The 67,780-nt window shown below is 46.3% G+C and overlaps 1 protein-coding gene and 2 non-coding genes across 3 annotated transcripts; all 3 read left to right on the top strand.

Annotated features, from left to right (window-relative positions):
- The first annotated feature begins 18,118 nt into the window (after positions 1 to 18,118).
- Positions 18,119 to 22,719, top strand: LOC125552730 (probable 3-ketoacyl-CoA synthase 20). The gene is made up of 2 exons (XM_048716405.1): positions 18,119 to 19,124; positions 21,737 to 22,719. Exons 1-2 carry the CDS (start codon positions 18,414 to 18,416, stop codon positions 22,553 to 22,555), a joined length of 1,530 nt encoding a protein of 509 aa, XP_048572362.1. The 5' UTR covers positions 18,119 to 18,413; the 3' UTR covers positions 22,556 to 22,719.
- A 150-nt stretch (positions 22,720 to 22,869) lies between these two features.
- Positions 22,870 to 22,955, top strand: TRNAY-GUA. Its single transcript is given in 2 exon segments — positions 22,870 to 22,906; positions 22,920 to 22,955. It is a non-coding gene; the product is annotated as a tRNA-Tyr (tRNA).
- Positions 22,956 to 25,635: 2,680 nt separating this feature from the next.
- TRNAY-GUA lies at positions 25,636 to 25,720 on the top strand. Its single transcript is given in 2 exon segments — positions 25,636 to 25,672; positions 25,685 to 25,720. It is a non-coding gene; the product is annotated as a tRNA-Tyr (tRNA).
- Positions 25,721 to 67,780: the final 42,060 nt, after the last annotated feature.

The raw sequence follows: 67,780 nt of genomic DNA, 5'->3' as shown, positions 1-67,780 counted from the left end.
CTAGTGTCTACTGCACTACTGCACTGTGTCTAAAATCTAATACACATGTACTCACTCTGTCCCACGATATAAGAGCATTTTTAAGACTGCACTAGTACATTCCTAGACGATGTCATGTCAACACACATCTTGTGAACGATAGATGCACATACTAGATAGATAGAACTCTCAAGATTGACTGCATGTACCTGAACGCAATGTGTGTACATCTCAGACCTCTACTTTATTCGTTTGATTCATCTTCTTCCTTCTCGGTTGTGTGTACATCTCAGACCTGTACAATGTATACAACTCCAAGACTGACTCCAATATACGTACTGCGGATTGCTGTTCCTTTTCGGCAAATCGCGTGGCAGTCATATATTGTATGTTAGGACTTGCATGGCCAACTTGGGACCCATGCATATCTGATAACTTCATTGTTGATCATGTTCAGCTAATCGTGGGACCACCGTCCGCTGTAGGTGATGCAAACGATCCATGTTCATCGAGTAATGGTTCTTTATGCCGAAACCTAATTTCGACATAAAACGGCTGAACGAATCTAGGCTTAGATCTAATCTATGTCCCATCAAATTAATAACACACGTTAGTGTACAGCGGATTATTGTCTGTTGAAGGATGTGCCTTCTTACTCTCTCTCTTTTCCCTTTCTAGATTTTAGTAATTCAAATTTGGAGTGGCTTCATTGCACCCGAAAATTGCATGCTTTTGCTAATTCTTACTCGACTGGAATTTTCGTGAAGTTCTGTAAATTACAATTGCACATTAGTTAGGTTCTAAAATTGTATTGGTTTTTTGGACATGCGCAATTTCAGAGCAATGTTAGCGCAATTTCAGTCCTTAGGTTATAGTACAATTGAAGTTAGTGAGGCGAGAATGCTTGGATGTTGACCAATTAAAATTCTAACAGGCTGTTTCAGATATACAAGATTCAGACAACCTACGGATAGATAATCCCAATTAATTCTTTTCTTTTCCGGAGCAAAGACTCCGGGGCATGGACAAAGCCTTGTGCATCTTTGCGTTAAGCAAAAGTGGCTATTTCAGGTTTTAGGAACAATTCTTTTGCATTGACACATTTTTTGCATTCCGGCAAAGCTTTTGTGTTTCTTAATAAGAACAAGTTGATCCTCTAGCACTTTAGCTCTTCTTTACCGCCTGTTACATTTTTGGCCGGGCATTATAAACATTACTATAAAGGCCTCCCAATAAGCATGTTGTCCAACTATTTTGTACCATGTTGCACTAGGTAGCATATGACAACATGTACATTTAGTTGTTCATTTCTCATTTGTTAGGAAATGATTTGAATTTATTACTTGACTAAAAAAATTACACCCGATCAAAGATACAAAGGCAAACACAGACAACAAAAACCCTTGATAAAACTCAAATTTACATAAAAAATCATCCAAAGTCTTCGTCCCCAGGTCCACCTACATTTTCGACATCCATTCATAGCGTCGAAGAAATCGTAGAGGGCAAACAAACATGAACAAGGTGGATTTTACCTAAAGGTAGAAGACAAGTATGAACTGCCACCCCAATAGGCGGGAACCTTAGATCATTACAGGCTAGGGACACACCCCTTGCATGACATGTTGTCAATTGAACTGTTTCCTTGCCATAGTGTTAGGGACGAAGAAGAATACTAGCTAGGAGGGAAAAAATGGGACCACCATCGTCGCCGCCACCATTGTCGAGACAGCCAAAGCATCATATGAAAATCTACCAAATCAATGGGTAACGATCCGTGAGACCAGAACATCATAGGCTCCCTGTCATCTATGGAGTTGGTTACGACAAAGGAAACAAACATGATATGCGTCCAACCTCGCCGGCATTTAGGGTTTCCTTCGGTCAGTCTCTTACACTGATTGCTCTCGTGGCATATGATATCTGCCTATTTCTCTTTTTTTTAATATGCACCACACATAAACTCTATTCGTCCTAACTAAAAGACAACTAAGCTCTCATTAAATTCTTCCGTTGATGTAGTATCGGAAGGTTGTTTATTAACAAGTAACAAATAAATTATTACACTCGGTAAAGGTTTGTGAAGCTAACTAAATTCCATGGGCCTAACAAACTTGCGCCGGGGACGAGAATATAAGTTAAAAAACTGACACCAGGATCTAACAAGTGATAAATATAAACCACATAAAATGAGGCCTATCATGAAAAAAAATCAATTTAATGTTGGATTTATAAACCAGGTGTTAACACATAGTGGAGTAGTTATGTAGTTACTATTAGTTGTGGGTACAGTTACAACTACACAAGAAGAAAAAACTTGGCACAAGTACTAGTTATGAGTGTCAACGAGGCACTACTGGTCTATGCCCAAAGTTAAGTTAATGTGTTTGTTTGTTAGACGTGCATGTCACATCGGGCTGTCTCTCTCATGACCCATGCAGGAGAAGACAACGTGCCAAAGTTCCCTAGATATCCTCGATTAAATCCCACTTAGTAACAAAACACTGTCTAATTAGCGGTGCCAAGAACGATCCAAGAGTTTGAAGATCCAGGGTAGCAATTTATCTGTCCACTCATTAAGACATATGACGATCCTCCAATTTGAAAGTATACATGCCTTTCCTTGAAAGCCTCTAAGCATGTCTCCAACTTAACTGCACCACACAACCATATGGATGCTGCAAAATTATATACCAGCAAGGTAGTTTCTTGCTTGAAAAGGAGGAAACCTACGGGCTATGGCCTTTGCATCGATTGAACGCAATCACCTTTATTATTGTACAAGGTTTTAGCGCATACAAAAGTTATTAAGTAGAAAACAAATATCTTGAATGGTTTCACTTGCTTGCATCACACAACTTCAAGTCTCGTATTAGCTGTGATGGACACCCACTTTGGTTAAGAGGTATACAAGGGGTGGCCTGATATTCACGACGTAGTATTGAAGAACCTAGCAAAGTAACTAGCCGCAAACAATCGATTAAATTTTGATGATGGCCGACAATTAGGAGGCCAACCGTAATCGCAATCTGAGGCAATTGTCATTCCAGGATCCGGAAATTAACCCACACAGGCACGCTCAAGTCGTGCAACACTAATAATGTGCTATTCACAAAGAAAATCACGACAAACTAGCCCACACAACCATGCTCAAGCCCTGCATCACAATAAGGTACAACCCGCAAAGAAAGCAAGACAAACTAATCCACACAACCATACTCGATTTGTTAGCATAGATTCGGTGCTAGTCCATGATTAATCATGAGAATGAAGGTATCAATATCTCTTTAGTGTTAGGATGAGTCTATATCTTTATCTATGAATCAAAATACCAAGATTTGTCTACTACTGGGAGTAGTAGCCAATTTAAAGCAAGGGAAATGCCTCCCTTGCTAGTGTGAAATCAAAATTAGACTGAGACCATCTAAGGTGTGAAAATGATCAATACATATTACTATTTAGGCAATAGTCAACTTACCGAGTTAATGAGATAGCTTCTAAATTCTGCCAAAGGTGCAGATGGTAGAGACGGCGTCTTTGCTCAATAAAGGTCTCCCTAGCTCGTTCACATCCTTGAGTTCACATCCTTAAGCTTTGTTGATCCAATTTATAAGAAAAACCGGATCAAACACCTTATCAAGCTGACCCCATTTATGCGGAAAATCAGGCTGCCCAAAACTGTACAAACATCAAAGTTAAAGAAGAAGAGAGAACACCAGCCCGTGCCCCTTCGCTCCTGCTCTCGTAAGAACTCATCTAGGGTTTCACTGCCTCTCGCCGGCGTGGTGGATCTCAGCCCTTGCCGACGGAAGGGCTCGGTTTTTAGGTGTTTTCTGAGTTTTATTAGGATTTGTGCCATACTCAAGAAGACGAGGCGACAACGGCTTCTTGAGGATGGAATAAGGTCCTCCCCGTCTAGCCCCCGTTCCAGTGATGTGTCAAACATCATCGGAAGGCATGTGGAGGTTTGTCTCCGACAGATCTCGTGAGATCCGGTTGGCGTTTGTCTTGGGTGGATCCGACTGGATCTGGTCTTCGTTCGTCTACGTATGTGTGTCTGCAAGTTGGACCCTTCCGATCTATGCTTCTCTTTATCGGCGGTGATTGCTGTTCTGGTGCACTGGTCCTCATGGGGCCTTAGTACGGTGACTTCCTGACTGTCTACTACAACAATATTTGTCCGACTCGGACCAGGGAGGGGCGATGACGGCAGCACGCCTTCGGCTTGCTCCAGTGCTTGTAGTCGTTGCTATGTGGTCTACGGACCTAGATGTAAATTTTACTTTTAGTGTTCTTTGTACTATCTTGACAGTGGGCGAATAGATCGAAAGTTTTCTCGCAAAAAAGAAGAAGAGATGGACGTCCAAGAGGAGGCACGATCTAGCTAGCAGACAAAAAGATCATCACCACGAGAGATACAAGTACATGAGAGGTGCTTTAGACTGTTTGTAGAGTCTTGGTGTATATTGATATGTAGACTTTAAAAAACCCAACGTCCTGTTATTGATGCTCTTATGAGTCCACTATACATGCCTGTTAAAAAATACTGTAGCCATCACGACTCTAAACGACATTTTTCTGTAGGTCCAGGCCAGGCCATGGACGAAAACTGCACCGGAATCACTCGGTCCAGAGAGATGGTCGGCGAGTATGCACATACGGACGAGAGATGCCTCTGGCCCGCGCATGGGCAAAACACGACGGTTGCCGTGCCATACGCCGACATGGCACGTGTCGGTGACCGGCCGGCGCCATGCCGCTGCCCGTCGCTCGATCGCCACGCACGCAGACATGGCTTATCGCTTGAGCGCAGCTAAGCTAGCTGATGAACTAGAGAGAAGCTAGCAGTATACGGGATCCGTGAAGCGTGGAGGATGCATGCATGGGACGTGACAGTGGCCGGCCGCCTCCCCGAAATTCCTCCCATGATTTGCTGGGAGCCGGTGGTTAGTTGCCGGCCCCGTCGGTCGTTAGCTGCATTTACGTACGCAGCGCGCGTGCACTGCATCTGCATGCCTTCAGCCAACCCCGAGCAGAACAAGTCAATTCCACTTCGATCGGCCTCGGCCAGACCGTTTGCCAAAAGAAGCCGCCGAGTAGTACGCGTAGTTAGGCGCCGGACGGGTCCGAGAACGACGGCTGTTTTCTAGTTCAGCTGCTTTCGTTTTCCCTCAGTACTTGCTACCTCCAGCGCGGCGCACGGAATGCGCCGCACCGACCGACTTTCCGTTTGGATGAGGACAGCTTCATATGCTGCCAGCTGCTGGAATATAAATGGGGTCGAAGTCTGCAGCACGGGATGGACCATGCAGTGTGTATATATGTTGCGGGCTGCAACACAAGTGTGGATACTGTGCACCTTATTACGGCGTTTCCAACGGACAACGGTGTTCCTTAACGCACACCAAAAGCATGATAACAAGTTAACAAATAACAACAGTACTCCGATAACGCACACCAATAGAGAGAATGGTTGGGAAATGCCTGAATTTTGGTTTGGGCCAAGGTCAACGATGGCGGTCGTTTCTTGGAGGCAATCAGTGGCGGAGCGCGGGGCGCCGTGGTTTGAGATCCTGAAGGAAACAATATTCTATCTGTTTGAGACTATATTCCGCGGTGCACGCGAGCGAATTTTGCAGAAGCTATTGCTTGTCTGGAAGGATTGCGAATGGCGATGTCAGGCACTGATCTTCCCGTGATCATTGAGACGGATTGCAGCCTCTATGGCAAAGGTACTTGACCCCACCTGTATCGACAGATCAGCGACTGCAAAGGGGATTCACCCCATCAAAGTGTCGACTATGTTGTGGTGGGGCACACCTTAAAAAACGGCTATGTAATGCAACTTTTGTATTTTTATTTACTCCTCTTTATATACAGGCAGTACACGCTGCCAATTCCTCAAAAGAAATAAAGGGTAGTGGTTTAGCTCATAGGTGGCCATGCGTGCGGCTGCAAGCGGCCTCACTCTAGCACTGGCACCCGCTCTTGAGGCAGCGTGATCGCGACCGACTTGGCTTGATGATGGATGCACTTTTGGCTTCGGCGCGTCGACTATCGTCCTCGTAGTGCCGCTACGCGGCGGCCACTAGGTGACTTTTTTTTTCTATTTTTTATGCTTTTTTGGGCTTGACTGTGTTGTGGCCCCAGCTGTTATCTGTCGGGTGTTGTTCGAACATGGATTGTATGGACCGTTGTTTTATTTATAAAGCGGGGTGAAAGCCTATTTCGAGAGCTTGCACATATTGGATGAAGATACTTATGTGGTAGGGCTATGTAAGATATAGTGTCGACCTGCGTGCTGAGTCTTGCCTCATGAGATTGTAAGAACAATATTTACTCTTTTAATTAATACAATTTTTAAAATGCAACCAATAGCAATTTCATTGGATAATCCGTCTAAACAAAACATTGAGAAGTTAGAGAAATCATATATACGTACATAGTTCATCCCCACTAGACATGGTGTTTTGGCTCCCAAAGGCTCATATGCGCCCTGCAGTGAATAGTAAATTCGTTAAAAATAGTAAAAAAACAAAATGTTCCAAAAATAATCTGACAAAAGATCCTTGTGTGTAATGGTTGTGCCAAATTTTAGCGCATTTGGACATATGGGCAACTCTCAGAAAAAAGAAAAATTTAAGGTATGTGAGAAAGTTTATTGTTTGTGCATTGTCCGGATCATTTTTTTATGAGAGCTACTCGGATGTGTGAATGGACCTCACATACTCAAACATCTTCCATGAAAAAAAAATCAGAGACTTTGAATTTTTATAGTATTTTTGTCTGAATTTACTGTTCATTGGGTGCAGATAAGGCCGGGTTCATAATTGGATATTCAATCCCCGCTACCTCTACTATCTTAACATGTATACACGCCACCTCATCAAAGGCTCGCCACAACATGCATGTGAAAAAGTTTTTCATTATTAGTTGAACTCATGCACACATACTACCTCACCACACCTGTCATCTCATTAAAGACATGCATGAGAAAGAGTTTTCCATTATAGTATGCCACTTGTATTAAAAAAGAAATTGACTACACAATAACCAAATACAATAGATATATGTACTTATAGATTTAGTTCATATATTTTTATTTCAATTATTCATGCTTCATACAATCAAATCACTTGGAATATATTGCAAACGGTTCCGCAGCAACGCACGGAATATTCTTTAGTTAGTGGAATCTCTCCGTGCCACTTTTATTTCAATTAAAAAATCTCCTAAGGAAAAAGAAGCACCGAGATTTACTTATGTTGCCACATCAACCGGATGCTAATGTATCTTCATGGGGTGAAAACAGGGAGCTTAAAATGATTAGTGAACACCCTATCATTAACCATTTAAACAAAGAAACCCCTGTCTATAACACTAGGATCCTTCATTTCATACTTAGGAGCGTTATGATTAGAAGAGCCACGTAAGCCTCTTCTAGAAAAACTACTTCGTGAGTGATGATAAAAAAGTTCTAACTATCCAGAAATCCTTCTGCATAGCTAAAAGGCATTGATGAGTTTCACCTTAGTAGTGCGTACTTGCGTGATACAGAAAAAAGAGACCGGTTGTCCGGATTTTTATTTTGGGCATGTCTTTTGAGGGTGAGGCAGGTATCTTGATACAGCCCCCGGGTGTTTTGATAGTTTGAAGAGAAAATTCCTTATTTGGCACTGTCTTAAAATCTGGTTCTTTATTTGAAATTGAAAAAGTTTTTCTTCCCTATTTGACACTAGTCCTAAATTTTATTCCCTATACAACACTTCCGTCCATTTTGAGCCTAAATAACACCTGAAAAGACGATTTTGCCCCTCATGCTGTATGTGTGTGCGCGTGTGTGTGATGTTGCTTGTGTGGGTGCACACGCACATGTGTGCTGCTGCTGCATGTGTGTGTGCATGTGTGCCGCTGCGTGTGTACGTGCGTGTGTGTGTGTTGTTGCGTGCCTATGTGCTGCCTGCGTGTGTGCTGCTGCTGCGTGTTTGTGTATGTGTGTGTGCTGCGTGCGTGCGTGTTGCTGCGTGTGTGCGTGCGCGTGCATGTGTGTTGCTGTGTGTGTGTGTGTGCACGTGCGCGTGCGTGTTGTTGCGTGTGTGCGCGCGTGCATGTGTGTTGGTGCATGTGTATATGTTGCTGTGTGTGCTCCTGTCCTCGCACTGGTGCTGCGTGTGTGCGCTATTGCCCCCTACACACATACCACATGAGGGGCAAAAGAGTCTTTTCAGGTGTCATTTAGGCTCAAAATGAATGGAAATGTCATATAGGGAATAAAATTTAGAACTTGTGTCAAATAGGGAAGAATTTTTTTTCAGTGTCAAATAAGGAAGCAGATTTTAAGATAGTGTCAAATAAGGAATTTTCTCTAGTTTGAAGGGTCACTGGATGCAGCGCCTACTCTAACCGGGGGAGGGGGGCAAATGATATGCAGGTCCTGAGCCTGGACATAGAGGGTCTCTTTGACTCAACATCCCCCATGTCGCCCCCCGCTAGGGCGGCTCGGGCGGGACCCTGCCCCCACCGCTGCCGGGCTCCCAACCCCTCCCTCCCCTCCCCTCCGCCGCTGTTGGAGGAGGTCGTCGAGCAAAGCCCCTGGCGGCTGACGGCGGCGGCGGCGGCCCCCTTCCCTCTGACGTTCCTTTGGGTGAGGCAGGTCACCCGGGGCGCAGGGGCCCTCCTTCCCGATCTGAGCCGTCGTCGCGGCGGCGCGGCCGATCTGGTCGTCGATGGCGCCTTGGCGGCGTGGTGATGGGAGGAGGTGGCGGAGCGGTGGGCTTCATAGAAGATCTAGTGGTGCTGGCTGATCGGTGGGCGTGCTTGGTCATGACGGCGGAGGTCGCAGTGGCTGGCGGCTTGGCCGGTCGGCGGCGGCGGAACATGGCTGGTGGCAGCGGCGATGTACTGCTTGGATCCCGGGGCGGCGGCCCTGGAGGGTGGCGGCTGGTGAAGATAGGGCCTCTCGCAGCGGCATGGCCTGGTACAGTCCCTGTCCAAGGCGGATCTGTGACGAGGATCTACTATGGATTGGTTCGGATCAGAGACGGTGACGAGCGCACGGGATCTATCTCGGCGGCTCTCGCGGTTTGGCGAGGCGGGGTGGGAGCCCTCCTCCTAGGCTCCAGTGGTGGCACACTCAGGCAGTGGCTGGTGCGCCAGGGCTCCTACGGTGGCACTGTTGCTGCGGTTGGTCACCGGATCTAGGCGGCTGGATCTGGGGCTTTGAAGGCGGCCGAGACGGTGCACAGGTTGTCGGGTGGATTTCTTGGGACGGATCCGGGTGAAAACCTGGTTTTCAGTCCATGGCCGGAGCCGATGATGACGATGCCCCTATCATCGTTTCCTTCATGAAGGCATCGTCGAGGTGAAACTCCCAACTCCATTCAATACCTCCGGGGGAAACCCTAGATCGGTTGATCGGATGTCGGCGGCAAGCATGTGTCGTTACCCCCTTGGGGGCGGCATTCTTGGAGGTGCACTCGGCTTCACGGGACCAGCAGACGACATCTTTGGTGGAGCGGTGTTTCATCCTGCACATTGATGGCGACGGATCTCGATGGCATGGCGTAGTGCAGATTCGGAGTTCGATGTGCGAGGATGGACTCGCGCAGGAGGACGACGCTGTCTGGCGTCGTGGTGGCGTCGATAGCAGAGGGACCTGACACGGTAGATGCAATAGTACAACTCTGAAGATGGATCGGTGACAGGTGGCTGCGGCGGCCTCATGCCCGGCAGACGTCCTGGTTGAGGAGTGCACCGGACTGGTAGGTGCCTCATACCCGACAGGCGTCCTGCTTGGGACCTCAGGTTTTAGATGTTTAGATTTGGCTGTGATGTCTGTCTGGTATTAGGCCGAGGCTATTAACGCCCTTCATCAATTGGATAGGAGTAGCGACAGTTGTTACTTAGATGGTGGCTTTAGTCTTACTGTTGTATGACTTTGTAAAGTGTTATTTTTTTCAAAACGGAGGCAAAAATTTTGCCTCATCTCATTAATTAAGAATAGTTTTGAATTACATGACCGACCGCCCATAGACGCCCCGAAACCGATAAGCCTACTCTCGCGGCATAAAAGAACTCAGACGTTTGGCCCCTGCCAACCCCCAAAGTCTGACCTCCACCTTGATTCTAGACGTGATTACATTTGGCATGGAGGACACCATCCTAAATACTCTGGCATTCCGCTCGTTCCAAATCTTCCAAGAAACCAACATGATGAGAGACACGAGGCCCTTTCTCACATTACCATTGACGCCTACCATGTGGTGCCACCAATCGTTGACGCTATTGAAGCTACTCCAGTCGGTGATGTCCACACCGGTCAAACCCATCCAAGTCTTGATCTCCGTCCAAATGCGTACCGTGTATCGACAGCGGAAGATGATGTGTGCCGCCATCTCTGGCTCCCTCTTGCATAACTGGCATAGGCCGCAATTTGGCCATCCTCTTCGTTGAAGCCTGTCCGCCGTCCAAACACAGTCTTGAATGATAAGCCAAGCAAAGAATTTGTGCTTTGGCGGCGCCCAATTGTTTCACACTGCAGACTTCATTTTCGATGCAGTGGAGTCGTCGAGTTGAGCTTTGTAAGCCGACGATGTCGTGTACTCACCGGAAGGCGAAAGCTTCCAAACAATATCATCATCCACCCCCTCATCAAGGAAGACCTCTCGTAATCCAACCCAAAGCTCATAGTATTCAAGGATGTGCTGAATTGTGAGCCTAGAATTTGTGTTGATGTTGGCAATCCACTTGTTGAGATCCAAAGCCCTATGGATGGTGTCATTCTTGTGTTTGGGAATTGCAAAAATGGAGGGAGCAATGTCTTTAGGCTTGCGACCCCCAAACCAAGGGGAGTGCCAGAAAGAGGCCCTTTGCCCGTTGCCAACAGTGATGGAAGTGCACTCATAAAACAACGCCATGTCCTCTTCATCGCACGGGTGCCCCAAATCAACCCAAGCTCTTTCCGCATCCTTCCAAACCAACCAAAGCCATCTGAGCCGTAAGGCACGTTCGAATTTTTCCATGTCCAGGATGCCTAGGCCGCCCATGTCCTTGGGCATACAAACTTTCTCCCATCTTATCTTACATTTGCCTCCAGAAACTTTATCCGTGTCTCCCCAAAGAAAAGCCCGCTGCAGCTTGACGATGGACGCCATCATTCCTTTGGGCACCACAAGCGAAGTGAGGTGGTGGATGGCCTGCGAAGTGATAACCGACTTTACCCACGTGCTCCTCCCAGCCATCGTAATGTACTTTCCATGGCCAATCATGATCTTTCCAGCAATCTTATCAAGCAAATGCTGGAAGTCCACAACCCGCAAACGATGAATGGATAGCGGAAGGCCGAGGTATCGCAAGGGGAACTGAGCTCTGACCGCTGGGAAGGCACCCAGAATCATGTCAAGGTCGACATTGGAGCATCTAATAGGGGCCACCAAACTCTTGTTAATATTCGTAACTAGGCCGGTGACGTTTCCAAAGCTTTGAAGTATGGTGGCAAGCATATCCACATCCTCCTTGATAGGCGCCAAGAATATGGCAACGTCGTCCACGTATAGGGAGGTGCGAAGGCGGGCACCACGGCCACGTAATCTGTGTAGGTCTCCATTCTCTGTTGCCACGTCCAAGATTTTCTGAAGGGGGTCAATAGCAAGGACAAACAGAAGGGGAGACACTGGGTCCCCCTGCCGGAGGCCCTGCCCATGCTGGATAGGATTGCCAGGAACACCGTTGAGAAGAACCCTCGATATAGACGTCCGAAGAAGGGCCTTGATCCACTCACGAAACCTCAAAGGAAAACCACTCCTCTGTAACAGGTCGAGAAGATATTCCCATCTAACTGAATCAAAAGCCTTCTTGATGTCCAACTTGAGTAGGAGTGATGGCGTGTTTGTTCGTTGGAGTCGGCGAGCATAGTTGCGAACATACATGAAGTTGTCGTGGATGCACCTAGATTTGATGAAGGCACTCTGAGCACGGGATACGAGGATATTCATAAAAGGGGTGAGCCTCATCGCCATCACCTTGGCCACAATCTTGGCGACGGCATGGATCAAACTGATAGGCCTAAAGTCCGTGATCGCCTCAGCCCCCTCCTTCTTTGGCAAGAGAACCACATTTGCGGACTTGAGCCAGTGAAAGTTGTCCGCATGCAAACTCGAGAAGGCGGAGATGACCTTCATAAAATCGTCCTTTATAATTGGCCAGCAGCTCTTGAAGAATGCCCCAGTAAAGCCGTCAGGCCCGGGAGCCTTGTCGCTAGGCATAGCCTTGATGGCTGCAATCACCTCCTCGGCCGTCATCTCATACCCAAGACTGGAAAGATCACAATCTGTAAAGTGGAGGAGTTGCCAATTGAAGTCTGTGGTTCTGCGTGGCCCTTTGCTCAAAGCGGTGGTGAAGTGCTGGTACATAATATTCTCCTTATCCTCATGCTTCGTAACCCAACCAGCCCCGTTGCACTTTGTAAAATGTTATGAGATTAATTAATAAAGTGGCCACATGCATCACCCAGATGCAAAGGCCGAGGGTCTTCCTTCTTTTCTAAAAACAATCATGGTCGTACCATGAGGAGATCTGTATGTATGTTCGTGTATGTTTCGCATTTTAGCACTCATAAGGACAATAAAGTAAGCCACCAAAAAGAACTCTACGAGGACGGAACACCTTTATTCTTGTTCTATAGAATAGAGCTCATGGACGATAACATGAGGAAAATTGAAAAGTTTTATGGAGAACGAATTTTAAGATAAAGAGTGAAGCAGCTGGGTCATGCTGAATCCCGTCGTCGTTGAGGCCCGTCCGTCGGCTAGCCGGTCTCTGGAACCCCATTTTGTTGGAGCTGGATGGGTCCGTGGGAGCCAACCTGGCCCCTTGCTCGTCTTGTCCAGGCCGGATTCTCTTTGGTAAATGTTTGGGAACAGTGCGTCGGCGAGTGTTCGGCCGGTCGCCACGCTCGCGTCGCTACAGTCCTGGTCCACCACCCACAAAGCTACGCTCACGTCGCTACAGCCCTGGCCCACCATCCACAAAGCCAAGTTTATCTCCACCGCTTCCATCTTATCCCCTCGCATATTCTAGAGACCATATGAGGCGTCTCCTCCTTCAATCCTCTTGCTCAATATCTCTCATCTCCCTTCTTGTGCTCTCTCTTCAGGAATCCACACCCAATCCTCATGAAATCGAGTTCGTTTTTGTTGCCTTATCTGTTCCCCGTGACATTTTCCACCATATATCCATGAGAGGGGGTGAGCTGTTTGCATTTTTTGCTTTTCTCTCTCATATCCTAGGCAGTACACCATGGATCGACGAGGTTGAGCACAAGCACATGCTGCACACACACGCTCCCCTCCTTGGAGCTGCGAGCAAAGGGCCCGACGACTGGGCTGCAAGTTCGCGCACCCGCTACGTCACCATGGTGCGCGACGACGGCGACTGGTTCCTGCTCACGCAGCGATGCTGAAACCGGCCTACAGGGAGTTGCAAGCGGCACATGTTGATGCTGGAACCAGTGTCCCTTGATGCTGGAACCGGACGCGCCCTGGGCAGGCAACACATTTTTTTGCTAGAACCAGCCTTTATTTTTGCTGGAACCGTCTTTTTTTTGCTACTATGGGCACTGGACTCTTTTTTCAGTGAGATTGTTTTGCTGGAACTAGCATTTATTTTTTGCTGGAACCAGCTAATTCATTTGCTACAATTGGCTTATCGGTTTTTGTTGCTGAGATTTTTGCTGGAACCATCATTAAGTTCTGTTGGAACCGGCAAATCTATTTGCTTCAACCGAGTACCGGAGGTTTTTGTTGCTTTCGATATTTGCTGGAAATAGCATCAAGTTTTGCTGGAACCAGCTTATCTTTTTGCTTCAACTGTGTATTGGAGGTTTTTGTTGCTTTTTAGATTTGTTTTTGCTGGACATGGCAGTGGCGGTGCAAGTCAATGACGGCGGCCGGAGAAGGAGACGGCCGAGATGTTGCAACCATGGTGACCACATGCTTGAACCCGTCTGTGTTCAAGCTACAACCATGTCGAGCGGAGGCAGCTGAGACGAGCGCAATGGCACGAACGCCAGCGAGCACGGGTGGGTGGACGCGGTGGCACGGGTGACCGGCAAGCACGAGATGCCGAGGACAAGTGCGGCAGCCGGCGAGCGCGCCTAAACTAGGTCGCTACCTTTTTTCCAGCGTGATTGACTTTTTGGAGACAAGGAAAAGTTGTATCGTACGGTTGAAAAGTCTGTATCGTACGCTCGGCAGCCGACCGGTCTAAAATTGGGCCGGTGCGCCGGCGCCTATCACTGCCCATTCTCTTTGATGATGCCGGCGCAACTTCCTCCGTGGTCGTCCTGGTAGGTGCTAAGAGTGTGCTAGGGCGGTGCTTTGATTTTTTTTTTATGTTCTACATAGGTGTGAGGCACCCCATCATCAAGCCTGTAGACGTAGCAACACTTATCGCGTAGAAGGCGGCTTCAGATGAACAATTTTAAGGCTTTCTTAAAAAATATAATAAATTATTTTAAGGCTTTCTTAAAAAATATAATAAATTGACCGGTGCCGAGCCCCAGAGGCGCCCAACCTCCTTTTCTAAAATAAAATAAAATTGAGGCCTGCAAATTAAAGTTAGCAGCTGGCTCTTACCCAAACAAAAAGAAAAGGCCAAATTGTTAACTCTGAAACAGTGTGTACGCAAGGACGGCCATGCCCTAGCTAAGCCGAGAGGAAGCCAAACGCATCGGGGGCATTCAAGCCCTCCGTCTGCATTACATGTCCCAAAAGGAAAGCAAGTAGCAGTAACGACCATTGTTATCACCTCGTCGGCCATCGGCCTGAGAGGAGGGACCGTGTGCGGTCCCGGTTTGGATCGCCGGTTTTGCTGACCCCGGCCTGCTGCATTATCAATGGTGCATGATCTGGAGCGCGCACGACCGGCTCTCCTTCACCACATACGGTTTTGCTGGGGCATCTACTAGCTCACATGTGCCTATCTTGGCGCCTAGAGAATTGAACGTGCGTGCATGCATGCGGAGATACAGGTATCCCATGTGAAACTAGTGGCTGTGGTTGTCTTGTTTCTGGTCATGTGTATTCGTTCAAGCCACGGTCGAGTAGGAAACAGCCAACAGTTATTGTGTAGTACTATTGCTAGGTCTCGTACAAAGTTTCAAGTGCATCGCACCCACTCCGGCACACCCTTTTCCAAGCACGATCTAGTAAATAGAAAACTACTCCCTCCGTTCCGAAATATAAGTCGTTGGGAAGTGAACTCCCCAACGACTTATATTTCGGAACAAAGATGATATATGTTAATTCTTGTAGATACGACAAGAAGCAACACCCAAACATTGTGCAATACCTTTTCAAAAAAAAAAAGATTTGTGCAATGTCTCTAACTGTCCCCGGACAACCCGGCGCAAGATACTGAGTGCAAGAAGCATGAGGCTTGGCTCATGTGATGGGTTCACTTGGCAGCCGGTGAGTGGATCGTTAGCATGCTCATGTTCATGTGTTCCTTGTTTGCCGTAGCTTTGATCACAAAGAAAGTGGGAACGTGCGTTGGTTTTCTCCTTTTGATTGAAATTATGGATTTAGAGATTAATTTCTGAACTGATAAACTGAACTAAGTATTTTGAGGATTTCACATGAACATTTATGCATCATATCCTTAAAGGTTTTTAAGGATGTGTGCGGGCTTCCAACGAATCCCACATACTGTATGAGAACATCAAAAGTCAATCTCACATTAATGTCAAACCAAAATTATACTAGGTTGACTTTCAGTATTTAAGTACATCAAAAGTCAACCTCATGTTAATGTCAAACCAAAATTACAGTTGGTTGACTTTCAATACGTGCGGTGTTCATGGTATTTTAGGAGAATAGCATTTTGTATCTAGGTGTGGTGTAGGGTGTCTCCAATGGCGTTCTATATGTAAGTATATATTGTTTCTCTCCTTAATATATGAGGCGTGCAATTCTCTTTCGTGTTCTTGGAAAAAAAGAAGTCTTCTAGTACACTTGTATATGGGGTTTTACGTGATCTCCCTGTAGAAGTGCATGCTCTAGCCAATGCAACCAAAAGACCGATCTGATGGAAGAGACTAGGCAGCACATTATACGTCAACACTCCCCCTCACGTGTGGCTCCCTCAGGCCTAAACGTGGACCGAAAGTGGGCTGCAATTTAATTGCGCCAGCCGGGTCTTGAACTCAAGACCTCTTGGCTCCGATACCATGTAGAAGTGCATGCTCTAGCCAATGCAACCAAAAGACCGATCTGATGGAAGAGACTAGGCAGCACATTATACGTCAACACTCCCGCTGGCAGCCCTAGAGGTTTTATTGAACATTTATGCATCAGCTTTTAATTTTCAGATGATGCTTGGTGGTTCCACTTGTGTGGTGTGCAAGCCAAGTTTATGGCACCGACAAAATATACTCGGTGTTGGAAGGATATTGTGGTGTTAATTGAAGATAGTACCGCAAAACACCAATAACTCGACATGTTTGCAAAAAATAGAAGTGACATCAACAAACACTTAAAAATATATACTGGTGAAAGCCAAACCTGGATGATTTGAACATATAAAAGTATATTAAAAGTGGACATTGGTGATTCAAGCTAAGAAGAAATAACCACTAAGGACGACATGATCTCTCGCAACCAAAATACCTTCTTGCCGTCATGTCAAAGTGAACTAATCAACGACTCTTAAGATACTCTCCTCGCTTTCCCTTCTTATTGGTGCATGCAAAGAGTGAACATATGTAGCCTAAGGTTATTTAGAACGGAGGAGAATGCAGGGAGGGTTTGTGTTGTTTAGATTCGACTAAACTTCAGTTTTTACCTCATAATTGTGATATTTCTTATCCCCACTAACTAAAATCTCAACATATTTACCTCTTTGTTATCACATTCCAACAACAATTACCCATCTAATTGTTCTCCAACCGCAAAAGCTAAATCGTTAGGATGACATGGCAACTAACTAGACAAACATACTCGTTAGGAACTTGCCAAGTTACATCAAATTATGTAAATTTCATCAAAAACAACCCAATTATATGAAATTGCATCAACTTTGTCATACACATGTTGCTAGCTGCACCGCACTGCTTATGTACTATATCAGTTACACCTACATTGAATATCGGTCTAAATTGTTTGCCTAGTCACCTGAACCACCAACGTAAATGGGTTTGCATTGTGAGTTCGGGAAAAATAGTGAAATAGAGTACTAACAACCATCACAAGGTCACATCCGACTATCGAGTACAATGTGGCAAGATTTACTAAAAGGGGGCAAACCCTACCCCCAATATCACAACTAGAGGGTTTTACTCTTTTTGGTTAAAATTGCGTAAACAAGTAATTGCAGGAAAGAGATAGATGCATATGTTCCAACCTAAACTTAATGTTGTTACTTTCTCTGAAGTTGTGTGTGTGTGTGTGTGTGTGTGTGTGTGTGTGTGCACGCGCGCATCAGCAGTTCTATGTTGTGTTTTCAGGAGGGCACATGTACGATGATGCACCTAAAGGTTGCCCAACATTTTGAACGAGAAGTAACCAATTTAGGGCAACAAATACACTTGACTATGTTGTCATAGGACAAGACATCTACAACCATTGATCCATATACCAATCCCAGAAAATGAACACAAAAGCAAGTGGCAGAATTTCCGCAGCTACCAGCAGTTAGTAGTGCTAGATTGGCCATACACTCCCACATGCCGAGCACATGCATGCAACATATATCTGCCGAACACTGCAACATGGCGAGCACTGTTGAAGTATGAAACCGCCCGGTCTGCCTCATGCGTCAAGAAACGATCAAAACCCACAGCTAGCCCGGCCATTAACTCACTCCTCGATCGCCCATCAATAGTACTATGACCCGGCCAACACGGCTAGCTGCACGTACGCATGCACAACACAGATGCACATGGAAGCGCCGATCTACAATTGTTTTTGCACGTTAGAGAGCTACGTAGCTCTCATTTTGTTAATGCCGTCCGATCCATCATCCATAGATGGCACGGCCGAGGCGTCGCATGCGTGTGGGTTGGCGCCTCTCTTGCTCGATCGGTTGAGTGTGTGTGCTACTGTGGTGCATGCACTAGCTGCACCGGTATCGTGCCCATGGGGGCCGGCCGGCGCGCGCATTAACCCGCTACCTCCTCAACCAGCCTGCCGCCATTAATCTCCCCCTCCCTCCATCCGCTTCCCCGCTCCATTGATCTCCCCGTATAAATCCCCGCGCCCCGCGCCGCGAACTCCCACACACCAGAGCTAGCTAGCCAGCGCCCACCTCGCAGAGCCGTGGCAGCCTCGGCAAAGCCTGTAGCTTCCATAGCTGGCTAGCGAGCTCACACGAATCGGCGGTCTGTCCGCAGAACCGTGGTGGCTCAGGGTTCCATTCACGAGGTACGTCCTTGTGGAGCCATGGACAGGGATCTGTTCCGGACGGTGAAGCAGGGGACGCGGAACCAGGCCAGGCTCCTGTACCACCGGCTGGTGTGCCGCCTGCCGCACCTCCTCGCCGTCACGCTGCTCCTCGTCGTGGCCCCGCCGCTGGTGTCCACGCTGTCGCTCGCCGCGCTCTGGGGCGAGGCGCGCGCCAACGCGGCCGTGCTGGTGGCCGCGTGCGCGGGCTGCGCCGCCGCGGCGTACGCCTACGCCACGTCGCGGCCGCGGCCCGTGTACCTGGTGGACCTGGCCGGGTACAAGCCCGGGCCGGCGCACGAGGCGACGCGCGCGCAGGCCATCCGCCAGTTCGGGCTGGCCGGCGGGTTCGACGACGAGAGCATGTCGTTCCAGAAGCGGATGATGGAGCGGTCGGGGCTCGGGGAGGCCACGCACTTCCCGGCGTCGCTGATGAGCATCCCCGTGGACATGTGCCTCCAGACGGCGAGGGACGAGTCGGAGGCCGTCGTGTTCGGCGTCGTGGACGAGCTGCTGGCCAAGACCGGCGTGCGCGCGGAGGACGTCGGCGTCGTCATCGCCAACTCCAGCCTCTACAGCCCCACGCCGTCCTTCGTGTCGCTCATCGTGAACCGGTACCGCCTCCGCCACGACGTCGTCAGCCACAACCTCAGCGGCATGGGCTGCAGCGCCGGCATCATCGCCATCGACCTCGCCAAGCACCTCCTTCAGGTATCCATACATCTCCAGCTACATCCACATGTCAGTCACCTTGTTAACTTAATGCAAAGCATGCACCACCCTGCCCAAGCACGCACGGAAGACATGGGCATGCATCGTGCGGCCCATGCATGCACAGCATGGCCTAGTACTGTAGCGTGCATGTGGATGGGCAAGGGAATATCTGAGACATGCACTAATTGGTTAAGCTAGAATTAGACGTCGCATCACGGAGGTCGTTAACATCAACATACTATGACAGGACTAGCATGATAGTAGAGTACAAAACCATGTCAATCTGAATTTTCAAGTAGGTGTATAGGAATATGAATAAAATGGCAGGTCCAGCTGGTTCTTCCAACATTAAAGTATCCTCCATTTCCACTCAACGTATTTATATAAGCTTGTTTTAACATTAATTTTGTCTTTAATCTTTATATTTATATGATAAATTAATCCGTCCTTATACTTCATCATATATGCTGTTTTTATGTTGTCGAGTGTGGGTTTGTTGAGTAGCTAATCGCTCATTCCGAACAGTATCATATATATGCGCAGTTTTATATACTCCCTCCGTTTGGAATTACTTGTCTCGGATATGGATATATCTAGAACTAAAATATGTCTAGATACGTCCATTTCCGCGACAAGTAATTCCGAATGGAGGGAGTACTATTGTACGGTAAAAATATTTGAGGTTTAACGCCATCGATGTATAAGACACATGAAATCCATACACGTGACCTGGTTTGTCATGAGGCTTTCTTTTTTGCTTGAAACAACATTTTTTTAATATGTTAAAAGGTGTCTAGATGATGGGTGCTTTTGAAGCTTCGGTGTGTAAATAGTACGAATTAAATAGCAAAGCACCCTTAAAAATACGCAACATTTTGAGAGAGGCATAAAAAAGCACATTAACCATGATTACCTTTAGCATGCATGATTAATTATGAAATTTACAACGAGAGTTAGCGTGCATGTAAGTTGCGCGAATCCTTTTTACACTGATCTTGGTGTACTGGCAATGGGTATAGCTTAACTCTAGGCTTATCTTTTGCACGTATATACGTAGTGAAGTTATGAGCCAACACACATGAGGCCATTTTTTAACTTCCGTCCTTTCTAGTGATGTACAAAATGTTCACATCAAATGTTTTAAATGTTCCATTCTCAAGCCTAAAAAGATCATGAGTAATTTATTTCTAACATATGGTTCAAGATGACTAAAGATGCATTGGTATGCATACTTTCTCATAATAAACAATGAGGGAATGGTTTTTCTTGATTGTGGCAAAGGGGAAATACGATCATCGAACTCTGTTTTTTCACTAAAGATGCATTGGTATGCATACTTTCTCATAATAAAATAGTCTTCTTTTGCATCCTCGTTGTATAACAACCACTTGGCAGCACAGGAAGATTTGTTAGAAAATAAGATAATTTTATTCATGAAGGGCCTACCATGATGTCTGGCAATCGAGCCCCCCTAACAGTCATAATGGAGATTACCCATGCTAATCGAACAACCGTGATCAAGTCCTAGATCAGAAACGGAGCCATAAATCTCCCGGCGTTCAGTTCTGAACAGTTCAGATTGACTGGCGATGGGTCATCCTTACGTAAAGGATGGCCCCGTAAACATAGGATGGTCCCATAAAATTACGGTGGATCCAGGACAAACCCATTTAAAATGTTACTCTGGAGATCGGCACATCTCAAGGTGCAATAGCTAACTTATGCTTCATTTCATGTCAAAAAAAAATCCTTCATTTACCATTGTAGAAGTATATTGCGTTTTAACCTAGTTTATTATAGTCTCCTACAGATAAAATAGGCTTGAAATTAGAAGGAAAAAAACATCGGTTGGCTAAACAATAACATAATGTGAATTTCCAACCGATCGGAATTTAGTATCAGATCCGAACACATAACGTGACGTTGGATCACGATCGAGCGGTTGTGCAAGCGTTGCCTCGCGCACGGCTCTGAGCCAGTCTGACCGCGTAAATAACCTTGACTAATCATCCCAGCTTTGATTGTCTGCAACGGAGGACGGTCAGCCACCCACACATACATATCGGCCCCCCGTGACCGTTGGGGGTCGATTACTGCCATCATAATGTGTGCGCGCCAGTCTCTGCCGGGTGGGTACTGGAGTACTGTTCACTGCCCCCCTGCTCCTCTGCTGGCCATGGTTGCATCGTGTTCTCCGTTCCAGAGGAGTTTTGGACCATGCACTGGCGAGCGCAGCATGGCATCTGCGACGACGGAAGCGGTAAAAGAGGCCGGGATCGATCGGTACTAGAATAGGGCGGACGCGCGGAGAGAACGAAGTCCCAGCAGGGGAAGAAGAATCCGCACGTACCCGTAGTAGTAGTAGCTATCCGCTATCGCCATAACTCGGAATCATCAAGGCCCGCCGAAATGGTCCTCCTCCTTCGGATCATGATCAGGGAGCGAATCTGGGAGTATCCCACGCCATGAAATCCATCTGCGCCAGCACTGGTGCACATGCACCTATGATCTTCTATGTTGCTCCTCCACCATTAGTGGCAGTAATAGCTGTAGCGATTGGGTTGGTTGGTTAATGAATGGACGTGGCAGTAATGGATGCGACGCTGCAGGTGCACCCGGACACGTACGCGCTGGTGGTGAGCACGGAGAACATCACCCTCAACGCCTACCTCGGCAACAACCGCCCCATGCTGGTCACCAACACGCTCTTCCGCGTCGGCGGCGCGGCGGTGCTGCTCTCCAACCGCCGCCAGGAGCGGGCGCGCGCCAAGTACCAGCTCATCCACACCGTGCGCACGCACCGGGGCGCCAGCGACCGGAGCTACGGCTGCGTGACGCAGGAGGAGGACGACGCGGGCCACGTCGGGGTGTCGCTCTCCAAGGAGCTCATGTCCGTGGCCGGCGAGGCGCTGCGCATCAACATCACCACGCTGGGCCCGCTGGTGCTCCCGCTCTCCGAGCAGCTCCGCTTCCTCGCCACCGTCGTGCTCAAGCGCGTCTTCCGCGCCGACGTCAAGCCGCACATCCCGGACTTCACGCTCGCGCTCGACCACTTCTGCATCCACGCCGGCGGGCGCGGCGTGCTGGACGAGCTGGAGCGCAGCCTCAAGCTCAGCGCCTGGCACATGGAGCCGTCCCGGATGACGCTCTACCGCTTCGGCAACACCTCCAGCAGCTCGCTCTGGTACGAGCTCGCCTACTGCGAGGCCAAGGGCAGGATCAAGAAGGGCGACCGGGTGTGGCAGATCGCCTTCGGCTCCGGCTTCAAGTGCAACAGCGCCGTCTGGAAGGCGCTCAGGGCGGTCGACGCCGTCGCCGTCGGGGACGCCGGCAGCCCCTGGGCGCAGGACGTCGACGTGCTGCCGGTGCACGTGCCCAAGGTGGTGCCCATCGACGACGACCAGGCGTCCTACAAGACGGCCGCCTAGTTTCTTTCTCATCCTCGAAGAATCGAAGCGTGCGTGCGTGCACCTGTGATCGTCTCTAGCTCGTGTCGCTGCTGGCCGGGACTACTATATACTGAAGGGCAATTCTTCTTATACTACCGTGTAAATCAATATGAACCGATGAATGAACTCGAGAATTAATATTCCTTGACATGCGTCGCTGAATCATACTGTGGTTAGTAGGCATGCATTGTGGTAAAAACAATCCGGCATTCTGCTGCACATGAACTGAAAACGCACAGAAGTACCTAGGTAGTTACGCTAATATACTTTGGCAAACTAAACAAATCAACAATCCGACCTTAGCTCAGTTGGTAGAGCGGAGGACTGTAGTCTTTGCAGATAAATCCTTAGGTCACTGGTTCGAATCCGGTAGGTCGGAACTTTATCTTTTCGTCTATATTTTGAAAAACAATAAGCAATTTTTAATTTTTGCTCCTGAGATGAATCAGTGCCAAAAATCCACATTTTATACGAACATTGAGAAAGGAAAAGGAGATATTGCAACCTAAGTCAACTGAGGCAACACATGCAATCTCTAAACAATGTTTTTCTTTGGAATGTTTGAAGCTCCGTTTCACTATGAATTTTATAGGACAGTTGTTGGCTTGAAATTTTAGCTCCGTTTCACTGTTAAAAGAGAAGTCTCTTTCTGCTTCTGTGATGAGTTCAGCAGTATGTGATGCTCCTGTAGTGGCTAGATGCTGGGTGTGAGAGGGTTTGCATCTTCCCTAGTTAAGGTTCTTTTCATTCTTTCCGCAAAAAAAAGGTTCTTTTCATTCTTTCCGCAAAAAAAAGGTTCTTTTCATTCTAGTATGGCTGTTTTTGTTTCCTCTTGTAAGCATACTCTATTTTGCCTGGAGGCTCCTTTGATCTAAAGAAACGTTCATATACCCCATTGCATCAGTTCTTATGCTGAAGGGCAATTCTTCTTATACCACCCTGTAAATCAACATGAACCAATGAATGAACTGAAGAATTGTTATTCCTTGTCAGGCGTCGCTGAATCATACATATGGTTGGTTTGATCCTTAGGCCTGCATGGTGAAAACAGAGGATTGCCATGCGACGCTGAATCAATGATGTGTTGTCTCGCTTGCTCAGTTGCTCTGGAGGAGGGTCACAGGCTGGTCTGAGGGATGGTGGATGGCACCAGTAGCTGTTGTTTTGGTGCCATGGCAGTGGTTCTCTAAGTCTCTCGTATACACTTCGTTCTCAATGAAAATGAAGAGCAACGACAGCAGAAATTGCTTGTTCTTGAGAAAAACAGAACACTTGAAGAACTCCTTGATAAATGTTTTAAAATTTAGAAAAAGAACAACCCGACCTTAGCTCAGTTTGTAGAGCGGAGGACTGTAGTCGTTGCAGATAAATCCTTAGGTCACTGGTTCGAATCCGGTAATAAGAAAATATCTATAATATCTATAATATCTCTATATCTATGAAAATCAATAAGCAGTAGCACATTTTTTGCTCTTTTGAGATGAATCAGTGCCAGAAATCCACATTTTGTACGAAAGTTGAGAAAGGAAAGGAAATTTTGCAACCTAAGTCAATTGAGGCAACACACATGCAATCCATTTATAGATGAAATGAACCTCCAAACACTGTTTTTCTTTGAAAAGTTTGAAACTCCGTTTCACTACGTTTGCTGGGCTGCATCTGCGGTTGTGGGGTTTAATCCTTTGAGAGTAGTCCCCATGTGGTCAGGTTTGTAGCAGTTTTTGCCTGGTTTTCCGTTTATTAACAATAAGCAGTACATTTTTTGCTCTTTTGAGACGAATCAGTGCCAGAAATCCACATTTTCGACGAACATTGAGAAAGGAAAGGAAATTTTGCAACCTAAGTCAACTGAGGCAACACATATGCAATCCATTTATAGATGAACTGAACCTCCAAACACTGTTTTTCTTTGAAAAGTTTGAAATTCCGGTAGGTCGGAATCCGGTAGGTCGGAATTTCTATTTCTTTTTGCTTTTCGTCTATAATATCTCTATATCTATGAAAAACAATAAGCAGTAGCACATTTTTTGCTCTTTTGAGATGAATCAGTGCCAGAAACCCACATTTTGTAAGAAAGTTGAGAAAGGAAAGGAAATTTTGCAACCTAAGTCAACTGAGGCAACACACATGCAATCCATTTATAGATGAAATGAACCTCCAAACACTGTTTTTCTTTGAAAAGTTTGAAACTCCGTTTCACTACGTTTGCTGGGCTGCATCTGCGGTTGTGGGGTTTAATCCTTTGAGAGTAGTCCCCATGTGGTCAGGTTTGTAGCAGTTTTTGCCTGGTTTTCCGTTTATTAACAATAAGCAGTACATTTTTTGCTCTTTTGAGACGAATCAGTGCCAGAAATCCACATTTTCGACGAACATTGAGAAAGGAAAGGAAATTTTGCAACCTAAGTCAACTGAGGCAACACATATGCAATCCATTTATAGATGAACTGAACCTCCAAACACTGTTTTTCTTTGAAAAGTTTGAAATTCCGTTTCACTACGTTTGCTGGGCTGCATCTGCGGTTGCGGGGTTTCATCCTTTGGGAGTAGTCCGCGTGTGGTCAGGTTTGTAGCGGCTTTTGCTCGGTTTTCCGTTTATTAACTAGGCAAGTTCTATCCTTCTTAATTAATCAATGAGGCACAACTTTTGCCTCCGTTCAGAAAAAATAATTTCCATTCAATATCCCCATTGCACTAGTTGTTCTTATACTATCATGTAAATCAATATGAACCAGTGAATGAACTGAAGAATTAATATTCCTTGCCATGCGTCGCCGAATCATATGGTTGGTTTGATGTGGTTGTCTCGCTTGCTCTGGAGGTTCACAGGCGGGTCTAAGGAGGTGGATGGCACCAGTAGCTGTTGTTTTGGTGCCATATGTTCTTTCTGCAAGGCTCTTGTATATACTTATACTTCTCTTAATGAAAATGAAGAGCAACGACAGCAGAAATTGCTTGTTCTTGAGAAAACAGAACATACTGCTGTACGTCAACTGAAAACGAGTTGAAGAAATAGGTGATAATAGTGATAAGGAGCATAAAATTGTACCAAAAACATCAAGCCGACCTTAGCTCAGTTGGTAGAGCGGAGGACTGTAGTCTTGCAGATGAATCCTTAGGTCACTGGTTCGAATCCGGTAGGTCGGATTTTTGAAGTTGATTTTTTTGTACAAATATATTTTTATAAAAAAAAGGGAAAACTTTGTTTTTGCCACTCTAGCTTTTGCCAATTTTTCTTATGCCATTCTTGAATTTGACATCTCACTTTTGCCACTCTTAACTTTTGACAATACATCACAAATGCCATTTCATGGCAAAAACGATAATTTTTCATTTCACTTTTGCCATTGTTAGCTTTTGACAACGTATCACAATTGCCACTATGAAAATTTTGCTTTTGTCACAGAATGGCATAAGTGATACATTGTCAAAAGCTAAGAGTGGCAAAAGTGATATGTCAAATTCTAGAGTGGCATAAGCAAAATTGGCAAAAGCTAGAGTGGCAAAAACAAAGTTTTCCCAAAAAAATAAGCAGTTTGTAATTTTTGCTAAATCTTACAGACAATCATTTTGCAGTTGAATTCTCTTTTGAGATGGAATCAGTGCTAGAAATCTATGTACACATTTTATACGAACATTGAGAAAGGGAAGGAGATTCTATAAAGAATTAAAGATTGGTGCCACCTCACTAATAAGTCAACTCAACGACTGAATTTTTGCTAAATCTTACAGACAATCATTTTGCAGTTGAATTCTCTTTTGAGATGGAATCAGTGCTAGAAATCTATGTACACATTTTATACGAACATTGAGAAAGGGAAGGAGATTTTATAAAGAATTAAAGATTGGTGCCACCTCAACTCAACGACTGAATCTCCAAACGCTGTTTCCTCTGAAAATCTTGTCCTCTGAAAATCTTGTTTCACTGAATTTTACAGAGCAGCTGTTGCCTTAAAATTTCCATTCATATCCCCGATTCCCCATTGCGCCAGAAAGCATGATCAAATGCATCGCAAAAATAAGTAACAAAATTGACGCTATCCAGTACATTATATCCAATTGTTAAAAGGATGACACTGACTTTAGCTGTAAACGTAATGAATGACACTTGAGAAAGATACCTTATTAAGGAATGACACTTTCTTAACTGAAAACGTAATGAAGCGTACCCATTAGGGAATGCTTGTGTTTATTTTTCGAGTAAATTTGCTAGGATACCACATTGGGATGAAAGCTAAGTTCTGTTAAATTTACTCTCTCGAAATGAATCAGTATCATCCACATTATTATCCGGGCATGGGAAAAAGGATGTACAAATCAGATTGGTATCGGCTCACTAAATTAACTCACGCTTCACATATGAAACCCATTCTAGATGAACAGAAGGTTGAAACTATGTTTTTCTTTGAAAATGTAGTAACTCTATTTCAATTCATATTCAGACAACATTCATTGGCTTAAATCTTCCATTTCTGCATGACTGTATTTGCACCAGAAAGCATGATGATAATACATCGCAATACCCAACAGTAAACGTGACGCTGGTTCAGAAAAGGGAAATTTTTCCATCTGGCTAACTTCATATTAAGTTAATGAATAATATTTCATCAGTTCTTCACTGAACATCTCAACTGGACACACACGTCCAGGTCACCGGTGCCGCGGTGGTGGTGCCCTCAGAACAGTCAGGACCTCCGGAAATTTGGCTACAAACAAGTACTCCCTCCGTCCCAAAATATAAGAGCGTTTTTGACACTACTGTAGTGTTAAAAATGCTCTTATATTTTGGGACGGAGGGAGTATTATTTTGCAAGGAGATCCTGGAACAGTGGCCGCCCTCAACTGCAAAGTGCGAGCCGAAACGAGTCTTCACAACAGGATCAATGACAACTGCACGGTGAGATCCTGAAGTCTTCGTGAAATCACCGCCACCATGGTATCGCAGCCCGGAATTAAGCAGCACCTGAAATGGCCCAGAAAGCTCCCATTTCTCTTCAATGTTCAATCACTATCATAAGGTTAATAGATGCCATTTGGGCAAATCTATCGATTAAAAGCTCCAGGTATGCCCAAAGGATAAAGGAGAAAGCAAACACGACAAAAATCATGTAGAAGGAAACCTAAAAGACTGTAACTCACATGCAAATCGAACACTTCCAGAAAGGGAGTTAGTTCCAATAGAGAAGCCAAACGAAGAATCCCACTTGAACAACCTGGATCTCCGTCCACCAAAACCTCCATGTTGAGATGCCTCAGATTAATAAAATCACATGGGCTGTTTGTCATTCGACTATTCAGAGCGGGATGTTTTGTAGGCTGCAATTCTGAATACAAGCATATTGAAGGTGGTCTAGTGGCTCAGACATAGTGAAGGAAGATATGAAACAGTCTGTTAGGCTCAACCGCTCAAGGACAGCACAGTGTGAGATCATGCAATGGAGGTCCTTCGATACATAAACACAATCCCATTTGAGCGATCGGAGGTTTGCAAAGCCACAGAAATTCAGAGCTGGCCTTAGGCAAACTAAGACAAGTCGGAGAGACAGCAAACCTGAGCTGCTTTGATCACCAAAAAGATGCAGAGGGAAGTTGCAGACATCACCCGGGCATTTCCATTTCGGTGGAGGGCGTAGATCAAGAACAACATTCTTTGCCTTTGCTAAAATAGCAAACTGAAGCCATCCATCAAGATGATCCGGCAGTGAGCTTCGGTCTGCGATGGAGGGCATGCGTTAGTGTTGCGATGGGCTTCTACGGTGCTCGATCCAGCCGCGGCGAGGCTGGATCCGGCCGCGGCGAGGTCAACACGGCGCTGCCGGCATGCTTATCTCCTACACCTCCAGCTCCTTCGTAGTATCAAACCATGGTGAGGTCAACACGATGCGTCCCTCTCCCTCTCTCTGAGTGTGGAGCCTGTCAGTAGATGTTCGTGGGTAGATGTTCTTGAACCTGTCAGTAGTAGGAAAAAGCCTTATGCTTGAAGTGAAGGGAGTTGTGGAGGTAAATATCTCAATGTCGTGAAAGACGTTTAGTTCAGTTACTGCAATGGTGTATTTCCAGTATGATCATCTGTCCCAGCAGTCACTTGCAAGTTCAGTTACTGCAAAGAATGTGTTCAATATATAGTGAAACCGACCAAGATAAACTATGTGGGAACATCAGTGAAAATGTATGGTGTCCATATTTATTCTGAAATTATGCTCAACTCTTTTTGGTGGAACTTCACTGAACTGTAGGCTGTCCATTTTTTATTTTGAAATTGAGAGCATAACGCTGTCATATTTATTCTGTGACTGAATGGTAGCAAGTGACTGAATATTTCTCTTGTATTCCTGTTACTATCAATGTACTACTCCCTCCGTCCCATAATCTTACATTATGGGACGGAGGGAGTAGATGGCAGGAAGTGACTGAATATTTCTGTTGTATGCTGACTGAATATTTCTACTCCATGTGGATATGCTGAATATTCTAGATGGAGTAACTGGGTATGCTGAGACCCGATTATGGTTTTCTCTAGATGATGGCCAAAGGACTTTTAACTAGGAGCGACAAAGAAATCTCCCCTGCAAATCTAGATGTTGGAGGGATTTTATTACTTCAGCAGCTTCAAGCTCTGTTCCTGCTGTCAAGCTATGTTTCAAGCATGGATTATGGTAAGCATGTGCTTCAAGCTCCGTTCCTGCTGTCATGTACTCCCCTGCATATTAGTTTCAGGATTTTTGACAATGTTATTTATATAGATCCAGGGAACATTTGTTTCTGCTACTGAATGAATAGTTGTGTATATAGATCTTCATATGTTAATGACCTATCCACGTCAGGGGAGATTCATATGTTAGAAGGGGGGACTGGCCGATTTGTGAGAGAGCAAGGTACTGTTGCTGTTTTTGTGACCTAAAAATCTTCTATACATCCAATGCAGATGAATCAAAGCCGCATCTCCAAATTTTGGAGCCACATCTCTAAATTTTCAATTCATATGAGGTGGGTTTGCTATTTTATAGAACAATACAATACGATGTGGTACACAAAAGTTATGAGATATGTCAACAACGGTTACAACCTATCGATGTCAGGGGAGATTTGTAGGTTTGAAGGGGGGATGTGTCCAATTTGTGAGAGTGCAAGGTAGTTTTATTATTTTTGTGACCTAAAAATCTTGTTTACATCCAATGCAGACAAATCAAAGCTACATCTCCAACTTTTGGATTTATATGAGGTGGGTTTTCTATTTCTGAACAATATAATATATTAGTACAGTTAGCAGCTTGTATTGCTAGATGAACGCTGCTAATGTGATGGTTAGCAGTGTTTCATGTCTAGAGCGCACACTGCTAACATAATGTTAAGATTTTAAGCATATCTGCAAAATATTGTAACGTTGTTTGTAAAAAAAAATTGCATTGTCTCATCATGCATGTGATCACTACAATATGTGGTTAAAAATCCTGGACATGTTCGGTACCTAGGAAAACCGGAGGAAAACCATGGGAAACTCGTTCCTATGGAATTGCCATAGGAAATCCCGTTCAGTACGAAGGAACGCGTCCTTTCCAATCCGGTGGAAAGTCTCACTAACTTGCGTTTTCACAGGAAAAAAAAATCTAACCAAAGTGTTTGTTTTCGCGTAGGCCCAAGGAATGGAAGAGAAAAGCTACGGCAAACCAAGCAACTGGACCCACACTGGTGTTGATCTGTGTACAATTTGGTCCCACACGCACAGTGATGAGTGTTATTTTTACACTCCTCTAACCTGAGTTTAAACCGATATATTTCATTAAAGCCGAGATATTCACTCCGATATTGCAACTAATGACTAATGAATGCATAGGATTCCAAAAATCCTTCTTTATTTTGATTCCATAGGAAATGGGCTATTTATGGATGAAATCAAGCCAATACTTGGAAATGAGCAAAGTGGAGATAGAGTGGATCAAGTGGGAGGCGCACCAGAAGAAACAGAGCAAAAGATGACGTTCCATGCGACCGTGCCCGCTCATATGATAGTCGTATGGCGGGGAAACCGAGGCTCCTCATCCACCTGAACAAACTTTATAAAGGTTCCGAGGCCAAATGGATAACAGAACAAGTCATGAGAAGGGCAGAACAACCAGTCGTCATTATCTTCATCTCCAACAATTTCCATCTCCATAGCCACCACCTTCATTTCCACCATCTAGTCATATTTGTAATCATGTATCACACACGACATTCATTGTAAGACATATTATCAATCTATCTATCTTCATGGTGTGTTCTTTGATGTGGTCTTCGTGTGATCTAATCTCCATGTGTGAGTAGTGTTGGGGAACGTAGTAATTCAAAAATTTCCTACGATCACGCAAGCTCTAACTAGGAGATGCATAGCAACGAGAGGGGAGAGTATGTCCACGTACTCTCGTAGAACGAAAGCGGAAGCGTTTAGTAACATGGTTGATGTAGTCGAACGTCAACGTACGACACCTCCGTGTTCAGCACGCGTTCAGCATGATGACGTCCCTCGAGCTCTTGATCCAGTTGAGGATGAGGGAGAGTTCCGTCAGCACGACGGTGTGGCTACGGTGATGATGAAGTTACCGGCGTATGGCTTCACCTAAGTACTATGACGATATGACCGAGGTGTTGAACTGTGGAGGGGGGCACCGCACACGGCTAAGAGATTCTTTGTGTTGCTATTGGGATGCCCCTGGCCACGTATATAAAGGAGGGAGGGAGGGAGGAGGCCGGCCAGGAGGGGCGGCCAAGTAGGATTCCCCCCTTTCCTTTCTTCCACCGAAGTGAAAGGAAGGAGGGGAGAAAGAGAAGGAAGGAGGGGTCCGCGCCCCCACCCCTTGTTCAATTCGGTTTGGGCAGGGGGGAGAGGCGCGCCACCTCATGGCCCTTCTTCCCTCTCTCTCCATTAGAGCCCACTAAGGCCCATTAACTTCCCCGGGGGGTTCCGGTAACCTCCCGGTACTCCGGAAAAATGCCCGAACCACTCGGAACCATTCCGATGTCCAAATGCAACCTTCCAATATATGAATCTTTACCTTTCGACCATTTCGAGACTCCTAGTCATGTCCGTGATCGTATCCGGGACTCCGAACTACCTTCGGTACATCAAAACACAAAACTCATAATACCGATCATCACCGAACTTTAAGCGTGCGGACCCTACGGGTTCGAGAACTATGTAGACATGACCGAGACACATTTCCGGTCAATAACCAGTAGCGGGACCTGGATGCTCATATTGGCTCCGACATATTCTACGAAGATCTTTATCGGTCAAACCACATAACAACATACGTCATTCCCATTGTCATCGGTATGTTACCTTCCCGAGATTCGATTGTCGGTATCATTGTAACACCCCGGATGTAACTTTCCCAATTTGTACTCCAACTCTTGCCGTTTCCGGCGTTAAGTTATATTTATTTCCTCGGGTTCGGGTTCTTTGTCTCCGTGTGTTGTTATCGTTGTCATGCATCTCATATCATGTCATCATGTGCATTGCATTTGCATACGTGTTCATCTCATGCATTCGAGCATTTTCCCCGTTGTCCGTTTTGCATTCCGGCGCTTCGTTCTCCTCCGGTGGTCATTTCTAACTTTCTTTCGTGTGTGGGTATTAAACATTTCCGGATTGAACCGAGACTTGCCAAGCGGCCTTGGTTTACTACCGGTAGACCGCCTGTCAAGTTTCGTATCTTTTGGACTTCGTTTGATACTCCAACGGTTAACCGAGGGACCGAAAAGGCCTCGTGTGTGTTGCAGCCCAACACCCCTCCAATTTGGCCCAAAACCCACCTAACTCTGCTCCATCATCTAGAGCATTCGATCACGATCGCGTGGCCGAAAACCGCACCTCATTTGGACTCTCCTAGCTCCCTCTATGCCTATTTAAAGACTCCCTCCACGAAATCCCGGGTCTCCTCCTCCCCCTAACCCTAGATCTCGTCATCGCGCGCCGCCAGACACGTCCGAATTCAGCCTCCGCCGCCACGTGTCGCCTCGTCATTGGTCGGTTCCCGCGCCCACATCGCCTCAGCCGCCGCGGCCCGGGCGAGCCCGAACCGGGCCCCTGGGCGGCCAGTTCCCCGCGCCGCCCGACCGCCTCGCTGCGCCGCCCGCCTCCTCTCTCCGCGGCCTCCCCGCCTCCCCGCCGACGAGCCGCCGCACGCCGCCGCCTCTCCACGCCGACGACGAGCGCCGCAGCTTCGCCGGCCGGCAAGCCGCCGCACGGGCCCGTAGCCGGCCGGTCCCCGCGCCGCCCCGCACGGCCCTCCTCCTCGCCGGATCTCCACCCCGGCGACCCCTCCGGCCTCTCCCTCAACTCCGGCGAGCTGCCCCGGTCAACCTCGAACGGCGCGCCGCCCGATCTGGATCCGGCTCGCGATGAACAGTAAACCCTAATCCGGAGGTTGTTTTTTCGTCTAAGTCCCAAAATTCCGATCCATATGCTCCTGTTCGCGGCTTCGTAACTTTTCATCCGTAGCTCCGATTCATGCATATAGCATATAAAAATGTTCATCTCAGAGAGTACATCATTTCATTCCATTGCATCATTTTCATTTGAGTTCATCTTGATGCCTGAAATGCCGTTAGAAGAGGGCTACTTGAGATAATTGTCAGATCTGCTACTCCGTTTAGCACTTTTGTCATTTTTGCCATGATTAATGTGTGCATGCTATGCCCTGATGCTCTGCATGTGTTTTGTTAAGGGTTTTGTCATCTTTCCAGAGGTGCAACCCATGTATTTTTAGGATGTGTGTGGTGAATAGCGCAAGATTGCAAAGTGGTGCACTTGCTAATTCTGTTTTCAGGGACTTAGTAATTTCACTAAGTCCTGGAGCTGTTTATCTCATGATGCCATATGTTCTTGTTGTTTCCTAGTGATCCATGCCTCTTTTGAGGATAATCAGTAATGATGTTTTGTTAATATTGTAGTGCTCTATCCATCCATGTCTTTGTTTGCAATTATGGAGCACCCTAGCTTGAGTCAATCGAACTCTACTTTTGCTACTTTGTGAATCTGGGCAGATTGTCAACTTGTTTGCAATTTTGCCGATGATGTTGTAGTTGATCCGTGCATGCTATGCTATTGTTCTTGCCATGTCTAGCTTGAATTTTGTGCCTTCTTGATGGGTGTATGCTTGTCTTGCCATGACTTGCACCGTAGTGAGTGCATCGAGCTCGTAAACATGCCTACTTGAGCTATATTTCAGCTTGCTCCAGTTTTCACTAAGTATGAAAACTGATTATGTCTTTGCTATGTTCACATGCTTGCAATTGTATTTTCTGATCCCTTTTGGCTCAAGGTCACTAAGGGACTTTTGTTAAGATCTTTGAGTAGCTCCATGACATGCTTTACTTTGCAATGATCAGATCCTGTAGCATGTAGTTTTGTTGCTCCGAAGAGGGCTACCTGATCTGAAATTCCAGACAAGTGTTGATTTCACTAAGTCTGAGATCTGTTTGCCATATGCATTTTTGCCATGCTTGTTTGAACCTGTTAATGGATGAATTGCCCGTAGCTCAGTGCTAGACTTTTGTTAAGCATCTTGTGTGCATCCCTGCCATGTATTTTGTTGTCTTGTTTGGGTGCTGTAGCATGTTCATCTTATTGCATTTAGATGCCTACTTGCTGTAAATCGCAGACCGGTGTCATATTTGAATCGCTTGCCATTTCCAAACCGTAACTCCGATTCCGGCGTTCTTTATATCGTTTTCAAGCGATTTCGTCTCATCTTTCCAGTGGCATACTTGGAATTCCAAGTTGAGGCCAGGTTCATGCATTTCCTGTCATATCTTGCATTTTGCATCCCGCATCGCATCCCGCATAGCATATCATCTTTGCATTGTGTTGTTTGAGTTTGCACGTGGTTGATTATATCCTTGTTGCTTGTTTGTCTTGTTTTGGTAGAGCCGGGAGACGAGTTCTCTAACGAGGAGCCCGTTGAGTTTGCTTTTGAGGATCCAGTCAACTCTGACAACTGTGCAGGCAAGATGATCATACCCTCGAAATCACTACTATCTTTGCTATGCTAGTTTGGTCGCTCTTTTGCTATGCCAATGCTACGATGCCTACACTTGCTTTCAAACCTCCCAAATTGCCATGTTAAACCTCTAACCCACCATGTCCTAGCAAACCGTTGATTGGCTATGTTACCGCTTTTGCTCAGCCCCTCTTATAGCGTTGCTAGTTGCAGGTGAAGATTGAATGCCGTTCCTTGTTGGAACATTTATTTACTTGTTGGGATATCATTATTTTATCTTGTTATCTTAATGCATCCATATACTTGGTAAAGGGTAGAAGGCTCGGCCTCTCGCCTAGTGTTTTGTTCCACTCTTGCCGCCCTAGTTTCCGTCATATCGGTGTTATGTTCCCGGATTTTGCGTTCCTTACGCGGTTGGGTTATAATGGGAACCCCTTGATAGTTCGCCTTGATTAAAGCTTTTCCAGCAATGCCCAACCTTGGTTTTACCATTTGCCACCTACCCTTTTCTTTCTCTTGGGTTCTGCAGACTCAAGGGTCATCATTATTTTAACCCCCCCGGGCCAGTGCTCCTCTGAGTGTTGGTCCAAACCGTCAGCCGCCGGTGGCTACCAAGGGCAACTCTAGGCTGGCCTACCGGAAGTTTGGACAATCTGAGTGTGCCCTGAGAAATAGATATGTGCAGCTCCTATCGGGATTTGTCGGCACATTCGGGCGGTGTTGCTGGTCTTGTTTTAACCTGTCGAAGTGTCTTGAATTACCGAGATACCGAGTCTGATCGGAACGTCTTGGGAGGAGGTCTATTCCTTCGTTGACCACGAGAGCTTGTCATGGGCTAAGTTGGGACTCCCCTGCAGGAATTTGAACTTTCGAAATCCGTGCCCGCGGTTATGGGCAGATGGGAATTTGTTAATGTCCGGTTGTAGATAACTTGAACCTTAACTTAATTAAAATGAATCAACCGAGTGTGTTACCGTGATGGCCTCTTCTCGGCGGAGTCCGGGAAGTGGACACGGTGTTGGAGTAATGTTTGCGCAGGTGGTTCTCTAGTTTCTCGCTCGCGCTTCGCCTCCTCTTCTCGCTCTCTTTTGCGAATAAGTCAGCCACCATATTTGCTAGACGCTTGCTGCAGCTCCACATATTCACCTTGTCTTACCTATAAGCTTAAATAGTCTTGATCGCGAGGGTGCGAGATTGCCGAGTCCCTGTGGCTCACAGATTACTATTACACCAGATGCAGGGCCTGATGATTCCGCTCCAGCAGACGCGTATGAGCTCAAGTGGGAGTTCAACGAAGACTCTCAACGTTACTACGTTTCCTTTCCCGATGATCAGTAGTGGTGCCCAGTTGGGGGTGAACGGGACCGTTGTCGCATGTTGGGTTCTCTTTTATTTTGGCGCCGTAGTCGGGCCATGAGTGTTTGGATGATGTAATGTTATTTATGTACTTGATTGACGTGGCGAGTGTAAGCCAACTATGTTATCTCCCCTTTATTATTCTTATTACATGGGATGTTGTGAAGATTGCCTAACTTGCGACATATGCCTTCAATGCGATTATGCCTCTAAGTCGTGCCTCGACACGTGGGAGATATAGTCGCATCGAGGGTGTTACAATCATCATACCTAGTTCAATCTCGTTACCGGCAAGTCTCTTTACTCGTTCCATAATGCATCATCCCGCAACTAACTCATTAGTGACATTGCTTCCAAGGCTTATTATGATGTGCATTACCGAGAGGGCCCAGAGATACCTCTCCGATACTCGAAGTGACAAATCCTAATCTCGATCTATGCCAACTGAACAAACACCTTCGGAGACACCTGTAGATCATCTTTATAATCACCCAGTTACATTGTGACGTTTGATAGCACACAAGGTGTTCCTCCGGTATTCGGGAGTTGCATAATCTCATAGTCAGGGGAACATGTATAAGTCATGAAGAAAGCAATAGCAATAAAACTTAACGACCATTATGCTAAGCTAACGGATGGGTCTTGTCCATCACATCATTCTCCAATGATGTGATCCCGTTCATCAAATGATAGCACATGTCTATGGTTAGGAAACTTAACCATCTTTGATTAACGAGCTAGTCAAGTAGAGGCATACTAGGGACACTCTGTTTTGTCTATGTATTCACACATGTACTAAGTTTCCGGTTAATACAATTCTAGCATGAACAATAAAAATTTATCATGATATAAGGAAATATAAATAACAACTTTATTATTGCCTCTAGGGCATATTTCCTTCAAGTAGTTCGGTAAGGTATGGGTTGAAGCAAGAGCCTTGCAACCCGATGTAGTTGTTGGAGGGGTCAATTGAAGGACTTTGAATTAACAACTCGTATGTGTAACATAAAATTTTTATGTGGGTGTATCTTATTTCATTCACATTCTTCATCTTTGCAGGTACCCAGGATCATGGAGAATGAGTCACGGAGAGGCTAAGGGCAGGGAGACCGTGAAGTGTTATTCTAAACACTAGTGACAGAAATGTTTAGTACGGTAACACGGATCCTATCCTTGGGGATTCAATAGGTGTAGTCATTAAATGCCAAATGCTTTTGTCTGACTATTGCAATCTTAATTATCAAGGCAACCGTGCGCGGCGGATAGGGTCTTCGATTGGACAGCTGACTCTTAATGCAGGACGTGCACCGGCCAGGACGTAATTTGGACACATCCCTCACTTCAATACATAGCAAGCACATTAAAAAACACAAATTAAGATTATATTTGGTCCCGTCACAAATATATGGTTGTAACCATAAGACCTCATACCCATGCCTATTTTTGTTATAAGAGCATCTCCCGTTCGGCCCCCAGGCACTTGAAATATCATCGCCTGGGGGCGAACCGACGATAAATCTCGGCGTGGAGCCGGTCTGGTTCCCAGCCATCGCCCCCAGGCCGCCCCCAGGCGCCGCTTAACATGAAATTGGCCAAAACACGTCCAAAATAGGCCAAAGCACGTCCAAACTAGACGATTTCATTGATATTTTACAAAAAAAAACTTAAAAAACACAAATGAAAACACAAACTAAAAACGACTACACCTAGCCACCGCCGCCGCCCCACCTTCTTCATGCCGAGGAGCCTGTAGAACCGGGTGTAGTCGCCGACGTCGTCATTGTCGTTGTCGTGTTGGGTGCCGCCGTCCCTGCTGCACCCCTGGCCGGTGTCGCCGATGTGCGGGAGGTTGGATGGCCTGGGCACATCCTCGTCGTCGCTGTCGAGGATGACCACGCCGCCCTCCTCACATCTGCAGCGCCGAGCGGCGATTTCCTCCAAGGCCCGGCACTGGCGCTCCATCTGCTCACGGACATAGTCCTCCTTCGCCCACTTGAGGGAGGTCTTGTCGGCGGCAGCCATGTCCTGGTGCTCCTTCTTCATGTTGAGCAAACTCGGCATGGTCTTCGGCCGGACGAGGCGGTAGGAATGAGGGGAGGGGCGGCCGCCCTCGTTGATGATGAGGGCATCGCCGCGGGTGCGGCGCCCAAGTGGCGTCTCCCGCGGCTCCGGCTAGACGGGGCGAAGCACCTGCGAGCCGGAGGACAGAGAGCCGGAGCCCGACGATGACGATGTTGTGATACGTCTCCAACGTATCTACTTTTCCAAACACTTTTGCCCTTATTTTGGACTCTAACTTGCACTATTTGAATGGAACTAACCCGAACTGACGATGTTTTCAGCAGAATTGCCATGGTGTTATTTTTGTGCAGAAATAAATGTTCTCGGAATGACCTGAAACTTCACGGAGAATATTTTTGGAATATATAAAAAATAGTGGCCAAATAATCAAAACCAGGGCCCCACACCCTGTCCACGAGGATGGGGGCGCGCCTACCCCCCTGGGCGCGCCCCCTGCCCCGTGTGCCCCCTGGTGCTCCACCCACCTCAACTCCAACTCTATATATTCACGTTGCAACGGAAAAAATTGATGTTTTATGCAAGCATAATGTCCCACAGCACCGGATTCACTATGAAGAACATGCTGCAACGCAGCATCCTTCTACAAAATGAACATAAAAAATACGTTGCAATTTAGCCGTGTTCATATTTTCTTTGCTGGGCATAATCTCCCACTGTTTCCATCTAAGTATAATGGCATTTAAGTATAATTATTTCATTAATTACCATGGCGTCCTTACCCGTTTTAGTCGGAAATCAAATCCTTACTTTTTTAATTTAGTAGCTCCAACACATTGAAGCCTACAGATCCTTCCTTTTAAATTTTAATTATCCTACCTTTTTGCCTCAAATCCTTCATGTAGAATTTATTAAGATCACAATCTTTCTTTTAGTTATTCCACCAGTTTATCCATGATCCTTTCTTTAATTAGGCACATCCGTTTAAACATTCCATTTAAGCCCACAATCCTTCTTTATTAGCTCATTTGCTTAATTAGCTCGCCCTAAACATGATGACTGCCACTTGTATATTTAGAGCGAGTTAGAATTAGTAAATGTGAAAGGCGCATAGGCCGTTGGTTGTTACATCGAAGAGCTACACAGGAGGTCCCGTGTTTAATTCCAACAACCTAGATTTATTTTGATCCAATTATTTTTCACGGTCTCTATGAAAGTCCATAAAAGGCCCATCAACATACAAGTACCTGGGCCAGATCGCTTAGCGTGTGCAAACCGAACGAAAAGGACTAAACCAAACCAAGAATACCTATTCCCTTTAGTAGTAGGTATAGATTCACGTTCGGGGAGAAAAAAATCAGGGAGAAGGATTCATTGCGTTTTACGATACGGAGCCACCGCCAAGCCCTAATCTCTCTCGGGAGGGCTGATCTGGAATCCGTTCGGGGCTCTGGAGAGGGGAATCCGTCGCCATCGTCATCATCAATCTTCCTCCGTCACAAATTTCATGATGCTCACCGTCGTGCATGAGTAATTCCATCGTAGGCTTGCTGGACGGTGATGGGTTGGATGATATTTATCATGTAATCGAGTTAGTTTTGTTAGGGTTTGATCCCTAGTATCCATTATCTTCTAAGATTGATGTTGCTATGACTTTGCTATGCTTATGCTTGTCACTAGGGCCCGAGTGCCAGGATTTCAGATCTGAACCTATTATGTTTTCATGAATATATGTGAGTTCTTGATCCTATCTTGCAAGTCTATAGTCACCTACTATGTGTTATGATCCGGTAACCCCGAAGTGACAATAGTCGGGACCACTCCCGGTGATGACCGTAGTTTGAGGAGTTCATGTGTTCACTAAGTGTTAATGCTTTGGTCCGGTACTCTATTAAAAGGAGGCCTTAATATACCTTAGTTTCCAATAGGACCCCGCTGCTACGGGAGGGTAGGAGAAAAGATTTCATGCAAGTTCTTTTCCATAAGCACGTATGACTATATTCGGAATACATGCCTACATTGCATTGATGAATTGGAGCTAGTTCTCTGTCACCCTATGTTATAACTGTTGCATGAGGAATCGCATCCAACATAATTATCCATCATTGGTCCATTGCCTACGAGCTTTTCACATATTGATCTTTACTTAGTTACTTTTCCGTTGCTACTGTTACAATCACTACAAAAACAATTACTATTACCTTTGCCACTGTTACTGTTACTTCCATAATATTTTGTTGCAGATATTAAGTCTTTCAGGTGCGGTTGAATTGAAAACTCAACTGTTAATACTTGAGAATATTCTTTGGCTCCCCTTGTGTCGAATCAATAAATTTGGGTTGAATACTCTACCCTTGAAAACTGTTGCGATCCCCTATACTTGTGGGTTATCAAGACTATTTTCTGGCACCGTTGCCGGGGAGCATAGCTCTATTCTTTGGAGTAACTTGGGATTTATATCTGCTGATCACTATGAAGTACTTGAAAGATAAAAGAACCAAGATTTTTCCCTCAACTACGAGGCGAGGTAAGGAACTGTCATCTAACTCTGCACTTGATTGACCTTCTGTTTTGAGTAAACTTGCGACACCTACTCCTGCTATTCATTTTGATATGTCGCATGTTATTGATGATGCCACTTCTGCTTTGCATGATATTTATGATGAAACTACTTCTATGCTTGATAATACTGTGCCACTAGGTGAATTTCTTGATGAACAACTTGCTAGGGATAGAGAGAATGAAATTATTGAAACTGATAATATTGATGAAAGTGATGATGAAGATTCTCCCCCTAGATATGAATTGCCTGTTGTGCCTGAGGGTTATGTTATGGATGAAGAAACTGCTAGAAACTTTTTAGCTTGCAATGATAGATATGATCTTAAGAAATTATTAGCTAAGCTGAAAGAAAAATCCTTGAATGCTAGAATGAAATATGACCCTGCTTTTGCTACTTCACCTATCTGTATTTCCGATAAGGATTATGATTTCTTTGTCGATCCTGAGTTAATTACTTTGGTTGAATCTGGTCCTTTTTATGGCTATGAATCTGAAACTGTTGTGGCACATCTTACTAAATTAAATGATATAGCCACCCTGTTCACTGATGATGAGAAAACTCGCTATTACTTTATCCTTAAGTTATTTCCATTCTCATTAAAGGGTGATGCTAAAACATGGTTTAATTCTCTTGATCCTGGTTGTGTGCGTAGTCCCTAGGATATGATTTATTACTTCTCTGCTAAATATTTCCCCGCTCATAAGAAACAAGCTGCCTTAAGGGAAATATATAACTTTGAGAAAATTGAAGAAGAGAGTCTCCCACAAGATTGGGGGAGGCTTCTCCAATTACTTAATGCTTTGCCTGATCATCCTCTCAAGAAAAATGAAATACTTGATATCTTTTATAATGGACTAACCGATGCTTCCAGAGACCACATGGATAGTTGTGCTGGTTGTGTTTTCAGGGAAAGAACTGATCAAGCTGAATTGCTATTGAATAATATGTTGAGTAATGAAAATGATTGGATACTTCCTGAACCAGCTCCTAAGCCAACTCCAAAGAAAATGGGTATTCTATTTCTCAGTCCTGAAGATATGCAAGAGGCAAAGAAATCTATGAAAGAAAAAGGTATTAAAGTTGAAGATGTTAAGAATTTGCCACCTATTGAAGAAATACATAGTCTTGATAACCCGACATAGGTAGTAAAGGTAAATTCTCTCTATTGATTTGATGAAGGTGATATCCCTCGTTATAAGTCTGCTAGCCAATGCTTAGATGAGTTTGTAATTTTATCGTTAAACAAGAAAACTTCAATGCTTATGTTGGTAGACAATTGAAACGTAATGCTTATATGATTGAACACTTGAGTGATTATATGTCTAGAGTTAAAGGTGAACTTAAACTTATTAATAAACATGCTTCTATGGTTACCACTCAAGTAGAACAAGTACTTAAAGCTCAGAATGATTTGCTCAATGAATTAAATAATAAGAAAAATGATAATGTTTTTAGAGTTGTGACTAGAGGGGGTAAAATGACTCAGGAACCTTTGTATCCTGAGGGCCACCCTAAGAGAATTGAGCAAGATTCTTAGAGAATTAATGTTGATGCACCTAGTTTTTCTAAGAAGAAGAAAAAGAAAAATGATAGGACTTTGCATGCTTCTAGTGAACCTGTTGTTGACACACCTGAGAATCCCAATGATATTTCGATTTCTGATGCTGAAACACAATCTGGTAATGAACATGAACCTAGTGATAATGTTAATGATGATGTTCATGTTTATGCTCAACCTAGCAATAAGAATGATGTAGAGATTGAACCTGCTGATGATCTTGATAACCCACAATCAAAGAATCAACGTTATGATAAGAGAGACTTTGTTGCTAGGAAGCACGGTAAAGAAAGAGAACCATGGGTTTATAAACCCATGCCCTTTCCTCCTAAACCATCCAAGAAAAAAGATGATGAGGATTTTCAACGCTTTGCTGAAATGATTAGACCTATCTTTTTGCGTATGCGTTTGACTGATATGCTTAAAATGAATCCTTATGCCAAGTATATGAAAGATATTGTTACTAATAAAAGAAAGATACCAGAAGCTGAAATTTCCACCATGCTTGCTAATTACACTTTTAAAGGTGGAATACCAAAGAAACTAGGAGATCCAGGAGTACCAACTATACCATTATTCATTAAAAGAAACTATGTTAAAATTGCTTTGTGTGATCTTGGAGCCGGTGTTAGTGTTATGCCTCTCTCTTTATATCGTAGACTTGATTTGAATAAGTTGACACCTACTGAAATATCTTTGCAAATGGCCGATAAATCAACCGCTATACCTGTTGGTATTTGTGAGGATGTGCCTATTGTGGTTGCAAACGTTACTATTTTAACGAACTTTGTTATTCTTGATATTCCCAAGGACGGTAGTATGTCGATTATCCTTGGTAGACCCCTTTTGAATACTGCAGGGGCTGTTATTGATTGCAACAAAGGCAATGTCACTTTTCATGTTAATGGTAATGAGCATACGGTACACTTTCCAAGGAAACAACGTCAAGTCCACAGTATCAATTCTATTGGAAAAACTTCAATGATTACTATTGGAGGTTTTGAATTTCCTCTTCCTACTGCTAAGAAGAAATATGATATTCTTATTGTTGGGGACGTGCATATCCCCATTGAGGTAACTTAGTGTTATTCGAAATTTCTCCGGTTTCATGCGATTCGGAATGAGTTTGTTAACAAGACTTGATCAACCTTGTTAGTGGATTCCTTTTAATGAGCATGAGATGGATGAAGTTAGAAAGCACAACTCTCTGTACCCTCCTTTTACTTTCTGTTATTTAGACTTAATAAAGCAAAAATAGTATTTTCTATCGGTTTTCTGAATTATGCTTGCAATAAAAATACCCCGAAAATAAAAGTTCTCCAAATGTCCCGAAAATGAAATATGATTTTTTGTAGAATATTTAAGAATACTGAGAACACACCAGAGGGAGCCACCACCTGGCCATGAGGGTCCAGGGCGCGCCCCCTACCTCGTGGACCTCACGTGGCCCCCCTCCACTTATTCATGCACCCACACACTTCTTCTTCCTCCAGAAAAAAAATCCCCCACCAGTTCAAACCTGAGTTCTAGCTCATCTTGCTGCCATTTTCGATCTCCTTGCTCAAAGCTCCATTCACAAAACTGCTTTGGGGGATTGTTCTTCGGTATGTGACTCCTCCAAAGGTCCAATTAGTTTTTGCTCTAGTGCTTTATTTATTGCAAATTTTTGCTGCTTAGGTGACCCTGTTCTTGAGCTTGCATGTCAAATTTATATGGTCCCAAGTAGTTTTAATGCATGATATGGCCTCTAGGCACTTGTAGGAGTAGTTGTTATCAATTTTGTTGAGTTCGGCTTACTTTTATTTTGAGTTACTAAAAAATTCAGAAATTTTTCAGAGAAAAAAAATGATGAAAAGATTGTTGAGGGGCTCTTCGAGCCGAAACTCGAAGGATAAGCAAATTGAAGAAAATAAGAAGCCCAAATATAATCTCCCTCGCACTGCGGAAGTTCGGCCATGTGAATGACCTTGTGATGAGTTCTTGAGAGAAGCCAGGATTTATGAAGATTTTTATTATTTGGCTGAGAATGCAGGACTCGTCGACTTCCTCCGTGACTGTTGCAAACAGTATCTCCTCCTAACTAATTTTTTCGTGCAAAAATTTTACTTTCATGCTAAGAAATCACCACCTTCGGTGGAATTTCACTTATATGATGAGGTTAAGGAGATGTCACTATATGATTTCTGTCGGGTCTGTAAGATACCCTTTGCAGGCAGCATAGAGGAACCACATCGTAATGATGTGGAGGGGTTTATTGATATGATTGCTGTAGGGGAAACACGGAAAGTTTTCGAGGCAAGAATTACTAGCATACATTTTCCTGTTCTACATTATTTTACAATATTTGCTAGTAGATGCTTAATTGGTCATGGGAACAGTGGAAACCTTAGTGTCCTTGATATTATTATTTTGCGCCATGCCTTGTTTCGTGATGCTACTTTCAGTTTAGGTGCCATTGTTGCTAAACGGTTAAATCTGAACCATACGAATGGTCCCGTCTTTGGAGGCATCTTTGCCTCGCGCCTTGCCGCACACTTTAACATACCTATTAGGCATTATGAGAAAGAGGAAAAATTGCTGCCTCCTATTTTTCTAGATTATAAGAGTATGGTAGCGCATGATTTTATTGTTAGGGATAAGAAGATGCTTAAATATAGATTGATATTTAATAAAAATTACTTTGAGATTATTACCTTGCCTGCTCCCTCTTTGTTTGACATATTTTCAGGCACGTACCTCATCTTGCCAGAGGCCGTTTATGCATACTGGAGCCTGACACCAGCTCCAGAGCCTGAGCCGGAACCGCCACTTGACCCTTATTGACTGTCTGCTTATCAGTGGAATCCGAAGGAGATCGCCAACCAGTGGCACCCAGATGACACTCCTCCACACACCAGAGAGGGTCACTTTGATCCATAGGCATAGACCAACTTAGGCCAAAAAGCCTAAGCTTGGGGGAGTACGTATTTCTCACCGACATTACATTCATGTTCACACACTCACGCCAGCTGTCGGTGCTTATACTTTTTCATTGTATCATCCATGCTAGTTTATTTGCTGTTTTAAGCTTTTTTCTTGTGTGTTTGAAAAACCTTAAGAAAAAAAATTAGTTGTAGCTTTAGCTAGTTTACTTTCAATGCCTGTAGTAGTAGTAATAACTAAAAGAAAACCCCAACAGATTTTTCATTCTTCTTTTGCTTGTTGGGAGCTTTCCCGTGTAAATAGTTTTATTTCTTTTCTTGTTATTTGGGGGGTCGAGAGGAGAAGACCATGATGAAAATGTTGAGTGGCTCTCATATGCATTGTTGTTAGTCTAACCAAGAGACCATATTACCTTGTCTTCTCCCTTGTATTGAATGCTTGCATATTCCAGTTTAGTCCAATGCACGTGCACTATTATTATTATCCACACCGTTCGGTCATGGAAGTGAAAGGCAATAATGACGATATATGATGGACTGATTGAGATGAGAAAAGATGGTATGATCTCGACCTATCTTGTTTTTGTAAATATGACTAGTTCATCGTTCCTGATTCAGCCTATTATGAATGAAACATGTTTGCAATGACAATTAGAGATTATAGTTTCTCATGCCATGCTTAATTAGCGAGGAGTTTATAATGGTTTACCTTGCGTGTCAACATGCTATTAAAATGGTTGTGATGTGGTATGATAGGGTGGTATCCTCCTTTGAACGATTCGAGTGGCTTGACTTGGCACATGTTCACGCATGTAGTTGAAACAAAATCAACATAGCCTCCACGATATTTATGTTCATGGTGAATTATATCCTACTCATGCTTGCATTCAGTGTTGATTAATTTTAATGCATGTTCATGACTGTTGTCGCTCTCTAACTGATCGCTTCCCAGTCTTTTTCTAGCCTTCACTTGTATAAGCGGGAATACTGCTTGTGCATCTACTTCCATAAACCCCAAAAGTTATTCCATATGAGTCCACCATACCTTCCTATATGCGGTATCTACCTGTCGTTTCAAGTAAATTTGTATGTGTCAACCTCTAAACCCTCAAATGAAATTCTGCTTTGTATGCTCGAATAGCTCATGTATCAACTAGGGTTGTCTATATCTTCCATGCTAGGAGGGTTATTCTCAAGAGGAGTGGACTCCACTCCTCACTCACGAGAAAATGGCTGGTAACTGGGATGCCCAGTCCCATGCTTAAATTAAAATAATTGCAAACAAAACTCCCCCAGAATTGTTGTTAGTTGGAGGCACCCGTTGTTTCGGACAAGCCATGGATTGATGTTTGTTGGTGGTAGGGGGAGTATAAACTTTACCATTCTGTTTGGGAATCGCCTATAATGTGTGTAGCATGGAAGATATCAAGATCTCTCGGTTGTTATGTTGACAATGAAAGTATACCGCTCAAAATATTATTCATCTCTATTTCAAAAACCGAGCTCTGGCACCTCTACAAATCCCTGCTTCCCTCTACGAAGGTCCTATCTATTTACTTTTATGTTGAGTCATCATCTTCTTATTAAAAATCACCAGTTGGAGAGCACCGCTGTCATTTGTATGCATTACTATTAGTTTACATTGAGTATGACTGTGACTGGATCTCTTTTACCATGAATTACAATTCCCAGTCAGTCCTTGATCTTCAGAGGTGCTCTGCATTTATGTTTTGCAGTCTCAGAAAGGGCTAGCGAGATACCATCTTGTTATATCATATTATGATTGTTTTGAGAAAGTGTTGTAATCCAAGATTTATTATTATTGCTCGCTAGTTGATTATGCCATTGATATGAGTAATCATGAGACCTAAAGGTTATTGTGAATATGATTAGTTCATAATCTTTGCTGAAAACTTGAATGATGGCTTTACATATTTACAACAACAAGAGCAAACAGAGTTTGTAAAAGTTCTTTCTTTATCACTTTCAGTTTGTCAACTGAATTGCTTGAGGACAAGCAAAGGTTTAAGCTTGGGGGAGTTGATACGTCTCCAACGTATCTACTTTTCCAAACACTTTTGCCCTCGTTTTGGACTCTAACTTGCATGATTTGAATGGAACTAACCCGGACTGACGCTGTTTTCAGCAGAATTGCCATGGTGTTATTTTTGCGTAGAAATAAAAGTTCTTGGAATGACCTGAAACTTCACGGAGAATATTTTTGGAATATATAAAAAATACATGCAAAAGAATCAAGACCAGGGGGCCACACCCTGTCCACGAGGGTGGGGGCGCGCCTACCCCCTGGGCGTCCCCCCTGCCTCGTGGGCCCCCTGGTGCCCCACCGACCTCAACTCCAACTCTATATATTCACGTTCGGGGAGGGAAAAATCAGGGAGAAGGATTCATCGCGTTTTATGATACGGAGCCGCCGCCAAGCCCTAATCTCTCTCGGGAGGGCTGGTCTGGAGTCCGTTCGGGGCTCCGGAGAGGGGAATCCGTCGCCATCATCATCATCAACCTTCCTCCATCACCAATTTCATGATGCTCACCGCCGTGCGTGAGTAATTCCATCATAGGCTTGCTGGACGGTGATGGGTGGGATGAGATTTATCATGTAATCGAGTTAGTTTTGTTAGGGTTTGATCCCTAGTATCCATTATGTTCTGAGATTTATGTTGCTATGACTTTGCTATGCTTAATGCTTGTCACTAGGGCCCGAGTGCCATGATTTCAGATCTGAACCTATTATGTTTTCGTGAATATATGTGAGTTCTCGATCCTATCTTGCAAGTCTATAGTCACCTACTATGTGTTATGATCCGGTAACCCTGAAGTGACAATAATTGGGACCACTCACAGTGATGACCGTAGTTTGAGGAGTTCATGTATTCACTAAGTGTTAATGCTTTGGTCCGGTACTCTATTAAAAGGAGGCCTTAATATCCCTTAGGTCCAATAGGACCCGCCTGCCATGGGAGGGTAGGACAAAAGATATCATGCAAGTTCTTTTCCATAAGCACGTACGACTATATTCGGAATACATGCCTACATTGCATTCATGAACTGGAGCTAGTTCCGTGTCACCCTATGTTATAACTATTGCATGAGGAATCGCATCCGACATAATTATCCATCACTGATCCATTGCCTACGAGCTTTTCACATATTGATCTTTACTTAGTTACTTTTCTGTTGCTACTATTACAATTACTACAAAACTATTACTATTACCTTTGCCATCGTTACCGTTACTTCCATATTACTTTGCCACTAAATACTTTGCTTTAGATATTAAGTTTTTCAGGTGTGGTTGAATTGACAACTCAACTATTAATACTTCAGAATATTCTTTGGCTCCCCTTGTGTCGAATCAATAAATTTGGGTTGAGTACTCTACCCTCGAAAACTATTGCGATCCCCTATACTTGTGGGTTTTCACGTCATCGTCTCCATTCCCCGCGGCGTCCAGGAGCTGCGGCGGCGGCAAGAGAAGGTGGGGGCTCAAGGTACTCCAGGCGCGCGTGTTGCCGGCCTCGATGTGTTTGAGGATGGCTTCGAGGGTGCGACCTGGGACGCCCCACCATAGGCGTCGTCCATCGTGTTGGGGAACGCAGTAATTTCCAAAAAAATCCTACGCACACGCAAGATCCATCTAGGTTATTGATGACCCACAAGTATAGGGGATCTATCGTAGTCCTTTCGATAAGTAAGAGTGTCGAACCCAATGAGGAGCAGAAGGAAATGATGAGCGGTTTTCAGCAAGGTATTCTCTGCAAGTACTGAAATAAGTGGTAACAGATAGTTTTGTGATAAGATAATTTGTAACGAGCAACAAGTAAAAAAGTAAATAAAGTGCAGCAAGGTGGCCCAATCCTTTTTGTAGCAAAGGACAAGCCTGGAAAAACTCTTATATAAGGAAAAGCGCTCCCGTGGACACATGGGAATATCGTCAAGCTAGTTTTCATCACGTTCATATGATTCGCGTTCGGTACTTTGATAATTTGACATGTGGGTGGACCGGTGCTTGGGTGCTGTTCTTACTTGAACAAGCATCCCACTTATGATTAACCTCTATTGCAAGCATCCGCAACTACAACAAAATTATTAAGGTAATCCTAACCATAGCATGAAACATATGGATCCAAATCAGCCCCTTACGAAGCAACGCATAAACTAGGGTTTAAGCTCACTACAAAAAAAGACACATCCGTGACATTTTGGGCCGAACGAAAAAAATTTCTGTTATACATATGACACTTCTATGACGATAATTGTGACAAAACCCGGTATCATCATAGATGTGGTGGGCTCCTACTTCTATGAACAAAAATCATGACAGAAAAATGGGCTTTTCGTCCTGGGCGGGCCGGAGACGCAGCTGCATGACATTCTTTGGGCCGTCAATGACGGAAAAAACTGTGGTAGAAGCGAGGGGGAGGAAAATTTTCGGGAGTTTCCGGTTACGATGGGAGGTCGGGGGCCGAGCGATGTGCATTTCTCTCGTACACGTACGCGCGTGTGTGTGAGGCGTTGGCTCTAACTGAACCCGAGCGAGGCGTTGGGCTCTAACTGAATCCGAGCGATTGCACTGCAGGCTACACGTTACTGAAACCGAGCGATCGATCGATGTCTGTTAACTGAACCCGATCGTGTGATTCCTTCACTACTGCTGCTAAATGAAGCCGATCGATGCTGCCTCTGGATGAACAGTGAGCGTTGCGGGGGGGGGGGGGGGGGGGGGGGGGGGGGGTGGGGGGGGTGGATGAACAGTTCCCGGTGGGGGTGGATGAACAGGACCCCGTGATGTTGCCTCTAGATGAACAGGACCCCGATCGATCGAGCCGGTTGGGGCTGGATGAACAGGACCCCGTGGAGGGCTGGATGAAGAGGACCACCCCGTGGAGGGCAGGATGAACAGTAGACGGTGGAGGGCAGGATGAACAGTAGCCCGTGGAGGGGTGGTTGAACAGGAGCCCGTGGAGAGGGCTGGTTGAACAGTAGCCGGTGGAGTAGCGCGCGGTGGAGGCTGGATGAACAGGAGCCCGTGGATGAACAGTCGCAGGTGGAGACTGGAGGAGGTCGACGGTGGATGAACAATAGCTCGTGGAGGCTGGAGGGGGTCGACGGTGGAGATGAACAGTATCCCGTGGAGTCCCGTTTTGCGGTACGCCACACCCCTCCCGATGAACAGGACCCCCGTTTCGACCGTAGCGCTCCAACACAAGTCCGTTTCGTCCGTTTTGTGGTACGCCACACCCCTCCCGATCAACAGGACCCTTGTTTCGACCGTAGGAGGTCCGTTTCCTCTGTTTTGTGGTACGCCAGACCCCTCCCGATCAACAGGACTCCGTTCCGAACGTAGGAGGTCCGTTTTCTCCGTTGTGCAGTACACCAGGCCTCGTTTCCATCGCCTGTTCCATCCAAGCCCTCCCGATGAACACGGCCACGCATTCCGTTCCGACCCAGCCGGTTGGCTCCCACGCGTTCCATTGCCTCCCGATGAACACGACGCATTCCGTTGTCTCCCCATGAACACGATGCATTCCGTTGCCTCCCCATGAACACGACGCATTCCGTTGCCTCCCCATGAACACGACGACGACGCTGTTTCTCCGTTCCAACCCGGCCATGTACACGAGCCCTCGCCGTACGTATGCGCGAGTAGGCGTTCGAGACCCCGCCCGTATGTACACATACGTGGCCGTATTTTCTTTCTTGCACCCTGGCCGTTGTACGTACGTGTACATGCTACGTGCGCGCCTCTACATCGACCAGTATGTACGTACACGTTCGTGACCAGAATGACAATGCTACGTACGCTTAGACCAGGTGGGTCCCGACTGTCAGGCACTTCCTTGCCTGTGAAGATGTAGTTGGTGGGTCCCAGCAGTCAGGGGCGACTCATTTTTTTTGCCCGGACGCACTTCCTTGCGTGCGAAGATGTAGCTGGTGGGTCCCAGTAGTTAGGGGAAATGTTTTTTTTCACGAAATACAGTGGCCCGTCCGGTGGGTCCCAGCTGTCATGTGGAGGAATCATTATTTTCCGCGTAATAAGGAGGCACTTCCTTGCTGCGGCCGTGGACCCAGCTGTCAGCCTCTCCACGTACAGTCCACGTCCGATGGAAGTCGTTCCTTGACCACGTTGACCATGCCGCGCCGAGAGCACCAGGGCGGTGGACGACGGCGAGGCCTAGGAAGGGGACGACACGGAGGCAGGGAAGACTCGGCAGTTGTTTCCCACGCGGAGGGGAGTACGACTGTATGAGGGTTTACTGGTTCGTCTGCCGTTGCCAGAGAATAACAGCAGGTGCGGGTGAGTAGAGGGATGGCTAGGCCATCGATGGGAGTACGGTCGGGCGGTGAGGCCTGCGCCGCAGCACAGCCGGCCGCGAGGAGGAGGGAGCAGGCAGTCCCGCCGGTGCTTGTTTGAGCGGCTGAAGCAGAAAGATCGGAGATTGAAGAAGCACGACAGTCGTTGGATGGACATCCAACAGTCAGTGCTTGTGCGTCAACCTTTTTTTAGGAAAGCCTTAAATCTGTGGAAAACAGCATACATCCCATCTGCCATTATTTCTAATAATTTACAGTCCATTTGCTAATTATTAAGGTTTTTTTGGAGCCCATATTCTTTTTGTTAGCATTACAGCCCATATTGTGGCAACGGTTAAAAAATTATACGAAATTTTGCATATTTCGGTGCGGTCCGAACTGTTTTTAATCCCGAAATTTCGACTCACATTCAAACTGATTTTAAAAATAAATGTATATCAATATAAAATCCAACAAATTCTCTACGCATAAAAATTAATGTAATTTAAAATGTTGAAATTAAAATAAAGATATTTGAAACTAATTGCCGGTTTGATATGTTTTAAAAATGTACAATCCATTTCTCATTACTGATGGGCTATTTTCTCGGCCAGCCGAATGAAAGCTCTCCTCGTCTTGAAAGATTTGCAGCCCAATAGGCGTGACAAAGCGACTTACTTGGCAAATCACAAAAAAACTGGGTTGTGGCCGTGGACCCAGCTGTCAGCCTCTCCACGTACAGTACTCTTCCAATGGAAGTCGTTCCTTGACCATGTTGACCACGCCACGTGCAGAGCACCACGGCGGTGGACGACGGCGAGGCCTAGGAAGGGGACGACGCGGTAGTGGAAGCCCGCGCGGAGAGGACTACGAGGGTTCACTGGTTCGGCCGCGGTGTGAGGCTGCCGTCGCTGCAGGGCCTGGCCGGAAGTGGGAATATTAGGGGGCGGTGAGGCCTCTGCGGCAGCACAGCCAGCCACGGGAGGCAGGAGCATGCGGCACGACCGGCGCTGCTTTGGGCGGCTAGAGCAAGAAGACCAGAGGTTGAAGAAGCACTACGGCCGTTGGATGGACATCGTACGTCACTGGAGCTAGAATCGTTCATATTGACTAAGTTGACAAAGCCCTTCATCCCCGTTAACTTAGTAGGCCCACAAGTCAGCCTCCCAGCAAGGTGGGTCCCAGCTAGCCGGGGGAGTATTCATTTTTTGTGCGTAATAAGGAGGCACTTCCGGTGGGTCCGAGCTGACAGCGGGGGGACGTTTTTTTCGCAAAATATGGTGGCCCGTCCGGTGGGTCCCAACAGTCAGGGGGAAAAGATTTTTTTGCAAAATACTGGTGGCCTGTCCGATGGGTCCCCGCTGTCAGGTGGAGGAATAATTATTTTGCATGTAATAAGGAGGCACTTCCTTGCTGCGGCCGTGGACCCAGCTGTCAGCCTCTCCACGTACAGTCCACGTCCGATGGAAGCCGTTCCTTGACCATGTTGACCACGCCGCGCCGAGAGCACCAGGGCGGTGGACAACGGCGAGGCCAGGAAGGGGACGATGCGGAGCCGGGGAAGACGCGGCAGTGGATGCCCACGCATAGAGGAGTACGAGGGCTCACTGGTTCGTTGCGGTGTGAGGCTGCCGTCGCCGCAAAATAACAGGGGGTGTGGGTGAGTAGAGGGATGGCCTGGCCAGCGGTGGGAGTAGTAGGGGGCGGTGAGGCCTCCGCCGCGTCGCAGTCGGCCACGGGAGGCAGGAGCACGCGGCATGACCGACATTGGTTTGGGCGGCTGGAGCAAGAAGACCAGAGGTTGAAGAAGCACTACGGCCGTTGGATGGACATCGTGCGGTCACTGGAGCTAGAATCGTGCATATTGACTGAGTTGACAAAGCCCTCCGTCCCCGTCAACTTAGTAGGCCCACAAGTCAGCCTGCCACTAAGGTGGGTCCCAGCTAGCAGGGGGTATTCATTTTTTTTGTGCGTAATAAGGAGGCACTTCCGGTGGGTCCGAGCTGACAGCAGGGGGAACGTTTTTTTTCGCGAAATACGGTGTCCTGTCGGGTGGGTCCCAGCAGTCAGGGGCAAACGTTTTTTTCGCGATATACTAGTGGGTGTCCGGTGGGTCCCTGCTGTGAGGTGGAGGAATAATTATTTTCCGCGTAATAAGGAGGCACTTCCTTGTGGCTGCCGTGGACCCAGCTGTCAGCCTCTCCACGTACAGCATTCTTCCGATGGAATTCGGTCGTTGACCACATTGACCATGCCGCGCCGACAACACCACGGCGGTGGACGACGGCGAGGTCTAGGAAGGGGACGACGCGGAGCCGGGGAAGACGTGGCAGTGGATGCCCACACGGAGAGGAGTACGAGGGTTCACTGGTTCGGCTGCGCTGCCATCACCGCAGAATAACAGGGGGTGTGGGTGAGTGGAGTGGAGGGATGGCCTGGCCAGCGGTGGGAGTAGTATGGGGGCCGTGAGGCCTCCGCGGCAGCACAGCCGGCCACGGGAGGTAGGAGCAGGCGGCACGACCGGCGCTGCTTTGGGCGGCTGGAGCAAGAAGACCAGAGGTTGAAGAAGCACTACGGCCGTTGGATGGACATCGTACGGTCAGTCGAGCTAGAATCGTGCATATTGACTAAGTTGACAAAGCCCTTCGTCCCCGTCAACTTAGTAGGCCCACTATACTGGGTCCCAGCTAGAAGGGGGAGTATTCATTTTTTTGTGCGTAATAAGGAGGCACTTCCTTGCGTGCGAAGATATAGCTGGTGGGTCTGAGCTGTCAGCGGCAGTAACATTTTTTTCGCGAAATACAGAGGTCGTTTCGGTGGGTCCCAGATGTTAGGTGGAGGAAATCATTATTTTGCGCGTAATAAGGATGCATTTCCTTGCGTGCGGCCGTGGACCCAGCTGTCAGCCTCTCCACGTACAGTCCACTTCAGATGCATGTCGGTCGTTGACCACGCTGACCACGCCATGCCGAGAGCACCAGGGCGGTGGACGACGGCGAGGCCTTGGAAGGGAACGACACGGAGGCGGGGAAGACTCGTCCGTTGTTTTTGTTTCCCACGCGGAGGGGGGTACGACTGTACGAGGGTTTATTGGTTCGTCTGCCATCGCCGGAGAATAACAGCAGGTGTGGGTGAGTAGAGGGATGGCTAGGCCAGCGATGGGAGTACGACAGGGCGGTGAGGCCTGCGCGGCAGCACAGCCGGCCGCGGGGAGGAGGGAGCAGGCAGTCCCGCCGGTGCTTGTTTGAGCGGCTGGAGCAGGAAGAGCAAAGATTGAAGAAGCACGACGGCCATTGGATGGACATCCAACAGTATACAGGCCATCTGTGAAAAGCCTCAAATCTGTGGAAAATAGCATACAACCCATCTGCCATTATTTCAAATAATTTACAGCCCATTTGCTAATTCTTACGGGTTTTTTTGGAGCCCATATTCTTTATGTTAGCATTACAACCCATATTGTGGCCACGGTTAAAAAATTATACGAAATTTTGCATATGTCAGTGCGGTCTGAACTGTTTTTAATCCTGAAATTTCGAGTCACATTCAGACTGATTTTAAAAATAAATGTATATCAATATAAAATCCAATAAATTGTCCACGCATAAAATCAATGCAATTTAAAATCTTGATATGTAAAAAAGATATTTGAAAATAATTGCCGGTTTGATGTGTTTTAAAAATTTACAACCCATTTCTCATTACTGATAGGCCATTTTCTCGGCCAGACGAATGAAGCTCTCCTCGTCTTGAAAGATTTGCAGCCCAGCAGGCCTGATAAAGCGACTTACTTGACAAATCACAAAAGAACTGGGCTAGCCATTTTCAGAAAGAAAAAAAAACTACTGGGCTGGTCTGTGGTAAACATAAAAGAAAAGGCTGTCTAGACAGGCCAGAGTATCCCGCACAACCCAGTATTTCCGAACAGACGTGTAGGCCGGGGCGCCTCTTCGTGAACCGTGGCAAACTCACAACCGTCCACCGACTCTTCGCCTTTCCCTCTCGATTTGGAACTGCTGTCGCATGCTCTTCCTCTCCCTCCTCCATTTTCCTTCAGCCCTTCACCCTTTCTTCTGCCATTGTTCGATCGTCTTCTCCATGGAGGGAACAGGCCGGAAACGACCCCGGTATTCTTGCCCCGATCTGAAAGATGACGTGGTGGAGGAACTCATTGATCGGTGTGACATCATCACCTCGGCTAGCATGGCAGGTTCATTCAAGCCCATTCTCGACTCAACTAATAACATCATTACAAAGAACCCAAGAGTCAAGGAGCAGTTTGATCTCCCCTATCTTCTTTGCCGTGACCCTGATGACTGGCGCCGGCACGACGGAGGCCTCGCCCTGTGCCAGTTGATGCCGCTTGATAATGATACGTATGATGTTAAGATGCCATCGCTCGAGGGCAAGGCTTGGGCGGGCGCAAATGGAGATTGGGTTGTTTACATTGGGTCCAACTACGAGTGGGAACTTGTGAATGTGTACACTCGTCACCGGGTTCCACTTCCAAAAATCTCAGCACACTGCCCAGAGGTTGAGCACACCGGTAATGTACGCATGTTCAAATACGATCATGCTGACTGCCTTCTACGGAAGATAGCAATTTGTCGAGTTCCCAACCGCTCTTGGAATTACAGCAACTATCAAGTTGTTGCTATCTTTGATAAGCTTGTTGCCGTCCTTCATGGTTCGACTCGATGGATATTGCTCAAAAATCAGTTTCTGTACACGGATGAGTACTGTGATGCAATTCAATACGAGGGCCTTGTGTTTGCCCACTCGTGGCACTATTTTTGCATGTCATCCTAGTAGTTTCGGTACGTTTGTCTTCCACCGTAATTATAATTGTTTCATCCACATGCATGCGGGCTAGCAAGTTTCCCTTTACTAATTAACCTTCTTCTTGTGTTTCCAAGGTCTTATGAACATCCCACCACCTATACTTGAAAAATTTTATAACCAAGGGGGAGATGACGATGGTGATGATCACGAGCATGAGGACGAGCAGTGCCGATATACTCTGTAGCGCCTGGCAACTAATTCCGATGGATCACCTCTTCTTGTGTGTATACAACTATAACGCCCGAGACCGATGTGCCAGGTGTCCTCCAGTGATTCGTTGTTGTTGCCTTGTAATTGCTTGCATGTCATGCATTGCATATCATGTCATCATGTGCATTTCATTTGCATACATGTTCGTCTCATGCATCCGAGCATTTTTCCCGTTGTCCGTTTTGCATTCCGGCGCTCCGTTCTCCTCCGGTGGTCCTTTCTACCTTCTTCTTGTGTGTGGGGATTAAACATTTCCGGATTGGACTGAGACTTGCCAAGCAGCCTTGGGTTACTACCGGTAGACCGCCTGTCAAGTTTCGTACCATTTGGACTTCGTTTGATGCTCCAACGGTTAACCGAGGGACCGAAAAGGCCTCGTGTGTGTTGCAGCCCAACACCCCTCCATTTTGGCCCAAAACCCACCTAAACCTCCTCCATCATCTCGGTCGTTCGATCACGATCGCGTGGCCGAAAACCGCACCTCATTTGGACTCTCCTAGCTCCCTCTACCTATAAATATGTGGCCATCCCCGAAATTTTCGCGAATGAAACCCTAACCTTCTTCTCCATCGCGCCGCCGGACATGTCCGTCTCGCCGGCGGACGCGTCCACCCCACCGCCACGTCGCCCCAACCAACCGGGAGACGACACGTCAGCTCCGCCTCCGCTCCCAGCCTCTCAACGCCTGCCATGTGGCCTCCGCCACCGCGCACCGCCGCCCGGCCCGCGGGGCCCGCAGCCGGCCCGCTCGGCCCTCGCGCACCACTGAGCGCCCGCGCCTCTCGTCCCGCGTTCCGCCGCCTCCTTGCCGGAACGCGCCTGAGGCCACCGCCGCCGCGCGCTCACCTCGCCGGATCGCCGCCAAGCACCCATCGCCGGCCACCGGAGTGGCCCGGATCCGCGCGCCCCGCCGCCCGCTTCTTCCTCAGCTCCGGCCGGCACCGCCGCGGAGAGCCTTGCCGGCGCGGCCCCACCACCGCCTGTGGCCTCGCCGGCCCTCAACTCCGGCCGGGCCCGTCGCCCGTGACCTCCCCGGAGTCGCTCCTGTCCTCTCCTTCCTCGTCTCCGGCGAGAGGCTCCGGTTGGCCTCAAACCACGTGCAGATCTGGATCCAAATTCTCTAGGGTTGACTTTCTCTCCCTCTCATATTTTTTTTGCAATCTTCATTGCATCGTATCTCATCATCCGCAGCTTCGATTCATGCATATAGCATATCAAAATGTTCGTCTCAGAGAGTACATCATTTCATCTCATTGCATCATTTTCATTTGAGTTCATCTTGATGCCCGAAATGCTGTTAGAAGAGTGCTACTTGAGTTATTTGTCAGATCTGCTGCTCCATTTAGATATTTGTCATTTTTGCCATGATTATTGTGTGCATGATATGCCCATGAGCTCTACATATGTTTTGTTTAAGGGTTTTTCCATCTATCCAGAGGTGCAACCCATGTATTTTTGTGATGTGTGTGGTGACTAGCACAAGCCTACAAAGTGGTGCACTTGTTAATGCTGATTTCAGGGACTTAGCATTTCCACCAAGTCCTTGGTCTGTTTATCTCATTATGCCATATGTTCATGTTGTTTCCTAGTGATCCGTGCCTCTTTTGAGGATGATCAGTAAGGATGTTTTGTTAATATTGTAGTGCTCTATCCATCCATGTCTTTATTTGCAATTATGGAGCACCCTAGCTTGAGTCAATCGAGCTCTATTTTTGCTATTTCGTGAATCTGGGAAGATTGTCTACTTGTTAGCGATTTTGCCGATGATGTTGTAGTTGATCCGTGCATGCTATGGTATTGTTCTTGCCATGTCTAGCTTGTATTTTGTGTATTCTTGATGGGTGTATGCTTAGATTGTCATGACTTGCTCTGTAGTGAGTGCATCGAGCTTGTTAACATGCCTACTTGATATCTGTTTTCAGCATGCTCCAGTTTTCACTAAGTCTGAGAACTGATTATGTTTTTGCGTTGTTCACATGCTTGCAATTGTATTTTCTGATCCCTTTTGGCTCAAGGTCACTAAGGGACTTTTGTTAAGCTCTTTGAGTAGTTCCATGCCATGCTTTAAGTTGCCATGTTCAGGTCCTGTAGCATATAGTTTTCCTGCTCCGAAGTGTGCTACCTGATCTGAAATTCCAGGCTTGTGTTAATTTCACTAAGTCTGAAATCTGTTTGCCATATGCATTTTTGCCATGCTTGTTTGAACCTGTTAATGGATGAATTGGCCGTAGCTCAGTGCTAGTAGTTTGTTAAGCATCATGAATGGATTCCTGCCATGTATTTTGTTGCCATGTTTGAGTGCTGTAGCATGTTCATCTTGTTGCATTTAGATGGCTACTTGCTGTAAATCGCAGAACGTGGTCATATTTGAAGTGCTCGCCATTTCCAAACCGTAACTCCGATTCCGGCGTTCTCTATATCGTTTTCAAGTGATTTCATCTCATTTTTCCAGTGGCACACTTGGATTTCCAAGTTGAGGCCAGGTTCATGCATTCCTTGTCAATTTTTGCATATGCATCGCATACCGCATCCCGCATATCATACCATGTTCATGTGTTGGTTGTTTACTATGCTGTGTGCTTCTTTCCGGTGTTTGCTTCTTCGGGTTGGTTCCGGTTACGTCGCGTTTGTGAGGACCTGTTCGTCTACGTCTGTTTGTCTTCTTCATGGACTCGTTCTTCTTCCTTGCGGGATATCAGGCAAGATGACCATACCCTCGAAATCACTTCTATCTTTGCTTGCTTAGTTGCTCGCTCTTTTGCTATGCCTATGTTGTGATACCTACCACTTGCTTATCATGCCTCCCATATTGTTGAACCAAGCCCCTAACCCACCTTGTCCTAGCAAACCGTTGTTTGGCTATGTTACCGCTTTGCTCAGCCCCTCTTATAGCGTTGTTAGTTGCAGGTGAAGATTGAAGTTTGTTCCTTGTTGGAACATGTTTACTTGTTGGGATATCACAATATATCTTATTTAATTAATGCATCTATATACTTGGTAAAGGGTGGAAGGCTCGGCCTTATGCCTGGTGTTTTGTTCCACTCTTGGCGCCCTAGTTTCCGTCATATCGGTGTTATGTTCCCGGATTTGGCGTTCCTTACGCGGTTGGGTTATAATGGGAACCCCTTGACAGTTCACTTTGAATAAAACTCCTCCAGCAAGGCCCAACCTTGGTCTTACCATTCGCCACCTAGCCTTTTTCCCTTGGGAGTCGCGCATCCCGAGGGTCATCTTATTTTAACCCCCCCGGGCCAGTGCTTGTCTAAGTGTTGGTCCGAACTGAGTAGACCGCGGGGCCACCTCAGGGAAACTTGAGGGCTAGTTTTACTCGTAGGATGTCTCATCCGGTGTTGCCCTGAGAACGAGATATGTGTACCTCCCATCAGGATGTCGGCACATCGGGCGGCTTTGTGGGACTTGTTTTACCATTGTCGAGGATGTCTTGAAGAATCGGGATACCGAGTCTGATCGGAATGTCTTGGGAGGAGGTCTATTCCTTCGTTGACCGTGAGAGCTTGTCATGGGCTAAGTTGGGACACCCCTGCAGGGATTTGAACTTTCAAAAGCCGTGCCCGCGGTTATGGGCAGATGGGAATTTGTTAATGTCCGGTTGTAGATAACTTGAACCTTAACTTAACTAAAATGAATCAACTGAGTGTGTTACCGTGATGGCCTCTTCTCGGCGGAGTCCGGGAAGTGGACACGGTGTTGGAGTAATGTTTGCGCAGGTTGCTCTCTAGTTTCTCGCTCGCGCTTTGCCTCCTTTTCTCGCTCTCTTTTGCGAATAGGATAGCCACCATATTTGCTAGTCGCTTGCTGCAGCTCCACCTCATACCTTTACCTTACCCATAAGCTTAAATAGTCTTGATCGCGAGGGTGCGAGATTGCTGAGTCCCCGTGGCTCACAGATACTTCCAAAACCAGCTTGCAGGTACCGATGAGTCCGTGCAGATGACGCAACCAAGCTCAGGAGGAGCTCGATGAAGATCTTGTCCTTTGTGTTGTTTCGTTCTAGTTGATCGGTAGTGGTGCCCAGTTGGGGTCGATCGGGGACCTTTGTCGCATTTGGGGTTCTTCTTTTATTTTGGCTCCGTAGTCGGGCCCTAATTGTATTTGGATGATGTAATGCTTTATTCATGTATTTGTGTGAAGTGGCGATTGTAAGCCAACTATGTATCTCTTTCCCTTATGTATTACATGGGCTGTGTGAAGATTACCTCACTTGCGACATTGCTTTCAATGCGGTTATGCCTCTAAGTCGTGCTTCGACACGTGGGAGATATAGCCGCATCGAGGGCGTTACAACAACCCACTGATGATGTTACTGGTAAGGAAGCAGGTGTCTCTCATGGTCGCACTCTCCGGACCTATTCCAACACCCGTTGCATGGTATTCGGGATGGATACTAGTGCGCTAGCGCCAACTCCTTCTCCCTGGCACAGAATTGATAGTCTTGGAGAAAACTCGCTCTTCCTTGGACAAAACTATCCGATGATGGTGAAAGGCAATCCAATTGTTGCTGACACATTTATGAGAAGCAACTGTGTCTATACCTTGGACATTTGGGTGGTTCCCTACCCTCGTACTGATATAGTAGGCCGCTTCAGCCTGGATGATCGGTCCTGCGTTGGTCTCCAGATCGACAACAGATGGCCCGTCCCAGAGAATCAATTGTGGTTCAAAGCAAGCGTTTCCAACGCTGCGGAATGGTTGAGTTGAAGTTCATTTCATGGCTTGTTATTTGTTGTGTGGTGAAAACTTTAGTATTTATAATGTATCCTCGTTGTCGATGTGGGTTGATGACCCGTTGTGTGTAATAAAATGATATGCCTGTGATAAACTTACTAAATTTATGAATGGCTTTCGAGTCGCTTCTCTAAATTTGTATTAGCTTCACATGCTTCGCGCGTCGGGCGGGTGTTTTTGTTGTAGCCATATGTTAATGTGTCCGTTGTACGTAACCAGCACCTCGAATCCTCGATACTAGTATACTATATACTAGTAGGAGTAAGTAGTAGGAGTAGTAGGGTGGCATGGGCCAGAACAAGCATTCACGTCCAGGTGTACGGCACACGCCACCACCACGACATCCATCTGACACCATATTATTTCTTGGAGTCCGTGCTAGAGCAATCTCTTCAACCTCGTCGTTTCTCTAAGGCTGGTTATAGTGGGGAGTAACTTAGACTAGTGTCATGCATATGACACTAGTCTTTGTTACTACCTTCATAGTGCAAAGTAACATACAAGTAGTATCATAGATGATTGCATTTATTACATTATAGACTCATTTTGCTTTGGTTTGCGTTATGTTATAGTAACATATTATGTTACTCCAAACATTTCTCTCCTCATTAACTATATGCCGCATAAGCAAACTTGTCTTGAAATGCGTTATGTTACTTGCTAAGTTACTCCCACTATGACCAGCCTAACTTCAGCCATCGCGCGGCGGGCGAGGTGGGGGTTTGCCGATAGTCGGTTTCCTTAACTGCGGTCCCACTTGTAAGGCCAACTCCAACGCACGACCCCAAACGCACCTCCGTTTTGCACGAACTCGAACGATAATTTTAACTAGAAAAGCAAGACCAAAGAAAATAAGAACCACAAGAATACATTTTACTACTCCTGTAAGTTGGATTAGTGCCTTCTCGATGCATTCATTGTTGATCTGCGGAGGCTCGATCTTGCGTGCTTCTTTATTCTTCGAGTGTAAAGAAGTAGACGTTGCTTCCTCGCATCTAGTCTCATGTCTAGCCTCTATTCTAGTAGGAGTATCAACAAGTGCACTAATCTCATCCGATAGCAGAACCGAAGATTTGGCCGTGTTATTCCTCCTTTTGTCGACACGTGGGACATCCAGCATCCAGGTCGTGTCATGAAAGAAAATAGAGTGGTAGTTGAAGCCACTAGATGTGCATCTTGGGTTAAACTGTAAATAGAATCTTACTACTCTTGAGTAACTCCAAAAGCGGCCACCGAAGATCTTTATTGGATTTGTTTTTCATCACCAGCACATCGAGGTGAAAGATGTGCAGGTTCAGTGGGTCCTCTTGCGTTTTCACTGACATGTGGGGCTGCATGTGAGCAAACAGATGATGGGCTCCGCGCGTCCGCTGGCTGGCTGAGAAGAGAGGGTTGAGCACAGACTACAGGAAATTTGTTCTACGTACCTCGATGTAGTGGGGTGGCATGGGCCATAACTTAGTAGCTTGCACGTCTAGCAATACGGCACACGCCACCCACACGAGTCCCATCCGACACCAATTTTCTTGGAGTCCGTGCTACAACCATCTCTTGTCCCTCCTGTTTTCTCAGCCATCCGACAAGATAATTACTGTAGTATCATATACTACTACATGGATTTGACGGAAAGATAAAAATACATACGGATCCATCAACGTTCAACAACATCCTCACACCCTAGTGCGCCGGGTCACCAACCGACGTGTGAGGAGCAGCGGTGTTGGCGGCGAGCTCAACGTGCTTCTGAACAGTGCCGTCCAAGGCTGCCCTGCGCTCCAAGAAGGCCAGCATCCTATCGTCCTCCTCTTGCATGTAGTAGTCCTTGTGGACGATTTGCGCGTAGACGTAGGTGATTATGTCGATGGTGTCTTGCTGCACCAGGCGCTATGCGGCGAGCGCGACCTCGAGGTGGACATTCTCCGATGCGACGACGGGCAGTCGCAGGGCCACCAGTGCGTCGAAGAGGTTGTTATCATAGTGGCCGTTGAGGGTGGCGGGCATCGCAGAGCCTGGGCGCGTCGGCTGGAGGCTTACGTCAAAGTCGCCCGCAAGCTTCTTGATGACGGTGAACTTGTCGAGGAAACCGGCGAGGACCTGGTCAAACAAGGAGACGAAGCTATTGTCCAAGCGGCCCCTCGCCCTGGCGGCCTCAAGCAATACTACCTGGAGACGTTCCTCGGTGCCGGGCCGCAGGCCGGCGTCGTGGACCATCTGGCACAGCCGGCTGATGCTCGCGCTCATCGCCTCCATGGGTCTAGCGTAGCTTCTAGTCAACTGATCTTGCGATTCGAGTGATCACTCAGCCCTTGGTTAGCGTGCGTAGGTGCGTAGTATTTCATACTACTCCTCGGCCCTCTACTGCACCTGCCTTTGGCTGTATGATAGGTGGGCCAGCCACCTCCTGGGGCCACGTGTCATTCACCCAAAGGCAGTTGCCGTAAGTCAATGAAGCTGCGTCCCCCTCCGTGCCGGTGCAGTATAGTCATCTCACCGGACCTCTAGTTGGGGCCAAACGAGAGAAGTTTGATGTTTACTGGTTTATTGGTCCCCTTTGCATTTTGTGCCAAGTTTTGACCTTTGATTTAACTATTAAATGTTAATGCATGTAAACAAAAATGTTGTGTAAGTCACCTTACGAAAACCAAACAATCCCAAAATACTTAGGCACGGTGCATTAACTCCCTCCTTGTTTCTTATTTCGTGACATATCAACCAATGAGAGATGTGGCTTGTGCATGCTTTCAATGACTTGAGACTACCAAACATGACATGCAGTGTTTAGTTCATTGCATGTAATCCTATTAGTACTCTAGTTAGGAGTAGCAAAAAAACATTAAGTTCTATCGCCGATAGGAATAAAACACCATGTATTCATTTACAATGGGAGTAGTACATTTTTGGTGACATACATTACTAGATATTGCTAGTCAAATACTAAAATCCAGATGGACGTGGTAGTACTCCTAAATCCAGACGGTGGTGCTACTAGTACTAGTAGTAGTACTACCAATGTAGTAGTAGGATTACTAGCACTGTACTATCCGTTGGTCAAATTATTACGTGTTGCTCCTCTCAGTGAAGTGACAAGACCCTGCGCCGGAGATGACACCTGAGTATAGGCGCCGTGTTCGGCATACCATAGTCAGCCTCACCGTCTGCAGTCATTATCATCATGGCTGTAGAGCTAGCCTGCTTACAACTAGCCCTGTTCGACATAATTTCCCGTGCGTAGATGCCCATGCATTGCACGGAACACCAAGATTGGGGGTGGACGGCTCCAGCAGCGGCCATCGCGCCAGATTTTTTCCACGGCCTTCTACTCCTAGATATGGTGGGGATGAGATGAGGCTGATTGTGAGAGACAAGGAGTTGTTTGTAAATAGGGAACAAGTGCGGGCATCTTTTTGCAAAAATGGAGAAGCTTGGTTTGTATGCGTCAAATCTAGATCCGGCGGCTATTGGTGAAAGATGGGAGGCACAACATCATCACCAACTCAGGACCTGTTTGATTCGTAGGATTTTGAAAACGCAGGAATAGCCAATAGGACACGGCAATATTACAAGTTTCAAACTGATATTACAAATGTTAGGAGTAATGCTGCACCTACGAAGAGGGAATTACTAGGAAGTTTACGTAAGAACTTTCGTTACTTTAGGTGGATGCAGCATTATCGTACAAACTAAAATCCACCGCCCTGACAAGTCACTAATGGGCAAATAAGATTTCAAGTCAAGTCTCTGGCCACTTGATGTTTCAAAAACAAATTCAGCTTCTGCGGAGAAATGAGCTCCACCGTGTACCCGCGCGGGTGTGGCTGGGCACGAAGCGTGAGTACGTGCATGGTGCACCTATTCTCTTCTTGTATACGTACACCACCTACGTGGGGTTGTGTGAGAGAGATACAAACCTAGAGAGATATAGTGTGTGGGTTCTTGAGAGTTTTTGTGGGGGGGGGGGGCAATCAAAAAATTTAACATATGCAATATGTGTGAAATAGAGTCCTGGATATAACATATATATAGAGGGGGCGATCCACGAGAAGAGAGTGGAGGTATCATCAGCTTGAGGTGTCCATAGAATCGAAGAGAGGGATGATGTGTGTGTGTGTGTGTGCGCGCGCGTGATCGATAAAGAGTGCCATCGAATTTGTGTGTGCCCACGTCAAAGATATAGAGTGGCTGGCCTACTGCAACGTGAGATGGGACATGTGCAGTTTGTCTCTATGGCATGGATACCTACCTGCAGCGCTCGACTATCGGTGTGTGGTGGGGGAAGAGGGATGCCCAATTAACTGTAGAGGTACAATGGCTGGTATATGTGTGGAGGAGGAGAGAGGCCTACCTCATGTATTTAGGAGATCGATCTGCCTCATGTATTAAGGGAGATCGATTGGCATCCATGCATATGTGCAGGAGATGAATAAGGTTGGGAGAGAGACAGAGCTAGAGTGTTGGAGGGGGTGGTAGTGGAGTTGCTTCTAACAAATGGTGGGATAGGCTTGCTAGACAAACGGAGGGCACGCCCACAATATCAATAAGAGAGGAGATGGCTGCTTGTTGTCTGTTCACGTGCGTGTGTGAGACGGGTCAGGAGGCATGCACGAATGATGAGGAGGGACGATGTGGCTGTGGTAAGCAGAGGTAACTACGTAGGAAGATCAATCGCCCTTTGTAAGATAAAGGAGAGACATAACTTGTGAGTTACGTCGATCGATGGGGGGTAGTTAAAGTCGATCTAGGTATATGTTGGGAGATCGATCGGTATACATGCATGTGTGTGTTAGAAGCAAATGAGGCACGAGGATAAGGATAGAGAGAGAGGGATGCATGTAGGAGGTGGTACGAGAGGCATACTATATCGAGGGGGAGGAGTGTGCGAGTACGAGAAGGATGAAAAGAGTGGTGGGAGTGAGGCATGGACGGTGACAAGAGAAGAGGGGAAGCTTGTGTTTGTGCTAGGCACACCTGGCTAGAGAGGCATATCGATCGATGTGTGCCATAAAGAAGGAGCTGGGGGGCCTACACACACCGTGGGTGAACGACCTAAAGTGAAAAGACGAATTTGCGCGATGGAGCTAGAGAATGCCGAGGGAGGGTGAGAGGGATGCGGGCGTGTGCATGCACAAGAGAAAGTTAGCGTTAGCTACAAAGATAAGAGGATTGTGTGGGTGTAAAAGACGAATAGAGATCATATATACTTCATTAGAAAAAGCAAATTCGGATATTTGAAGAATTTATCGTAGTGTTTCAATCCGACGGATGTGTGAATATATATAACGGTGATACACATGGTGTGGTTATGAACATGGTATACTACATTTAATATGTTTTATCTCTACTCTTATAAAAAACGGAGTTGTTGATGATGGTGTGCCTGCCATCCTGCATTATAGGCCGTCTGATTTATATCTGGCGGATAGCAAGGAAACTATGATGGTTGAAGTTGGCAACAATCATGATTGTAGATTCTTATTGAAATAGAGAAATGAATTCAAATTTAGTTCGAATTGCAGCGGTAGTATAGACATTTGGAATGCACTAAAATGTTGGTATGAGTAGGTTACATGCATTATACAGCAAGCGAAAAAATTTAATCGGACATAACATGGATTCATACTCCCTCCTTCCATCTATATAGGGCGTAATGAGATTTTTAAGACCGCCTTTGACTATTGACAAGATTAATAGTACATGACATGCACAATGTGAAAATTATATCATTGAAAGAACCTTTCACAGATGAATTTAACGGTGTGCTTTGTGTAAGTTGCATGTCATATATCATTGCTCTAATATTTGGTCAAAGTTAGCATTGAAAAACGCATTAGGCCCTATATAGATGGAAGGAGGGAGTAGCTTTGAATAGCATTTGTATAGTAAAATGGGGCAAGACTCTCTCTTTGTGTGGTGTGAATAGCTTTATTTTTTTCATTTTCTTTTTGGTTGAGGGAAGTGCGAATTAATTTGGTACGTACAAGTACAATATTACTACACGTTAGGCTTGTCCCTCAAATTCAACCCGCATCTTGTTATATCCCGAAAATTCAGATATCGTGCTCCCACAACTGGCGCCTTCACAACTCGCGCCTTGCTATCCCGAAATTACAACGCGCGCGAAAACTCCCTCCAGCTGCCAAATCCCGACACGCGAAATCCCCCTTCTAACCCTGAGACGAAAGGGCCGCTAGTTCAAATCGGTGGGGGGTACTTTTGTAACACACCCTACATTTTGGACAAGCGCGTTCCTAAGTCATGCTTCACCCCCTCCCATCGCCCCCCTTTTTGCCATTCGAAATCCCAGGCCGCCATAACCTCTCCGCTCCAGCCGCGAAACCCCACCCTCCTCCGTCCGCCACGTCACCGCTGCCCAGCCGGAGCCTCTTCCCCGATGACGTCGTGTAGCGCAACAGCTCGACGTCCCTCGTCCACCTCCCCGGATGAGGATTTGTCGTCCATCTCGCCGTCCCGCCGGTTCAGCTGCCCCGTCCTCCACCTCTAGGGATTTGCTCCGACGATCGCCTCGTCTATCGCGGCTGCTCCATCCCCACAACGCTGCCTTAACCTACTCCACCGGAACCGAAACATCCTCACCGACTCCTCGGACGAAGCCGAGGCCTACTCGGCGCCACCAAAGAGGTTGTACACTCATCGCATCGCACCTTCTCCTTAACTTGACCTCCTAGCGCCGATGGTGCTCTA

The sequence above is a fragment of the Triticum urartu genome, chromosome 4 (assembly GCF_003073215.2).
Source record: "Triticum urartu cultivar G1812 chromosome 4, Tu2.1, whole genome shotgun sequence".
In the NCBI taxonomy this organism is placed as follows: domain Eukaryota; kingdom Viridiplantae; phylum Streptophyta; class Magnoliopsida; order Poales; family Poaceae; genus Triticum; species Triticum urartu.
This window is presented reverse-complemented; position numbering and strand designations above follow the sequence as displayed.

Bases quoted from the DNA above. Each gene is read 5' to 3' on its own strand.
- LOC125552730 (XM_048716405.1), top strand. From the start codon at position 18,414: ATGGACAGGGATCTGTTCCGGACGGTGAAGCAGGGGACGCGGAACCAG. The intron at 19,125-21,736 runs GTATCCATACAT...GCGACGCTGCAG, and splicing joins TCGCCAAGCACCTCCTTCAG to GTGCACCCGGACACGTACGC.